The sequence below is a fragment of the Coregonus clupeaformis genome, unplaced genomic scaffold (genome assembly GCF_020615455.1).
Source record: "Coregonus clupeaformis isolate EN_2021a unplaced genomic scaffold, ASM2061545v1 scaf2307, whole genome shotgun sequence".
Lineage (NCBI taxonomy): Eukaryota > Metazoa > Chordata > Actinopteri > Salmoniformes > Salmonidae > Coregonus > Coregonus clupeaformis.
The window spans coordinates 20,908-82,477 of NW_025535761.1; the positions used below are offsets into that span (position 1 = coordinate 20,908).

Below are 61,570 nucleotides of genomic sequence, written 5' to 3' on the forward strand. Positions count from 1 at the left end.
TATTTTTGTTGCATAAAGTCTGCTCTTGGGGTCTCTGGGCGCTCTTTTAAAACCTTTGCTTTATATTTGTTCCTCCCTGCTTCACTGGCAATACCTTCTGCATATTGGATTGCAAGGTTGCTGAGCTTGGGGCTTGTAAATGTGTCCACCTTAGCTGATTACAGCTGGATACAGTAGATGTTACAGCTGGTTTGCGCTTGGCTAGTTGTAGCTAGGCGTTTTTTAATGTAAACAAAGCCTACCTTTCTCGTTTTCTGTCTAAATTGTTTCCTCTTGCGTGTGTAAGTTTACGTACTAGTTTTCCTGTCCTTTGTCCTTTTTGATTGTCCTTTTTGTTATTTGTTAGCTACGTTTTTTAGCTAACAGCAGGTAGCCAGTAGCTACAAACTCTTAGCAACTCCCTAGCAACGTGTAAACAATTGTTAGTTTGTTAGCTTGTTAGCTATCAGGATAAAAGTTGTCTTCTGATGTATTCTCATCTTCTGATGTTATATTCTTAGTCCTTCTTGCTTTATCTTTCACTCACTTGTTTTTCTCAAATGTACTCTTCCTCTAAATCATTTGAAATATGATATATAATATTATTAGATATTAGGAGCTCATCATTTTACCAGCTGCTCTAGGAACTATGAACAAGTAGCAGTTCAAGCAGAGGATGAGAGAGACAGTATGTGAACAGTCCACATTACCCATCATCTCGTTACCCAGCATCACATTACCCAGCATCACATTACCCATCATCACATTACCCATCATCACATTACCCATCATCACATTACCCATCATCACATTACCCATCATCACATTACCCAGCATCACATTACCCAGCATCACATTACCCATCATCACATTACCCAGCATCACATTACCCATCATCATATAACCCAGCATCACATTACCCAGCATCACATTACCCATCATCACATTACCCAGCATCACATTACCCATCATCTACTCCCTATGTCCCTCTCTCCTCTACTCCTCTACTCCCTCTCTCCTCTACTCCCTCTCTCCTCTACTCCCTCTGTCCCTCTCTCCTCTACTCCCTCTGTCCCTCTCTCCTCTACTCCCTCTATCCCTCTCTCCTCTACTCCCTCTGTCCCTCTCTCCTCCACTCCCTCTGTCCCTCTCTCCTCTACTCCCTCTGTCCCTCTCTCCTCTACTCCCTCTCTCCTCTACTCCCTCTGTCCCTCTCTCCTCAACTCCCTCTCTCCTCTCTCCTCTACTCCCTCTGTCCTTATCTCCTCTACTCCCTCTGTCCCTCTCTCCTCTACTCCCTATGTCCCTCTCTCATCTACTCCCTATGTCCCTCTCTCCTCTACTCCCTCTGTCCCTCTCTCCTCTACTCCCTCTCTCCCTCTCTCCTCTACTCCCTCTCTCCTCTACTCCCTCTGTCCCTCTCTCCTCTACTCCCTCTGTCCCTCTCTCCTCTACTCCCTCTCTCCTCTACTCCCTCTCTCCCTCTCTCCTCTACTCCCTCTGTCCCTCTCTCCTCTACTCCCTCTGTCCCTCTCTCCTCTACTCCCTCTGTCCCTCTCTCCTCTACTCCCTCTCTCCCTCTCTCCTCTACTCCCTCTCTCCCTCTCTCCTCTACTCCCTCTGTCCCTCTCTCCTCTACTCCCTCTCTCCCTCTCTCCTCTAATCCCTCTGTCCCTCTCTCCTCTACTCCCTCTCTCCCTCTCTCCTCTACTCCCTCTCTCCCTCTCTCCTCTACTCCCTCTGTCCCTCTACTCCTCCACTCCCTCTCTCCTCTACTCCCTCTGTCCCTCTCTCCTCTACTCCCTCTCTCCCTCTCTCCTCTACTCCCTCTGTCCCTCTCTCCTCTACTCCCTCTGTCCCTCTCTCCTCTACTCCCTCTCTCCTTCTCTCCTCTACTCCGTCTGTCCCTCTCTCCTCTACTCCCTCTGTCCTTCTCTCCTCTACTCCCTCTCTCCCTCTCTCCTCTACTCCCTCTCTCCCTCTCTCCTCTACTCCCTCTGTCCCTCTACTCCTCTACTCCCTCTCTCCTCTACTCCCTCTGTCCCTCTCTCCTCTACTCCCTCTCTCCCTCTCTCCTCTACTCCCTCTGTCCCTCTCTCCTCTACTCCCTCTGTCCCTCTCTCCTCTACTCCCTCTCTCCTTCTCTCCTCTACTCCCTCTCTCCCTCTCTCCTCTACTCCCTCTGTCCCTCTCTCCTCTACTCCCTCTGTCCCTCTCTCCTCTACTCCCTCTCTCCCTCTCTCCTCTACTCCCTCTGTCCCTCTCTCCTCTACTCCCTCTGTCCCTCTCTCCTCTACCCCCTCTCTCCTCTACTCCCTCTGTCCCTCTCTCCTCTACTCCCTCTGTCCCTCTCTCCTCAACTCCCTCTGTCCCTCTCTCCTCTACTCCCTCTGTCCTCTACTCCCTCTCTCCCTCTCTCCTCTACTCCCTCTCTCCCTCTCTCCTCTACTCCCTCTCTCCTCTACTCCCTCTGTCCCTCTCTCCTCTACTCCCTCTGTTCCTCTCTCCTCTACTCCCTCTCTCACTCTCTCCCTCTCTCCCTCTCTCCTCTACTCCCTCTGTCCCTCTCTCCTCTTCTCCCTCTGTCCCTCTCTCCTCTACTCCCTCTCTCCCTCTCTCCTCTACTCCCTCTGTCCCTCTCTCCTCTACTCCCTCTCTCCCTCTCTCCTCAACTCCCTCTGTCCCTCTCTCCTCTTCTCCCTCTGTCCCTCTCTCCTCTACTCCCTCTCTCCTTCTCTCCCTCTCTCCCTCTCTCCTCTACTCCCTCTGTCCCTCTCTCCTCTTCTCCCTCTGTCCCTCGCTCCTCTACTCCCTCTCTCCCTCTCTCCTCTTCTACCTCTGTCCCTCGCTCCTCTACTCCCTCTCTCCCTCTCTCCTCTACTCCCTCTGTGCCTCTCTCCTCTACTCCCTCTGTCCCTCTCTCCTCTACTCCCTCTGTCCCTCTCTCCTCTACTCCCTCTGTCCCTCTCTCCTCTACTCCCTCTCTCCCTCTCTCCTCTACTCCCTCTGTCCCTCTCTCCTCTACTCCCTCTGTCCCTCTCTCCTCTACTCCCTCTGTCCCTCTCTCCTCTACTCCCTCTGTCCCTCTCTCCTCTACTCCCTCTCTCCTTCTCTCCTCTACTCCGTCTGTCCCTCTCTCCTCTACTCCCTCTGTCCCTCTCTCCTCTACTCCCTCTCTCCCTCTCTCCTCTACTCCCTCTCTCCCTCTCTCCTCTACTCCCTTTGTCCCTCTACTGCTCTACTCCCTCTCTCCTCTACTCCCTCTGTCCCTCTCTCCTCTACTCCCTCTCTCCCTCTCTCCTCTACTCCCTCTGTCCCTCTCTCCTCTACTCCCTCTGTCCCTCTCTCCTCTACTCCCTCTCTCCTTCTCTCCTCTACTCCCTCTGTCCCTCTCTCCTCTACTCCCTCTGTCCCTCTCTCCTCTACTCCCTCTGTCCCTCTCTCCTCTACTCCCTCTCTCCCTCTCTCCTCTACTCCCTCTGTCCCTCTCTCCTCTACTCCCTCTGTCCCTCTCTCCTCTACTCCCTCTCTCCCTCTCTCCTCTACTCCTCTGTCCCTCTCTCCTCTACTCCCTCTGTCCCTCTCTCCTCTACTCCCTCTCTCCTCTACTCCCTCTGTCCCTCTCTCCTCTACTCCCTCTGTCCCTCTCTCCTCAACTCCCTCTGTCCCTCTCTCCTCTACTCCCTCTCTCCTCTACTCCCTCTCTCCCTCTCTCCTCTACTCCCTCTCTCCCACTCTCCTCTACTCCCTCTCTCCTCTACTCCCTCTGTCCCTCTCTCCTCTACTCCCTCTGTTCCTCTCTCCTCTACTCCCTCTCTCACTCTCTCCCTCTCTCCCTCTCTCCTGTACTCCCTCTGTCCCTCTCTCCTCTTCTCCCTCTGTCCCTCTCTCCTCTACTCCCTCTCTCCCTCTCTCCTCTACTCCCTCTGTCCCTCTCTCCTCTACTCCCTCTCTCCCTCTCTCCTCAACTCCCTCTGTCCCTCTCTCCTCTTCTCCCTCTGTCCCTCTCTCCTCTACTCCCTCTCTCCTTCTCTCCCTCTCTCCCTCTCTCCTCTACTCCCTCTGTCCCTCTCTCCTCTTCTCCCTCTGTCCCTCGCTCCTCTACTCCCTCTCTCCCTCTCTCCTCTTCTCCCTCTGTCCCTCGCTCCTCTACTCCCTCTCTCCCTCTCTCCTCTACTCCCTCTGTCCCGCTCTCCTCTACTCCCTCTGTCCCTCTCTCCTCTACTCCCTCTGTCCCTCTCTCCTCTACTCCCTCTGTCCCTCTCTCCTCTACTCCCTCTCTCCCTCTCTCCTCAACTCCCTCTGTCCCTCTCTCCTCAACTCCCTCTGTTCCTCTCTCCTCTACTCCCTCTCTCCCTCTCTCCTCAACTCCCTCTGTCCCTCTCTCCTCTACTCCCTCTCTCCCTCTCTCCTCTACTCCCTCTGTCCCTCTCTCCTCTACTCCCTCTCTCCCTCTCTCCTCTACTCCCTCTGTCCCTCTCTCCTCTACTCCCTCTGTCCCTCTCTCCTCTACTCCCTCTCTCCCTCTCTCCTCTACTCCCTCTCTCCCTCTCTCCTCTACTCCCTCTGTCCCTCTGTCCTCTACTCCCTCTCTCCTCTACTCCCTCTGTCCCTCTCTCCTCTTCTCCCTCTGTCCCTCTCTCCTCTACTCCCTCTGTCCCTCTCTCCTCTACTCCCTCTCTCCCTCTCTCCTCAACTCCCTCTGTCCCTCTCTCCTCTACTCCTTCTCTCCTTCTCTCCTCTACTCCCTCTGTCCCTCTCTCCTCTACTCCCTCTCTCCCTCTCTCCTCTACTCCCTCTGTCCCTCTCTCCTCTACTCCCTCTGTCCCTCTCTCCTCTACTCCCTCTCTCCCTCTCTCCTCTACTCCCTCTCTCCCTCTCTCCTCTACTCCCTCTGTCCCTCTCTCCTCTACTCCCTCTCTCCTCTACTCCCTCTGTCCCTCTCTCCTCTTCTCCCTCTGTCCCTCTCTCCTCTACTCCCTCTGTCCCTCTCTCCTATACTCCCTCTCTCCCTCTCTCCTCTACTCCCTCTCTCCTCTACTCCCTCTGTCCCTCTCTCCTCTACTCCCTCTGTCCCTCTCTCCTCTACTCCCTCTGTCCCTCTCTCCTCTACTCCCTCTCTCCCTCTCTCCTCTACTCCCTCTGTCCCTCTCTCCTCTACTCCCTCTGTCCCTCTCTCCTCTACTCCCTCTCTCCTCTACTCCCTCTGTCCCTCTCTCCTCTACTCCCTCTGTCCCTCTCTCCTCAACTCCCTCTGTCCCTCTCTCCTCTACTCCCTCTCTCCTCTACTCCCTCTCTCCCTCTCTCCTCTACTCCCTCTCTCCTCTACTCCCTCTCTCCTCTACTCCCTCTGTCCCTCTCTCCTCTACTCCCTCTGTTCCTCTCTCCTCTACTCCCTCTCTCACTCTCTCCCTCTCTCCCTCTCTCCTCTACTCCCTCTGTCCCTCTCTCCTCTTCTCCCTCTGTCCCTCTCTCCTCTACTCCCTCTCTCCCTCTCTCCTCTACTCCCTCTGTCCCTCTCTCCTCTACTCCCTCTCTCCCTCTCTCCTCAACTCCCTCTGTCCCTCTCTCCTCTTCTCCCTCTGTCCCTCTCTCCTCTACTCCCTCTCTCCTTCTCTCCCTCTCTCCCTCTCTCCTCTACTCCCTCTGTCCCTCTCTCCTCTTCTCCCTCTGTCCCTCGCTCCTCTACTCCCTCTCTCCCTCTCTCCTCTTCTCCCTCTGTCCCTCGCTCCTCTACTCCCTCTCTCCCTCTCTCCTCTACTCCCTCTGTCCCGCTCTCCTCTACTCCCTCTGTCCCTCTCTCCTCTACTCCCTCTGTCCCTCTCTCCTCTACTCCCTCTGTCCCTCTCTCCTCTACTCCCTCTCTCCCTCTCTCCTCAACTCCCTCTGTCCCTCTCTCCTCAACTCTCTCTGTCCCTCTCTCCTCTACTCCCTCTCTCCCTCTCTCCTCAACTCCCTCTGTCCCTCTCTCCTCTACTCCCTCTCTCCCTCTCTCCTCTACTCCCTCTGTCCCTCTCTCCTCTACTCCCTCTCTCCCTCTCTCCTCTACTCCCTCTGTCCCTCTCTCCTCTACTCCCTCTGTCCCTCTCTCCTCTACCCCCTCTCTCCCTCTCTCCTCTACTCCCTCTCTCCCTCTCTCCTCTACTCCCTCTGTCCCTCTCTCCTCTACTCCCTCTCTCCTCTACTCCCTCTGTCCCTCTCTCCTCTTCTCCCTCTGTCCCTCTCTCCTCTACTCCCTCTGTCCCTCTCTCCTCTACTCCCTCTCTCCCTCTCTCCTCTACTCCCTCTCTCCTCTACTCCCTCTGTCCCTCTCTCCTCTACTCCCTCTCTCCCTCTCTCCTCTACTCCCTCTGTCCCTCTCTCCTCTACTCCCTCTCTCCCTCTCTCCTCTACTCCCTCTCTCCCTCTCTCCTCTACTCCCTCTGTCCCTCTACTCCCTCTGTCCCTCTCTCCTCTACTCCCTCTGTCCCTCTCTCCTCCCTCTCTCCCTCTCTCCTCAACTCCCTCTGTCCCTCTCTCCTCTACTCCCTCTGTCCCTCTCTCCTCTACTCCCTCTGTCCCTCTCTCCTCTACTCCCTCTGTCCCTCTCTCCTCTACTCCCTCTCTCCCTCTCTCCTCTACTCCCTCTCTCCTCTACTCCCTCTTTCCCTCTCTCCTCTACTCCCTCTCTCCCTCTCTCCTGTACTCCCTCTGTCCCTCTCTCCTCTACTCCCTCTCTCCCTCTCTCCTCTACTCCCCTCCCTCTCTCCTCTACTCCCTCTCTCCCTCTCTCCTCTACTCCCTCTGTCCCTCTCTCCTCTACTCCCTCTCTCCTCTACTCCCTCTGTCCCTCTCTCCTCTACTTCCTCTGTCCCTCTCTCCTCTACTCCCTCTCTCCCTCTCTCCTCTACTCCCTCTCTCCTCTACTCCTCAGTCCCTCTCTCATCTACTCCCTCTCTCCCTCTCTCCTCTACTCCCTCTTTCCCTCTCTCCTCAACTCCCTCTGTCCCTCTCTCCTCTACTCCCTGTCTCCCTCTCTCCTCTACTCCCTCTCTCCCTCTCTCCTCTACTCCCTCTCTCCTCTACTCCCTCTCTCCCTCTCTCCTCTACTCCCTCTGTCCTCTACTCCTCTCTCCCTCTCTCCCTCTACTCCCTCTGTCTCCCTCTCTCCTCTACTCCCTCTGTCCCTCTCTCCTCTACTCCCTCTCTCCCTCTCTCCTCTACTCCCTCTCTCCCTCTCTCCTCTACTCCCTCTGTCCCTCTACTCCTCTACTCCCTCTCTCCTCTACTCCCTCTGTCCCTCTCTCCTCTACTTCCTCTGTCCCTCTCTCCTCTACTCCCTCTCTCCCTCTCTCCTCTACTCCCTCTCTCCTCTACTCCCTCTGTCCCTCTCTCATCTACTCCCTCTCTCCCTCTCTCCTCTACTCCCTCTTTCCCTCTCTCCTCAACTCCCTCTGTCCCTCTCTCCTCTACTCCCTGTCTCCCTCTCTCCTCTACTCCCTCTCTCCCTCTCTCCTCTACTCCCTCTCTCCTCTACTCCCTCTGTCCCTCTCTCCTCTACTCCCTCTGTTCCTCTCTCCTCTACTCCCTCTCTCCCTCTCTCCCTCCCTCCCTCTCTCCTCTACTCCCTCTGTCCCTCTCTCCTCTTCTCCCTCTGTCCCTCTCTCCTCTATTCCGTCTCTCCCTCTCTCCTCTACTACCTCTGTCCCTCTCTCCTCTACTCCCTCTCTCCCTCTCTCCTCAACTCCCTCTGTCCCTCTCTCCTCTTCTCCCTCTGTCCCTCTCTCCTCTACTCCCTCTCTCCCTCTCTCCCTCTCTCCCTCTCTCCTCTACTCCCTCTGTCCCTCTCTCCTCTACTCCCTCTGTCCCTCGCTCCTCTACTCCCTCTCTCCCTCTCTCCTCTTCTCCCTCTGTCCCTCGCTCCTCTACTCCCTCTCTCCCTCTCTCCTCAACTCCCTCTGTCCCTCTCTCCTCTACTCCCTCTCTCCCTCTCTCCTCTACTCCCTCTCTCCCTCTCTCCTCTACTCCCTCTCTCCCTCTCTCCTCTACTCCCTCTCTCCCTCTCTCCTCTACTCCCTCTCTCCCTCTCTCCTCTACTCCCTCTCTCCCTCTCTCCTCTACTCCCTCTCTCCTCTACTCCCTCTGTCCCTCTCTCCTCTACTCCCTCTCTCCCTCTCTCCTCTACTCCCTCTCTCCCTCTCTCCTCTATTCCCTCTGTCTCTCTCTCCTCTACTCCCTGTGTCCCTATCTCCTCTACTCCCTCCCTCAGACCTCTCTCTCTCACTTTCTCTCCCTCTCTCTGTCCTCTCTCCATCTCTCCTCTACTCCCTCTGTCTCTCTCTGTCCCTCTCACTCCCTCAGTCCTCTCCCTCTCTCTCTGTTTCTCCCTCCCTCAGTCCTCTGTCTCACTGTCTCTCCCTCCCTCAGTCCTCTCTCTCTCTCTGTCTCACCCTCCCTCAGTCCTCTCTCTCTCATTGTCTCTCCCTCCCTCAGTCCTCTCTCCCTCTCTCCTCCACTCCCTCCGTCTCTCTCTGTCCCTCTCCCTCCCTCAGTCCTCTCTCTCTCTCTCTGTCTCTCCCTCCCTCATTCCTCTCTCTCTCACTGTCTCTCCCTCCCTCAGTCCTCTCTCCCTCTCTCCTCTACTCCCTCCGTCTCTCTCTGTCCCTCTCCCTCCCTCAGTCCTCTCTCTCTCTCTCGGTCTCTCCCTCCCTCAGTCCTCTCTCTCTCACTGTCTCTCCCTCCCTCAGTGCTCTCTCCCTCTCTCCTCTACTCCCTCTGTCTCTCTCTGTCCCTCTCCCTCCCTCAGTCCTCTCTCTCTCTCTGTCTCTCCCTCCCTCAGTCCTCTCTCTCTCTCACTGTCTCTCCCTCCTTCAGTGCTCTCTCCCTCTCTCCTCTACTCCCTCTCTCTCTCTGTCCCTCTCCCTCCCTCAGTCCTCTCTCTCTCTCTCTCTCTCTCTCTCTGTCTGTCTCTACCTCAGTCCTCTCTCTCTCTCACTGTCTCTCCCTCCTTCAGTCCACTCTCCCTCTCTCCTCTACTCCCTCTGTCTCTCTCTGTCCCTCTCCCTCCCTCAGTCCTCTCTCTCTCTCTGTCTCTCCCTCAGTCCTCTCTCTCTCTCACTGTCTCTCCCTCCTTCAGTCCACTCTCCCTCTCTCCTCTACTCCCTCTGTCTCTCTCTGTCCCTCTCCCTCCCTCAGTCCTCTCTCTCTCTGTGTCTCTCCCTCAGTCCTCTCTCTCTCTCACTGTCTCTCCCTCCTTCAGTCCACTCTCCCTCTCTCCTCTACTCCCTCTTTCTCTCTCTGTCCCTCTCCCTCCCTCAGTCCTCTCTCTCTCTGTCTCTCCCTCAGTCCTCTCTCTCTCAATGTCTCTCCCTCCTTCAGTCCACTCTCCCTCTCTCCTCTACTCCCTCCGTCTTTCTCTGTCCCTCCCTCTCCCTCCCTCAGTCCCCTCTCTCTCTCTCTCTCTCTCTCTGTCTCTCCCTCAGTCCTCTCTCTCTCTCAATGTCTCTCCCTCCTTCAGTCCACTCTCCCTCTCTCCTCTACTCCCTCCCTCTCTCTGTCCCTCCTCTCTCTGTCTCTCTCCTCCCCTCCTTCCCACTCACCATCTCTCCTTCACTCTTTTTCTCTTTCTTGATTCCACTCTCTCTTTTTCCCTTTCTCAGAGTGATAAACCATATAATTTCATTCCCTGTTCAGCTGAAAACAAATGAGTCTCTGTTCACACCCTGCCACAGAGATAAGAGGTGGGCAGAGAGTTGGCATTGTGTGTGTGTGTGTGTGTGTGTGTGGTAATGATGATGGTATCTGAGTGTATGTGTCTCTCGTCTTGCTCGTCTACAGTGTGAGAATGAATAGGAAACACACAAACACACAAACATGCACGCACATCAGTTATAACATTGAATAGAATGTAACAGGGCTCAGACGTGTATAGATGGATGTGTGTGTGTGTGAGTGTGTGTGTTCACTCTGCCGCTCCGTCTCGTAGTTGAAGCGTTAGTGTGTTAAACCAATACCGAGGTGTTGTTTACCAGTGGGAAATTCCACGGTAACGGAATGACGCTGAGACTCAGATTCTTCACTCTAAAATGTATGCCAAACAAAAAGCATTGATTTCAAAGTTTAACAAACTATACAACTCTATGCACAAGCACTACTTTCAACAATTTACAAAGAAAATTTAACAAAAACACATTTACTGGAAGAACTGCGCAGATGCAAAGTTTGGTCATAGAATTACGGTAAAAATCTCTGTTTTTTTTAATGCGACCACGTTTTCCAAACACTCAGTCAAATATCTGCTCCGAATTAAGATTCAAAGATGTCTGCAGAAAGAATGGACATCACACCTTGAGTTTGAAAAAATCTATTTTGATTATTGAACTACAGTAAGTGAAGTGGATTTCCACCCGGTAACTGAATTACGGTAGCCGAATTACATCATGGGTCCCTGATCTGTACTACACAGAATAGTTTAGTACAGTACAGTAGAGTACAGTACATTATACTGTTATGTACTCTAGTGTGCTCTATTGAACTCTACTCTATTGTACTGTACATGTGTTTACTGCACTGTGCTGTCCAAACTTGTGAAACAAAAACCTCTATGTTTGGGCCAAATCAAGGCTGGTCCGGACCGGACCAAAAATCAACGTCTGTTGACGTTGAAATCAAGGCCAGGGTGGACTGACCAAATCTCAACTACTTTTGGACATCCGGTGTTTGGTCGGTGCTCAGTGGGTGCGGATGTTGGTTACAATAAATGGAAAGAGAGGGGGCTCATGGGTAGGTGTCAGTAAGGGCCGGGAGAGGTAAAATGAACTGAGAGAGAAGAAGAGAGAGAGGGGGGGGCGTTAACCACCAGATGACAGAAAGAGAAAGAAAACAGTTATGAGCTGAACATAACAGAATGTCCGTGGAAGGGAGGACAGTAGCAGGTGACCCGGATTTGGTAACAGAATTACGAGTTTAATCACTTAATAATTCTTTTTTAAAAAAAAATTTATATCAGTATAAACACTAACTAATTGGTAGGTCTACCTTTAGTTGTTACGTCTGTGAACTTTCATTATCCTCCCTCCTCATTAGGGAGAGAAATTAGAAAATGTCTTAAAGATATGTGGGTTTTTGGGAACGGAATTTCAAGAAACAAGGCAATGTTTTTAAAGGTACAGAAGGCAAATCATTTCTCTAAAACTAAATAAACTCAGCAAAAAAAGAAACATCCTCTCACTGTCAACTGCGTTTATTTTCAGCAAACTTAACATGTGTAATTATTTGTATGAACATAACAAGATTCAACAACTGAGACATAAACTGAATAAGTTCCACAGACATGTGACTAACAGAAATTGAATAATGTGTCCCTGAACAAAGGGGGGGGGGGTCAAAATCAAAAGTAACAGTCAGTATCTGGTGTGGCCATCAGCTGCATTAAGTACTGTAGTGCATTTCCTCCTCATGGACTGCACCAGATTTGCCAGTTCTTGCTGTGAGATGTTACCCCACTCTTCCACCAAGGCACCTGCAAGTTCCCGGACATTTCAGGGGGGAATTGCCCTAGCCCTCACCCTCCATTCCAACAGGTCCCAGACGTGCTCAATGGGATTGAGAGCCGGGCTCTTCGCTGGCCATGGCAGAACACTGACATTCCTGTCTTGCAGGAAATCACGCACAGAACGAGCAGTATGGCTGGTGGCATTGTCATGCTGGAGGGTCAATTCAGGATGAGCCTGCAGGAAGGGTACCACATGAGGGAGGAGGATGTCTTCCCTGTAACACACAGCGTTGAGATTGCCTGCAATGACGACAAGCTCAGTCCGATGATGCTGTGACACACCGCCCCAGACCATGACGGACCCTCCACCTCCAAATCGATCCCGCTCCAGAGTACAGGCCTCGGTGTAACGCTCATTCCTTCGACGATAAACGCGAATCCGACCATCACCCCTGCTGAGACAAAACCGCGACTCATCAGTGAAGAGCACTTTTTGCCAGTCCTGTCTGGTCCAGCGACTGTGGGTTTGTGCCCATAGGCGACGTTGTTGCCGGTGATGTCTGGTGAGGACCTGCCTTACAATAGGCCTACAAGCCCTCAGTCCAGCCTCTCTCAGCCTATTGCGGACAGTCTGAGCACTGATGGAGGGATTGTGCGTTCCTGGTGTAACTCGGGCAGTTGTTGTTGCCATTCTGTACCTGTCCCGCAGGTGTGATGTTCGGATGTACCGATCCTGTGCAGGTGTTGTTACACGTGGTCTGCCACTGCGAGGATGATCAGCTGTCCGTCCTGTCTCCCTGTAGCGCTGTCTTAGGCGTCTCACAATACGGACATTGCAATTTATTGCCCTGGCCACATCTGCAGTCCTCATGCCTCCTTGCAGCATGCCTAAGGCACGTTCACGCAGATGAGCAGGGACCCTGGGCATCTTTCTTTTGGTGTTTTTCAGAGTCAGTAGAAAGGGCTCTTTAGTGTCCTAAGTTTTCATAACTGTGACCTTAATTGCCTACCATCTGTAAGCTGTTAGTGTCTTAAACGACCGTTCCACAGGTGCATGTTCATTAATTGTTTATGGTTCATTGAACAAGCATGGGAAACAGTGTTTAAACCCTTTACAATGAAGATCTGTGGAGTTATTTGGATTTTTACTAATTATCTTTGAAAGACAGGGTCCTGAAAAAGGGACGTTTCTTTTTGTGCTGAGTTTATAAGTGTTGATATTAGTTGGGAGTGTATTGGTATTTTGGTATTTTATTAGGATCCCCATTAGCTGTTGCGAAAGCCACAGCTACTCTTCCTGGGGTCCAAACAGAACATGAAACATGACATAATAAAGAACATTAATAGACAAGAACAGCTCAAGGACAGAACTACATACATAGATTTTTTACTTCAACATTATTGTGTTTTGATGTATTTCTGATACCTTTTCGAAGGCCCCTTCTCCATCTGTTTGACCAGAAATCAAAGTCATTACTCATGCCAATAATTTTTTTTATTGAAAATGGTTGAAAGCGGCAAACACACACGTGTTTAAACATCTAATCTCACGCATGATTAGACCAGTCATAACACATCTGTCTGAACAGGTTAGGGTGAGACAGTGGTATATGGTAACTGTTGCATTGCAGTGACTCTCTCTACTCTCTCCCATTCTCTCCAAACACTATGTAACTATGTATAGGTGATCCCTGCAGGAATTGAACCCACAACCTTTGCGTTACTTTGCACCACATTCTTACATACTGAGCCACACAGGACCACTGAGAGGAACAATGAAGCACTCTCTGTCTCATTCTCTTCTTCCCTCCATATCTCCCTCATCCCTCCCCCATCTCTCCCTCCATATCTCCCTCATCCCTCCCTCCATCTCTCCCTCCATATCTCCCTCCATCCCTCCCTCAACCCCCCCATCTCTCCCTCCATATCTCCCTCCATCCCTCCCTCGATACCCCATATCTCTCTCCATCCCCCATATCTCCCTCCATCCCTCCCTCCATCCGCCCATATCTCCCTCCATCCCTTCCTCCATCTCTCCCTCCATCCCCTTTCCATCCCCCATATCTCCCTCCATCCCCCATCCCTCCCTCCCTCCATCCCCCCATATCTCCCTCCATCCCTCTCTCCATCCCCCCATATCTCCCCCATCCCTCCCCCATATCTCCCTCCATCCCTCCCTCATCCCCCCATATCTCCCTCCATCCCTCCATCCATCCCCCATATCTCCCTCCATCCCTCCCTCCATCCCTCCCTCTCTACCCCATATCTCCCCCATCCCTCCCTCCATCCCCACATCCCTCCCTCCATATCTCCCTCCCTCCATCCCCCCATATCTCCCTCCATCCCTCCCTCTCTACCCCATATCTCCCCCATCCCCCCCTCCATCCCCACATCCCTCCCTCCATATCTCCCTCCCTCCATCCCCCCATATCTCCCTCCATCCCTCCCTCCATCCCCCCATATCTCCCTCCATCCCTCCATCCATTCCCCCATATCTCCCTCCATCCCTCCCTCCATCCCCCATATCTCCCTCCATCCCCCCATATCTCCCTCCATCCCCACATCCATCCCCCATATCTCCCTCCATCCCCCATCCCTCCCTCCATCCCCACATCCCTCCCCCCATATCTCCCTCCCTCCATCCCCCATATCTCCCTCCATCCCTCCCTCTCTACCCCATATCTCCCTCCATCCCCCATATCTCCCTCCATCCCCCATATCTCCCTCCATCCCTCCCTCCATACCCCCCATATCTCCCTCCATCCCCAATCCCTCCCTCCATCCCTCCCTCTCTACCCCATATCTCCCTCCATCCCTCCCTCCATCCCCCAATCCCTCCCTCCATCCCTCCCTCTCTACCCCATATCTCCCTCCATCCCTCCCTCCATCCCCCATCCTTCCCTCCATCCCCACATCCCTCCCCCCATATCTCCCTCCCTCCATCCCCCCATATCTCCCTCCATCCCTCCCTCTCTACCCCATATCTCCCTCCATCCCTCCCTCCATCCCCCCATATCTCCCTCCATCCCTCCCTCTCTACCCCATATCTCCCTCCATCCCTCCCTCCATCCCCCCATATCTCCCTCCATCCCTCCATCCATCCCCCCATATCTCCCTCCATCCCTCCCTCCATCCCCCCATATCTCCCTCCATCCCTCCCTCTCTACCCCATATCTCCCTCCATCCCTCCCTCCATCCCCCCATATCTCCCTCCATCCCTCCCTCCATCCCCCCATATCTCCCTCCATCCCCCAATCCCTCCCTCCATCCCTCCCTCTCTACCCCATATCTCCCTCCATCTGTCTCTGTCTTTCTGTCTTCAAATCAGCCCTCCTGTTCTGTTGGTAATTGCTGTATTGTGTTGTTGTGGCTGTAGAATGTATCATCTAGAAACAACGGCACCTCCAAGAGAACACACGTACACAAACACACTCTTTCCCATTCTTACAATTATATGATTTCATCCTGTGGATTACGTCGCCATCTTGTGGTAGGTTTTTATTTCTATGCGTGACGTAACAAGGAAGTCTTCACTTGCGCATGAGAATCCAAAATGTAAACGAAAAAACTAGGTCCAGATCTATATGACAGTATTGAGCCTGGTCCAGATCTATATAACAATATTCAGACTGGTCCAGATCTACATGACAGTCTTGAGCCTGGTCCAGATCTACATGACAGTATTGAGCCTGGTCCAGATCTACACAAAAGTATTGAGCCTGGTCCAGATCTATATGAGAATATTGAGACTGGTCCAGATCTACATGACAGTCTTGAGCCTGGTCCAGATCTATATGACAGTATTGAGCCTGGTCCAGATCTAGATGACAGTATTGAGCCTGGTCCAGATCTACATGACAATATTGAGACTGGTCCAGATCTACACAAAAGTATTGAGACTGGTCCAGATCTACATACAGTATTGAGCCTGGTCCAGATGACTGTATTGGTTAGTGACAGAGACGTGGTGGTTGCATTCATCCATTTTTTTGTCCTGTGGCCTTCACCAAGTGAGATCCTATGTGAATATGTTACCATTAAAATATAATTATGTAACACAATACAACAGATAATTCATAAGACCTTATTTTGAGGGCCTAGTTTTACCCTAATACAGTGGCCTAAAACTCATGGTTTACAGGCAAAATCAGGCCTGCAAGTCACATTATGCTGGCTAGCAAAGTGATGTGTAATTCCTATTGGAATCCAGCTAGAGTGGGGATATCCAACATTTGGAATTTTATTCACCCGCAGCCTGCATTCAGAATGACTGCCAGATTGGGAAGACTAAGGTATGAGACTACCTTTAGCATCGAAATTAAACTTGAACATTATTTCAATAACGGGTGCAATAAATCCAAATAACAAATTGGATTAGCTTAGAATAATGTATGTTATTTATATAAGCATAAGATGCATTAATCAATGTACATGCAAAAACATAGATATTTAAACAAACGATTACAAAAATCTAACTGCAATAGAGCATGCTGGGAAATATGATAATGATGGGCGTGGATTTGGTTTAACACTGTTTATTAACACCAACACTGGGGTTCTTTTACACCAATGAGTGTTAATTTAACTCCTGAATAAACACTAGAAAATGTTACACTGAAATGGCCAGTTTAAGGAAAAACCCACCATTATGTTTACACTATCTCAAAGGCTAAAAATCTTCTGTCAATGTTTGATGGTGAGGATGATGAGGGAGAGAGTGAAGAGGAAAGAAAAATGAAGAAGAGGTGAGACTTCATCTACTAACCAATCTGTGTTCCTGCTGATTGGTTCAGCTGCTGTATAAATCAATAAGTTATGCTACGTTCAAGACAACTGGGAACATGGGAAAAAAACGAGCTCGGACTGGCGTTGGATGACAGTGCAGAATGATTTTTCACAGTCGGCACTTGTTTTTTTCTCCAGAGTTCCCGAGTTGAAAGCACCATTAACCTTAGATTACCTTTTGAGGAGGTGTTGGAGAAGGCAGAGGGGCCTGAGGCGGCCACTGAGGAGAGGCACGAACTGAAGGCTGGCCTGCAGGAGATCCAGGAGGCAATGAAGGCTCGGCTGCAGGAGATCCATGAAATGTATGTTAACCGCCACGGAGACGTCAGCAAAGCCAACGATGTCAAAGACTAAATGGAGGTTGAAAGGTATGTATTATTGAGTCTGTATTTCACATTAAAAAGCATGTGTGCCTGTTTGTGATTTGAATGAAGTCATTGTCAGCGAATTCAGTGTTGTGATTCTTTTTTCATGTTTTCCTCCTGCAGCCAGTGAAGGCCCTTGTGACTGCATGATGTCACTTCTTGCTTATGTCATCACATCCTCCTAATGCAGATCAAGGGAATATCTCAATCTCAAAATTCATTGGCGGAGCAGGTCAGAGGGGAGGGACCTCTGTCTTTCTCATCCAATGGGGTTTAAGGAGACGAGGAGAGGACGCGAGCGTGGCGTATGCGTTGAGATTTTCCCCAAGTTGTAAACTTGTGTACCTTTCTGTGCTTGTTTTTCCCTATATCTAATGTTTTGTACCAGATCATTAAAAGTGCACCTAATCGATCAATTCATTATCTTTGTTTGAATTGTAAATGGTAAAGAATTTGAAATGGGAATTGGGTAGGATGTTATCCACCTCTTGAAACAGTTCCTCCTTGCATTGATCAGTGGTGCACTGTAAACACATTGAAACTAAGGCCTGGATTCAAGCCGTACCACTGATGATCCCTGTTATAGTGCTGTTGAAATTCAAAGCTAATTTCCCATTGAGCCGACATATGCAGTGTTTACCGTGAATTACCCTATGGAGTAGACATCCTGGCTCAGTGGCCAGCCCAGCTGAATTCACACTATTATCAGATGACTGTGTTGGTGAGGAACACTGCTGAGAGGGAGCGGAGTCTGATCATGTAGTCACACTGTAGAGTCAGAACCACCATGCTAAACCACCCACTAAGTCACACTATAGAGTCAGAACCACCATGCTAAACCACCCACTAAGTCACACTGTAGAGTCAGAACCACCATGCTAAACCACCCACTAAGTCACACTATAGAGTCAGAACCACCATGCTAAACCACCCACTAAGTCACACTGTAGAGTCAGAACCACCATGCTAAACCACCCACTAAGTCACACTATAGAGTCAGAACCACCATGCTAAACCACCCACTAAGTCACACTGTAGAGTCAGAACCACCATGCTAAACCACCCACTAAGTCACACTGTAGAGTCAGAACCACCATGCTAAACCACCCACTAAGTCACACTGTAGAGTCAGAACCCCCATGCTAAACCACCCACTAAGTCACACTATAGAGTCAGAACCACCATGCTAAACCACCCACTAAGTCACACTGTAGAGTCAGAACCACCATGCTAAACCACCCACTAAGTCACACTGTAGAGTCAGAACCACCATGCTAAACCACCCACTAAGTCACACTATAGAGTCAGAACCACCATGCTAAACCACCCACTAAGTCACACTATAGAGTCAGAACCACCATGCTAAACCACCCACTAAGTCACACTGTAGAGTCAGAACCACCATGCTAAACCACCCACTAAGTCACACTATAGAGTCAGAACCACCATGCTAAACCACCCACTAAGTCACACTATAGAGTCAGAACCACCATGCTAAACCACCCACTAAATCACACGAGTCAGAACCACCATGCTAAACCACCCACTAAGTCACACTATAGAGTCAGAACCACCCACTAAGTCACACTATAGAGTCAGAACCACCATGCTAAACCACCCACTAAGTCACACTATAGAGTCAGAACCATGATGATAAACCACCCACTAAATCACACGAGTCAGAACCATCATGCTAAGCCACCCACTAGAGTCAGAACCATCATACTAAGTCACCCACTAGAGTCAGAACCATCATGCTAAGCCACCCACTAGAGTCAGAACCATCATGCTAAGCCACCCACTAGAGTCAGAACCATCATGCTAAGTCACCCACTAGAGTCAGAACCATCATACTAAGTCACCCACTAGAGTCAGAACCATCATGCTAAGCCACGGTCTAAATCTCTGGCTTAGTGGTAACCAGGGTTGGGGTCAATTCCATTTAAATTCCAGTAAAGTACACTGAAATTACAATTCTCTACCATGCCTTTCAATGAGGGAAATTTGGAATTTGGTTTACTTTCTGAATTGACTGAAATTGGCCCCAACCCTGGTGGTAACAGATTTGTTTTCTTCTTCTAAAGATTTGATTTATTGGACAGAGGAGAGGATCTGGGACAGATTGGAGTCAGAGGTATTGGGTCAGACCCAGAAATAACTGAGGCCAAGCAGTTACAAGTTAGAACTACATGACCATATGGAGCAGACCCAGAAATAACTGAGGCCAAGCAGTTACACAAATCAGTTATTGGCCCTATTCATTCTCATACACACGCACACAGAGAGAGAGAGAGAGATAGAACATGAAATTGACAACTTGTGTCAACTTCTTTCCTAGGACACTTCTAATGATCTGTAGTTGTGATTAACAGGGACATGTGTTTAGTCCTGAGAGAAGGACACTAAATCAGCAAAAAATAGCTTGAATGATGAGTTGATTATTTGAATCAGCTGTGTAGTGCTAGGGCAACAAATATCAACGTGCACACCTTGGGGTCCCGAGGACAGAGCTTGGGAAACCCCGCCCTATGCACTTGTGGCGATATGATTGGTTTAAGCAACATGGTGAAACTTCCACCTGGCCTATCAGAGGGCAATGTGGAGCTATTAGCATATTGATTGCACCTGTCAAATCCTCTTAGATCTCCACAAGTGTGTAGGGGTTGATTTGGGATTGGGCCTTTGAGAGAAGTGAGTGAAAATACTAATATACCAGTAGCTATCCTCCTTGAGGACATGGAGACACTTTATATTGCATCATAGCTAAATATATAACAAAAAACCTTACTCAATACATGAAGCTACAAGAGTTCAGATGAGACCCAAAACTGAGGCTAAACAATTACACAAATCAGATCAAACACATATTTTAATGTCCGGGTTTATACACACAGAGAGAGAACATGAAATGACAACTGTGTCAACAATAAGTGTCAACTTCTTTCCTAGGACACTTCTAATAATATGTAGTTGTGATTAACAGGGACGTGTGTTTAGTCCTGAGAGAAGGATGCTAAATCAGCAAAAATGTCTGTTGTGATATAGCATAAAATAGTACTTTGAATACGTTTCACAGTAGTAGTATATGGTATAAGGACCAACAGCTTAAAACCCCTTAAAAGAATGTAAGAGAAATAAAGCCTATAGAGAATATTCTGACTTCTGGTACAGACACATGACAGACAGTTGTGGTGAAACTACTATGTAGAGTTCTCTGTGCAGCTATTTGTCCTTGGGAGCTTGATCCTTGGTGACCCTCCTGTGGATACGCTGGTGATTTTTAAGGGTTGCTGAGCGAGCAAACCCCTTCCCACAGTCAATGCATTTGAACGGTTTCTCTCCACTGTGGGTTCGCAAGTGTCTTATCAGATTAGATGTACTAGTGAAACTCCTCTCACAGTGAGAACATGTATGAGGCTTCTCACCTGAATGTACCATTAGATGTTCTTTAAGACGTTGTTTAACAGAGAAACGTTTCCCGCACAGAGAGCAAAGGTATGGCTTCGCTCCAGTGTGGGTTCGCAGATGTTTTGTGAGTGTATCCCCATCAGCGAAACTCCTCCCACATTCAGAGCAGTGGTACGGTTTCTCTCCAGTGTGGGTTCGTATGTGTCTTTTCAGGATAGGTGTATTAGCAAAACTCCTTTCACAGTGAGAACATTTATAAGACTTCACACCTGAATGTACCAAGAGGTGTAATTGAAGTTGTTGTTTACCAGAGAAACATTTCCCACACTGGGAGCAAAGGTGTGGCTTCTCTCCAGTGTGTACTCGCAGATGGACTGCTAAATTCCCCTTATCGGCATATCTCTTGTCACACAGGGAGCAGTGGTAAGGCCTTGTATGCTTTCTCTGATGAACCATCAGTGTGTGCTTTGAAACAAAACGTTGTTTGCAAACAAAGCATGGGAATAGCTTCTCTCCATGTGCTTTTTTCTGGTGCCGAGTTAAATGATCAAACATACGGAAGCTCCTTCCACAGTCAGAGCACTGGTGCGGTTTCACTCCAGTGTGAATGGTGGAATGTTTTTTTAAGGAATCAATACGAGCAAAGCCCTTTCCACAGGTAGTGCAAACATGAGGCTTCACCCTATGTGCTGAATGAACCTCTTGGTGTCTTTTCATTGTTTTAATAGCAGCAAACATTTTGCCACAATCGGGGCACTGGTAACGTTTCTCCCCAGTGTGAAGTCTCACATGTTGGTTCAACTTTCCAGAGTAACCAAAGCCTTTCCCACAATTAGGGCAAATGTACGGTTTATTCTCGGTGTGGCCTCTCTGATGTCTCTTTAGGTGATCAGCCCGACGGAATCTCTTTCCACAATCAGAGCACACATGAGGGTTGGAGTGAGTTATCTGGTGTTTTTCCAGAAGTTTTAGTGTAACAAAACTATTTTCACACTGGTCACAGGGGTGAGATCCATCTCTTGAGTGGTTTTTCTCATGACTGGTAAATGTCTTGCCACAAGAGCGACGGAAGGCCTCATCGGATGGCCCCGGTGAAGAGAGGAGGAGGGCCTCATCGGATGGCCCCGGTGAAGAGAGGAGGAGGGCCTCATCGGATGGCCCCGGTGAAGAGAGGAGGAAGGCCTCATCGGATGGCCCCGGTGACGACAGGGGGAGGGCCTCATCGGATGGCCCCGGTGACGACAGGGGGAGGGCTTCATCGGATGGCCCCGGTGACGACAGGGGGAGGGCTTCATCGGATGGCCCCGGTGACGACAGGGGGAGGGCTTCATCGGATGGCCCCGGTGACGACAGGGGGCTCCTGTTTTCGTCGGTGTGACGTGTCAATACAGGAAAGTGGTCCATGGTAGTGTTCATAGTGGTCACCGCAGAGGACCCTAGTCTGGTAGAACACCCTGGATGATCCCCTTGATCATTTGGGATTGGGGCTTCAGAATCAGCACTTCGTTTTGAAGTCTCCTTGGCCAGAGAGAGACGTTCAATGATCCGCTCCTTTGAGGCAGTGAGCTGTTTACACTTATCACAAGTGTATAGGTCACTGTACTCTTCCTCGTTCACTACAATGAACATGTCACATGACTCGCATTTCATGGCTTTACGGTCCATCTCCGGATCCACATCAGAGGAGTCCGACAGGCTCATACTCGGGTTAGGATCAGTGAGATATGCTTTGCCGGTGTCAGCCAGGCAGACTAGCTAGTCGATTGACGTAAAAGCAACAGTCCCTTGAGTCCTTGCAGTCTTTTTTACACATTTGGTGTAAGCATCAAGAAGGGGTCTTGGTTAAAAAAAATGTCTGGTGAGAGGTCCGTTCCTGTGGTGTTCTCTCTCCAGATACTCTGAGATGTCTGGTGAGAGGTCCGTTCCTGTGTGAATGGGAGAATATCGAGTCAGACAAAGAAGACAGGGTTACTGGCTAGCTAGCAAGCTGAAGTCATGTTAGCCTAAAGTTAGCCAACCTAGCTAGGCTACTATCAACATAGCTAGCTAACTACTAGCTAGTTACAAATCATTGGTGAAACCCACACCTTTCTGCCTTATTCATTTACTCACTAGTTTAAGAATTACCCTCCGGCGAAGTAGCTAACTAACTTATAAAACCGTTTGTTGTTGCAAAGCTCTTGTGTGGCCGTTGTGGTTTGTTTTGAGTAAACGTGCAAACTAGTTTCGGTGAAGGAGGGCGCGGTTGCTTTGGATTGGCCCAGCGTGCCAGCGGAACGGATATCTGATTGGTCCCAAGTCGCAAAGCCCGCCCACCGAGTGGCCAAGCGATCGAGTTCGGTTTGACGACACAGGTTTGAGTAGCTAGCAGGTACACTACTGAATACTTCCAAAGGGCCATTTTAAAAACGAGCTGATGAGTAAAAATCAGGGCAGTTGAGAGAGTCTCCAATGCGGAGGCTGTCAAAGGGGTGGAAAGAGTGAGTATATTTGAAGGTCCGGCGGTAGTGAAGAACGGGAATGCTTACATTAGAGCCTACACCACCGCCTGAGAATCAACAGCAGGATCCAGAAATCCTTCATGTAAAGAAAGTGGACTTTGTGTCATTTACAGCAATGGGGATGAACGGAACTGCACAAGTTGAAAGGAAGCCAAGAAAGTTCGCTATCATTGTTTCTGCAGCTGAACTATTTCTGGGATTAAAATATTTTACATCTGAAGAGCTACATGGAGTACTTTTCTAGTGCGATCCCACCCTCTCGGGCCCCAAAGCCTGAGTATGGATTATTTGTTTATTACATTTTGGTTTTTTGTATTTTAGTATTTGTTTTGTCGTAGAAGTTTCTCACTTTTCACCCCACCCAGTAGGTGGCGGCAATACAACCATTTTGGATGTAGTCCGCCAATAAAACCTCGAAGAAGAAGAACTGGTCAGGTATCTGTCCACCAACTGTCATAAAGGGTCGTTCAAACGTTGTAATTAGTGGCTAGGTTTACATAACCGTTAGCTAGGCTTAGGTTAGTTAACGTTAGCTCTGCTCTCAGAGACTAGCTAGCTGCTTTAGCTTGGTAGCTAACTAACGTTAGCACCTTCTAACTAGTAATTTTAAGCTCAGCGTCAATATTAGAATAAAATTACAATGTATTTTTGTCTGGTAGCTACAGGCTGTTCAATCAATGAGATGCTTTAATACACTGTTGTACTTTATGTTCGTGCTATTATCATATTAGCTAGGTTGGATCCTTCAAATTAAAAGACCATCCAAGATGGCGAAGTAGTGCAGTCCTGTTTCTGTCGTGTGTCTGTAAATAGCCTGTAAATACCCTTTTTTTTTTTTTTTTTTCGTACATATTTCCCTATCAGACTTTTCATCCTTCTACAAAATATACTTTCCTGCAACCCGCCTCACTCAATGTGGAACGGATTCTATTATTGACTTACCTTTTATCTAGAATCTAGAATCTCCAGTTGAAACTAGCTAGCCAGCTAACTAGCTACTTGCTATTAGCCACAGCTAGCGGTGTTTCACCCAGATCATTGGATTTTTTCCGCGGGATTAATTTTAATCACTGGACATTGATCACCGGATATTCGGCCAGTCTGCACAGCGCGTTATCGACCCAGAACATATCAGTTTTTCTGCCGGAATCACTGATTCTCTGGACCTTTAACTCCGGATTCATCGCTACCAGCTGGCTACAACAACAACAAAACGGACGCTGTGGTCTGGCTAATCATCCCGAGCTAGGCCCATCTCCCGGCTATCTACCTCTCTATCAACCGGACGGGACCACCTAGTGTTGACACGGAGCCCCGCCGATCCTACACGACTGGTCTGCCGACGAAATCGTCTGATGTGGTTAGGACGTTAACCACGAAGATTCCATCCATCTGCTAGCCCTGGCCCGTTAGCACACGTTATCCGTGGCCTCTTACTCACTAAACTGAACTAGCTACTGAACTAGCTACTTGCTATTAGCCACAGCTAGCGGTGTTGCACCCAGAATATTGGATTTTTTTCCGCTGGATTAATTTTTAATCACTGGACATTGATCACCGGATATTCGGCCAGTCTGCACAGCGCGTTATCGACCCAGAACATATCAGTTTTTCCGCCGGAATCACTGAATTCACTGGACCTTTAACTCCGGATTCATCGCTACCAGCTGGCTACAACAAAACGGACGTAGCACACGCTAGCCGTGGCCTCTTACTCACTAGCGCTTCACCACCGGAAATTATGATAACTCAGCTATACAGCTGATATCTGCTGGACTGTTCCTTTTTACGGTACTACATCCTGTTTATGTTTAGCCTCAGCCCAAACATGGTTAGTTTATTGTTGTTTCGGTTATTTCTAATTGTACTATATCACTGTAGACCCCCCAGCCTAGCTAAACCTGCCTTAGTTAGCTCCTTTGTCCCTCCGCCCATACACTCAGAGACCGACTCAATTGATGCCTCTAGAGATACTATCTCTTTCATTGTTACCCAACGCTTAGGTTTACCTCCACTTTACTCATATCCTTCCATATCCTTGTCTGTACATAATGCCCTGAATCTTTTCTATAACACCCGGAAATCTGCCCCCCTTTATTCTATGTACCCAACGCACTAGAAGACCAGTTCTTAAAGCCTTTAGCCGTATCCTTATTCTAGTCCTCCTCTGTTCCTCTGGTGATGTAGAGGCTAACCCAGGGCCTGTAGCCCCCAGTATCACTCCTACTCCCCAGGAGCTATCATTTGATGACTTCTGTAATCGCAAAAGTCTTGGTTTCTTGCACATAAATATCAGAAGTCTACTTCCTAAGTTTGAGTTATTCACTGCGTTAGCACACTCTGCCAACCCTGATGTTCTAGCAGTGTCTGAATCCTGGCTCAGGAAGGCCACCAAAAATTCTGAAATTTCCATCCCCAACTATAACATTTTCCGTCTAGATAGAACTGCCAAAGGGGGTGGAGTTGCAATCTACTGTAGAGATAGCCTGCAGAGCTCTATCATACTATCCAGGTCTGTGCCCAAACAGTTTGAGCTTCTACTTCTAAAAATCCACCTTTCCAGAAATAAATCTCTCACTGTTGCCGCTTGCTACAGACCCCCCTCAGCCCCCAGCTGTGCCCTGGACACCATATGTGAATTGATTGCCCCCCATTTATCCTCTTGAGTTTGTACTGCTTGGTGACCTAAATTGGGATATGCTTAATACCCCAGCCATCCTACAATCCAAGCTAGATGCCCTCAACCTCACGCAAATTATCAACGAACCTACCAGGTACAACCCTAAATCCTTAAACATGGGTACCCTCATAGATATCATCCTGACTAACATACCCTCTAAATACACCTCAGCTGTCTTCAACCAGGATCTCAGCGATCACTGCCTTATTGCCTGCGTCCGTAACGGGTCTGCGGTCAAACGACCACCCCTCATCACTGTCAAACGCTCCCTAAAACACTTTAGCGAGGAGGCCTTCCTAATTGACCTGGCCCAGGTATCCTGGATGGATATAGATCTCATTCCGTCAGTAGAGGATGCCTGGTTGTTCCTTAAAAGTAATTTCCTCTCAATCTTAAATAAACATGCCCCATTCAAAAAATACAGAACTAAGAACCGATATAGCCCCTGGTTCTCCTCAGACTTGACTGCCCTTGACCAGCACAAAAACATCCTGTGGCGTACAGCATTAGCATCAAATAGCCCCCGCGATATGCAACTTTTCAGGGAAGTTAGGAACCAATATACACAAGCAGTCAGGAAAGCAAAGGCTAACTTTTTCAAACAGAAATTTGCATCCTGTAGCACTAACTCCAAAAAGTTTTGGGACACTGTAAAGTCCATGGAGAATAAGAGCACTTCCTCCCAGCTGCCCACTGCACTGAGGCTAGGAAACACTATCACCACCGATAAATCTACAATAATCGAGAATTTCAACAAGCATTTTGCTACAGCTGGCCATGCTTTCCATCTGGCTACCACTAACCCGGCCACCAACTCTGCACCCTCTGCTGCAACTTGCCCATGCCCCCCCGCTTCTCCTTCACACAAATTCAGACAGCTGATGTTTTGAAAGCGCTGCAAAATCTGGACCCCTACAAATCAGCTGGGCTAGACAATCTGGACCCTTTCTTTCTAAAACTAGCCGCCGAAATTGTCGCAACCCCTATTACTAGTCTGTTCAACCTCTCTTTCATAACGTCTGAGATCCCCAGAGATTGGAAAGCTGCCGCGGTCATCCCCCTCTTCAAAGGGGGTGACACTCTAGATCCAAACTGCTACAGACCTATATCCATCCTGCCCTGCCTTTCGAAAGTATTCGAAAGCCAAGTTAACAAACAGATCACCCGACCATTTCGAATACCACCGTACCTTCTCCGCTATGCAATCCGGTTTCCGAGCTGGTCACGGGTGCACTTCAGCCACGCTCAAGGTCCTAAACGATATTATAACCACGATTGATAATAGACAGTACTGTGCAGCCGTCTTCATCGACCTGGCCAAGGCTTTCGACTCTGTCAACCACCGCATTCTTATTGGCAGACTAAATAGCCTTGGTTTCTCAAATGACTGCCTCGCCTGGTTCACCAACTACTTCTCAGATAGAGTTCAGTGTGTCAAATCGGAGGGCCTGTTGTCTGGACCTATGGCAGTCTCTATGGGGGTGCCACAGGGTTCAATTCTTGGGCCGACACTTTTCTCCGTGTATATCAATGATGTCGCTCTTGCTGCTGGTGACTCTCAGATCCACCTCTACGCAGACGACACCATTTTGTATACATCTGGCCCTTCATTGGACACTGTGTTAACAAACCTCCAAACGAGCTTCAATGCCATACAACAATCCTTCAGTAGCCTTCAACTGCTCTTAAACACTAGTAAAACTAAATGCATGCTTTTCAATCGAACGCTACTAGCACCCGCCCACCCGACTAGAATCACCACTCTCGACGGGTCTGACCTAGAGTATGTGGACAACTACAAATATCTAGGTGTCTGGTTAGACTGTAAACTCAACTTCCAGACTCACATAAAGAATCTCCAATCCAAAGTTAAATCTAGAATCGGCTTCCTATTTCGCAACAAAGCCTCCTTCACTCATGCTGCCAAACATGCCCTCGTAAAACTGACTATCCTACCGATCCTTGACTTCGGCGATGTCATTTACAAAATAGCCTCCAACACTCTACTCAGCAAATTGGATGTAGTCTATCACAGTGCCATCCGTTTTGTCTCCAAAGCCCCATACACTACCCACCACTGTGACCTGTACGCTCTTGTTGGCTGGTCCTCACTACATGTTCGTCGTCAAACCCACTGGCTCCAGGCCATCTATAAATCACTGCTAGGCAAATCCCCGCCTTATCTTAGCTCATTGGTCACCATAGCAGCACCCACCCGTAGTCTGCGCTCCAGCAGGTATATCTCACTGGTCATTCCCAAAGCCAACACCTCCTTTGGCCGCCATTCCTTCCAGTTCTCTGCTGCCAATGACTGGAACGAATTGCAAAAATCTCTGAAGCTGGAGACTCTTATCTCCCTCAATAACTTTAAGCATCAGTTGTCAGAGCACCTTACCGATCACTGCACCTGTACACAGCCCATCTGAAATTAGCCCACCCAACTACCTCATCCCTATATTGTTATTTATTTTGCTCTTTTGCACCCCAGTATCTCTATTTGCACATCATCTCTTGCACATCTAGCATTCCAGTGTTAATACTATTGTAATTATTCTGCACTATAGCCTATTTATTGCCTTACCTCCTGCACACACTGTATATATATTTTCTGTTGTATTTCTGACTTTATGTTTTTTTTTACCCCATATGTAACTCTGTGTTGTTTTTATTGCACTACTTTGCTTTATCTTGGCCAGGTCGCAGTTGTAAATGAGAACCTGTTCTCAACTGGCTTACCTGGTTAAATAAAGGTGAAATAAAAAATAAAAATAAAATAATGGGAACCTTGAAACGTCATTGTAACTTTGAAAACACAGAACTAGAATGAGATTCTATTTCTATTTTTTTTTAAATGAGGTTTTGTAATTTTCACTGAGTAAGTAAAAATAATAGTTAAATAAAGAAAATGTCAACCTTGACAGACTTAGAATGTAAAAGATGTACACTACCAGTCAAACGTTTGGACACACCTACTCATTCAAGGGTTTTTACATTGTAGAATAATAGTGAAGACATCAAAACAATGAAATAACACATACGGAATCACGTAGTAACCAAAAAAGTGTTGATGACAGCTTTGCACACGCTTGGCATTCTCTCAACCAGCTTCATGAGGTAGTCACCTGGAATGCATTTCAATTAACAGGTGTGCCTTCTTAAAAGTTAATTTGTGGAATTTCTTTCCTTCTTAATGCGTTTGAGCCAATCAGTTGTGTTGTGACAAGGTAGAAGATACAGAAGATAGCCCTATTTGGTAAAAGACCAAGTCCATATTATGGCAAGAACAGCTCAAATAAGCAAAGAGAAACGACAGTCCATCATTACTTTAAGACATGAAGGTCAGTCAATATGGAACATTTCAAGAACTTTGTAAGTTTCTTCAAGTGTAATGGCAAAAACCATCCAGCGCTATGATGAAACTGGCTCTCATGAGGACCACCACAGGAATGGAAGACCCAGAGTTACCTCTGCTGCAGAGGATAAGTTCATTAGAGTTACCAGCCTCAGAAATTGCAGCCCAAATAAATGCTTCACAGAGTTCAAATCACAGACACATCTCATCATCAACTGTTCAGCGGGGACTGTGTGAATCAGGCTTTCATGGTCGAATTGCTGAAAAGAAACCACTACTAAAGGACACCAATAAGAAGAAGAAACCTGCTTGGGCCAAGAAACACGAGCAATGGACATTAGACCGGTGAATTTTTTGTTGTTGAGATTTTTGGTTCCAACCGCCATGTCTTTGTGAGACGCGGTGTGGGTAAACAGATGATCTCCGCATGTGTAGTTCCCACCGTAAAGCATGGAGGAGGAGGTGTTATGGTGTGGGGGTGCTTTTGTAACAGGTCAAAGAATTACAGATTTTTGCAACCGTTCATTTTCTATTTTTTATTTTATTTTGTGAGTTGATTTCACCAAAATATTGTATTGTTCAGCATTTCGTGTAGTCTACAGATATTGGGAGAGTTAGTTGTGTAAGTGCGCCCTCTAGAGTGTTGGTTTGGTTATATGCGGAGGGGTGTCATGCTTTTCACAGTCTGCATTGTACTCGACTGAGAGAGGTATGTGTTCACTTCGGCGTGATATAAACTTGATATACCTGTTAAAACTAAAACGTTTCAGTGCACATAGTAACTTGTATGTATATTATATGATGAGTGTACGTACATTTAATCAAGCTGTGTCGTGAATTTAGCTATTTTTGAGAGTTTGAGAAATTGCTAACTTAGCTAACCTCGTGTTTTGTTTAGCTGTAAGTTAGCGATCGTCATTCTATCCTCTTGTGTTGAAGCCCACGTTGTTCTTTTTATGTTAGGCGGATTCTGGTCGAGGGTAGAGTTTTGAACATTTTCTCTCCTTGATGTTGAACAGGTATGTATTCCCTATATCAGGTTAAAAATATGTGTTCATTTAAAATGTTTTCATGTATTGATTAGTGTTTAATGGCACTGAAAAGCTCAAATGTGAAGGATTACATGTTGCTTCGTGCATATTACTGTATGTATTACCTATTTGAAAGATGGTTTATGTCATGTTGCACAGTATTAATGTAAAGGCTAAAAGCTCCGTTTTTGGCAGAGATAACATGCAATATGACACATACATAAGATATACACCAGATGCGATGTTTATTTTCCAATTATGTTGTATTTTATTCCTTGTATTTTTGAATGTGATTATACTGAGTCTGCATTGTACTCGACTGAGAGAGGCGGATTCTGGTCGAGGGTAGAGTTTTGAACATTTTCTCTCCTTGATGTTGAACAGATTGAGAGAGTTGTACACAATAAAGTGCCTTCAAGTACGCCAGTGTCTTGTCTTCAGTGCACCGGAACACAACGCAGTAGTCGGCAACGAGCAGACCGCGCCGGCTACATTGGTGCCGTGACCCGGATATCTTCGCTTCAGATCATCGCCAGGGTGATCGCCGGTGGTTGCTGTGACGAGTAGGAACCTCTTCGGAACGTTGACAAGTATAAGGGCAAACATTAATGTGTAAATTGTAGCTCTTAATTGCTTACCTCAGCTACTTCTATCATTTTACAATTTTTTTTTCATATTCACATGTTCTGGTGATTCACATATCATTACCATAGTCTATTACAACTTTCTATTTTTTTTTAAAAATGACTGATGGTAAGGATGCGCAGACACCATTTAGTGTTGGAGATGCTGCAGGGGTAAGCCTTTGGAGGGGCAGGTTTATGAGTAGGGTGGAGAGCACGCCGGTTAGGGGTGCTGGTATACTAGGCAGACCTGTACTCTCGTCCACACGCTTACGCACTGATGAATATTCCCCCGCACCACACATGCGTAGCTTAAGAGATACTCCAGACATTGCAAGCAGCGTTAGTTCAGTGGGCCGTCCTGCATTTTCATACACTCACACCCAAACAGATGAACATTCTCCACGTCAGCCAGTGTCTAGTTCACATATGAGTTCTGCAGACCTAGGGAGTCTCATCACACAGTTAGCTCATGAAATAGGAGAGAACATTGCTAGCCAATTACAGAGATCTGTTGGTAGTGCAGATAACCAAACCACTCCTACGCCTAGCCTGAACTTAGGATATGGACAGTCTGATTTGAACATGACAGGAGTAAAGTTAGTCATGAAGACAGATGTCAAAGAGCCGCCGTACTTCAGGGGTGACGGAACAGACAAACACACAGTGCATGAGTGGGAAGAGATTATGAGCGTTTACCTGAATAAGAGGGGTGTACACCCGCAAGAGCACTCCCAGGAGATAATGTCAAGACTAATGGGAAAGGCTAGAGACATTGTTAAAGTTACCCTGCGCAGTATGCCATCGCTGCAGCCAGCTGAGAACTCCAAGCTCGTCTTTGATATTCTGAAACAACATTTCAGTGAGTTAACCTACTCCTCTATGCCTTTAGCAGATTTCTATAACACACTTCCTCTGGCCGGAGAAAGTCCCATGGACTATTGGATACGCTTGAACAAGGCTGTGGATGTCGCAGATGAGTGTCTGAGAAGGCAGGGGCGAAACATTGAGGACCCCTCTCACGAAGTCACAATGATGCTGGTGAAACACTGTCCTGACCCCGCTCTTGCAAGTGTCCTAAAGTGCAAAACAGCTGAAAAGTGGACAGCAAATGAGATTCAGGAACACCTCGTTGAACATCAGAGAGAGGCTAGAACAATGTGTCAAGCCAAATCTTATCGGCCAAAGAACATTGGTGCACATGCTCAGGCATTAACCACAGAGACAGTCGCTGCTGAAAACCCAACAGACCTTACTGGTTACCCAAAGGCAATGGGGCTTCCATCCTCTCCTCAGACAGAGAGCATCTGCATGCAGTCTCTCATTGGCTTGCTGAACCGTGTGCTAGAGCAGACGGCACACACAACAGCAGTCGTGCCACCAAGCAGGGGACCAGCAGCCATTGTTCAGAGTAGATGTAAAGTCTGTCAGTCTGCCGAACATTCAACTACTGCACACTGTAGACAGGCGAACCTCTGTATGGGCTGTTACAAGCCCGGCCACTGGAAGAGAGAATGCCAACAGCGCCGGCCAAGAATTAACGCTCAGCCACAGTTAGCGCACACACCACCTAACTCTGAGCAAGGTGGAACCAGTTTAAACTAGATAGCTCACATACGGAAAGGGGATGTGTGAGCGTTGAAGATTCAACCCTTGAAGAAAGTGAAGAATTGAAGGAGATGTATGTCAATGTCTGTAAAGAAATGTCTGATAATTGCACGGTAATTGTTCAGAATATTCACAGAGTTGAGACGTTCAGTGAGCTATTTCACGCACCGGTGACAGTTAATGGCTGTGCTCAGTTGCAAGGGCTCCTCGATACAGGCTCAATGGCCTGCACGATAAGTGAAGAGGCAGAGCAGAGACTACTATCGGATAGCGTCTTGACCCCACATCAAGAACTCTCACAGCATATCATCCTTGTTGGCTGTGGAGGAGTACAAGTGCGCCCCAAGTGCATGTATGACATGGAACTAAGTCTGTATGGGGTAAAGTGCATGGTCCCAGTTCTGGTGATCACTGGTCAGAAAGACGACATAATAGTAGGCACCAACATGTTGAAACGTGTACTGCATCAGCTGAAAAACGAGAACAGTTATTGGACACTTATCTCGAGCAACACAAAAGGGTCTCCAGATGGCGAACAGTTTCTAGAAATGATGACCAGTCTCACAAGATGGAGGGGTGAAGATGTCCCAGGAAAAGTAGGGACCGTGAAACTAACTCAGGCGGTGACTCTCCTTCCCAAACAAGAGTACCTGCTGTGGGGAAGACTGCCAAGTAATATACCCAAGTCACCTGGGAGTACAGTTATGGTGGAGCCTACAACCTCCAGGTGTGTGCCTCGGGGCATTATGGTGGGGCGAGTGGTAACACCGCTATGGGGAGATGGCTGGACTCCCATGAAAATCACTAATATCTCAGACAAACCACTCACACTGAAAAGGAACAGCAAGCTTGCGGACGTCTCTACTTGTGTTGCAGCTGAAGATCTCACACTGTTCCAGGGTTCCTGTCAGAGTGATGCTGGCTCTGTTAGAGTGACTCATGTGAAACAGGACGACAACGGTGACCTGAAAGACAGACTGCAGAAGTCTGGTCTAGGAAATGTCGACATTGATCATTGTGAAGTGAGCCCCTCCACCAAGCTCCAACTTGTGACATTGCTGGAGAAATATCAGGATATATTTTCAAAGCATCATCTTGACTGTGGAGAAGCCAAGGGCTTTGCCCATAGGATCCGCCTCACTGACGACCGCCCCTTCCGTCTTCCATATCGCAGAGTGCCGCCAGCCCACTATCAAAAGCTGCGCCAAGTTCTCACCGAGATGGAGGAACAGGAAATCATACGGAAATCAATGAGTGAATATGCTTCTCCACTCGTGATGGTTTGGAAGAAAAATGGCGACCTCCGGATATGCACAGACTTTCGATGGCTGAATGCAAGAACTATCAAGGATGCTCATCCTTTGCCCCATCAATCGGACTGCTTGGCTGCCCTTGGCGGTAATGCTGTCTTCAGCACCATGGACCTCACGTCGGGATTTTATAACTTGCCCATGCATGAGGAGGACAAAAAGTATACCGCCTTCACAACACCATTAGGCCTGCACGAGTATAACAGAATGCCACAGGGGCTTTGCAACAGTCCAGCGTCCTTCATGAGGATGATGCTGAGTATCTTTGGCGATCTTAACTTCAGCAGTCTCTTGTGCTACCTAGATGATCTCTTGATATTTGCCCCCAATGAACAGCAGGCCCTCAGCAGATTAGAGGTTGTTTTCCAGAGGCTACGGGAGCACAATCTAAAGTTGAGTCCAAAAAAATGCCATCTGTTGCGGAGATCTGTGAAGTTTCTCGGACACATCGTTGACAGTGACGGTGTTGCTGTTGACCCAGAGAAGGTCGAGGTCATCACCAAAATGTCAAAGAGGGACTTGATGGAAGATGATGGCTGCACTCCTTCAGTTCGCAGAGTGAAGTCGTTCCTGGGGATGGTATTTTATTACCAACACTACATACCAAATTGCTCCTCCATCGCAAAACCCCTGTTTGCTCTCACAGCTGGCCAGAAACGGAGAGGAAAGGCCGGGAAGTACAGTCAGAATGCGGGAGTTTACAGAAAGCTCAAACCTGCGGATTGGACCCTTGACTGCGATTCCGCTTTCGCCGGCCTTAAGGGGAAGCTCCTGAATTGTGTGGTCCTTAGCCATCCAGACTTTTCTAAGCCCTTGGTTCTGTCCATTGATGCGTCTCTTGATGGCCTTGGGGCAGTTCTGTCCCAGATACCAGAAGGAGAAACGAAGGCACGCCCGATCGCCTTTGCCAGCAAGACCCTCACTGGCTCACAAAAGAGGTATCCTGCTCACCGCCTGGAGTTCTTGGCGCTCAAATGGAGTGTTTGTGAAAAATTCAGCCACTGGTTGAAAGGCCACACTTTTACAGTATGGACCGACAATAATCCTTTGACCTATATAATGACCAAACCAAAACTTGACGCTTGCGAACAGAGGTGGGTGGCAAAGCTTTCCCTCTACACCTTCAGTATCAAACACATTCCTGGGGTAAAGAACATTGTGGCAGATGCCCTGAGTAGAGATCCGTTTGCTAAATCAGTGAGCCAAAGGTTGATCAGTGAGCCCTATGGAAGTCTTTTGGCCGAGGCGGAGGGAACCAAAGAGGAGAAAGTCCAAGATCTCTTCCGGAGTAAGACCCAGTGTCTCCAGGCACATGATGCAGGGTGCTATGTAACTATGGACCCCACTCAAGACAGGCTGGCCGGCAGTCAAGAACCCTCTCATGTGAAATCTGCTTGTGAAGCTCATGTAGAGTGGGAAAGGGGAGCAGAGATAAGAGCAACACAGTTTCTCAATGCTCTTCCCCAGGCGGTGCCCTCAGAACAAGACACACTTCCAGCCTTCTCCATCGGCGAGCTGAGGCACAGCCAGGAAATAGATCCAGTTATCAGGGAAGTCCTGCCACTCATTCAGAGGGGTGAGCCACCACCTAGGCGAGGGAGGAGGAGGTTAGCTCTTACGACCCAGACACTGTGCAAGCAGTGGCATCATCTAAAAGTCCAGGACGGAGTCCTATATAGGGTAACCAAAGACCCATTAAGCAGAGAGAAGAGGTATCAGTTTGTGCTGCCTGCTAGCTTGAAGGCCAAAGCTCTCGCTGGTGTGCATGATTTCGCTGGGCATCAAGGGCAGGCTAGAACAGCACACCTCGCCCGACAGCGTTTCTTCTGGCCGCAAATGGGAAGAGACATCAAGGAATATGTGAAATGCTGCCAACGCTGTACCCTTGCAAAGACCCCTGAACCAGCTGCCCGAGCTCCCTTGGAGAGCATTCGCACTTCGGCACCCATGGAGCTGGTGTGCATTGATTTTTGGAGTGCTGAGGACTGTAAGCAAAGATCTGTCGATGTGTTAGTCATAACAGACCACTTTACAAAATTGACTCATGCCTTTCCCTGCATAAACCAAACTGCAAAGCAAATAGCAAAGAAGTTATGGGATAACGTATTCTGCATCTACGGTTTCCCAGAGCGAATACATTCTGATCAAGGGGCCAATTTTGAAAGCAAACTCATAGCTGAACTCCTCAGCCTCACAGGGACTATGAAAACACACACAACAGCATACCATCCCATGGGAAATGGGCAAACCGAAAGGTTCAATAGGACACTTGGCAGTATGTTGCGTGCCCTACCCCTGACAGCTAAGCAACACTGGGCCCAACAGATACAGACTTTGACTTTTGCGTATAATGCCACCACTCATGAAACAACTGGATATCCTCCATTCTATTTGATGTATGGTCGAGTCCCCCAGACTCCCAGTAGACATGGTCTTCAAACAAGTCTTGAGGGATCCAGTCGTGGTGAATTATAAGACCTATGCAGAGAAACTGATGGCGAACCTCCATGTGGCTGCCGACATAGCTCAGCAGCATGCGAGGAAAGGACAGCAACATCAAGCTGATGGCTACAACAAGAGAGTTCGTGGAACCCACTTGAACGTTGGCGACCGAGTTTTGTTAGCTAATAAAGCAGAGAGAGGGAAGAGGAAGTTAGCGGATAAGTGGGAAGCCACTATGTATACCATCATAGACCGGAACCCTCAGACTCACGTTTACAAAGTCAGAGACGAAAGTGGGAAAACAAAAGTTGTTCATCGGAATTTGATGTTGGACGTGAGCTTCTTGCCCATGCCAGAACTAAGCGATGAAGAGATGAATGGAGCTGCCTCGGATGTGGCCAGTGAGTTTCAGCCTCCTTCTGTTGATGCTTTCAGTGGCCTAGCAGTAGACGCTTCTGAGGACCGTACATGTTCGTGGTTAAACGCATCCTCTGACTCTGAGTCTATTGGAGAAGCTGATGAGTCTGAGATGGAGAATGAGATGCCCCACTCTCTGTCCAGGAAGTCTGTTCAACTGACACCCACGAGAGCCCAGTCTAAAGAGGTCAGAGGCCAAGGGGAAAATGAACACTCACCTGTGAGAGACTTGTCGGATTCCAGTGACCCCCCTGATTTGCACATGACTGACACTGACTCTGTTGCCCCAATTGATGTTCCTGACTTAGATGAGACAGGGTCTTCGGACGTCAATTCACCTGTTACACTGATTGATAGTCAGATACCCTCCCAAGTACAAGGGTTTGAAAGTCAGGTTGTCAGAACACGTACTGGCAGGGTTGTTAAGGCAGTCGATCGCTTGATAGAGAACATGGTGCAAAAACCACTCACCAAGGGTTTTGTTACAGGAGTCAGAAGGTCACTGTCTTTCCGTTCTTTATTTTAGATACATTTTTGAGATTAAGATATTTTTCTTTATTACCAGTAGTATGACCTGAGTCATGAGATGTTCATATTGGAGGGAAAGTGTTCCAAGATTTCATATGATGTATAAGGCATCATATTCACTAGAAGGGGCAGTAGCCTGATCAACTGCTGTTTTCTTTTAACTTACTTTGTAAGTAGCTTTATACGCTGTATATGGGAAATGGAGTCCCAGGGCTATCTTGGACCAAGTGGACAAGAGTTTTATTCTATATGTTTTTGGTTATTTTCCACCCTCGAAGTGTGAAGGATTTTGGCGAAATTAAAGAGGGGTGAATGTAACAGGTCAAAGAATTACAGATTTTTGCAACCGTTCATTTTCTATTTTTATTTTATTTTGTGAGTTGATTTCACCAAAATATTGTATTGTTCAGCATTTCGTGTAGTCTACAGATATTGGGAGAGTTAGTTGTGTAAGTGCGCCCTCTAGAGTGTTGGTTTGGTTATATGCGGAGGGGTGTCATGCTTTTCTCAGTCTGCATTGTACTCGACTGAGAGAGGTATGTGTTCACTTCGGCGTGATATAAACTTGATATACCTGTTAAAACTAAAACGTTTCAGTGCACATAGTAACTTGTATGTATGTATATTATATGATGAGTGTACGTACATTTAATCAAGCTGTGTCGTGAATTTAGCTATTTTTGAGAGTTTGAGAAATTGCTAACTTAGCTAACCTCGTGTTTTCCTTGTATTTTTGAATGTGATTATACTGAGTCTGCATTGTACTCGACTGAGAGAGGCGGATTCTGGTCGAGGGTAGAGTTTTGAACATTTTCTCTCCTTGATGTTGAACAGATTGAGAGAGTTGTACACAATAAAGTGCCTTCAAGTACGCCAGTGTCTTGTCTTCAGTGCACCGGAACACAACGCAGTAGTCGGCAACGAGCAGACCGCGCCGGCTACACTTTGCTGGTGACACTGTCTGTGATTTATTTAGAATTCAAAGCACACTTAACCAGCATGACTACCACAGCATTCTGCAGCGATACGCCATCCCATCTGATTTGGGCTTAGTGGGACTATCATTTGTTTTTCAACAGGACAATGACCCAACACACCTCCAGGCTGTGTAAGGGCTATTTGACCAAGAAGGAGAGTGATGGAGTGCTGGAAGAAGATTCTGGTGTTCTGAGAACTCAGACTCTGGAATACCTAATTTGCTGTCCTGAGACTCACAAAGCACTTCCTACAGCTCCCAGTGTGGAGGGAGATATTGAAGACCTGTGGATACAAAGAGGAGAGAGACCCCTCATACAGTTCAGTGTGAGTTTCATGCAAACTAACTCATCAGAGAAAAGGATCAATAAGGACCTGTTGTTGATTTGAATGAGAAACATTCCACCACTAGAACCCTCAAATTCAAATCTGGACCACGAAGCCAGTTCCACTGCTTAATTTTTTTAAATTCTTCCCCTCTAATCAGGGACTGATTTAGACCTGGGACACCACGTGGGTGCAATTCATTATCAGGTAGAACAGAAAGCCAGAACATAACCTCATACCTACTGTAAAATATGGAGGTGGATCTTTGATGTTATGGGGCTGTTTTGCTTCAACTGTTCCTGGGGCCATGGTTAAGGTCAATGGCATCATGAACTTTATCCAGTACCAGGACATTTTAGTCTAAAACCTTGGCTGCAAGTAACCCCAACAACAAAATCCACAGAAATTGTTAATTGGCCACTAAATCAACATTTTGCAAAGGCCACCTCAGTCTCCGGAATGAAACCCATTGAAAACCTGTGATTTGAATTGAAGAGGGCAGTTTATATGTGCAGACAAATAATATCAAGAATCTGGAAGGATTCTGTATGGAGGAATGGTCTAAGATTCCTCCCAATGTGTTCTCCAACATTTTAGAAAAAGGCTCAGTGCTGTTATCCTCGCAAGGCGGGGTATTGAAAACAGAGGTGTCAATCATTTTGACCCCTACCTTTTTGAGGAAAAACTATTCTTGCTTGTTAAACAAAATCTATTTCTCTGAGCAATTGTATTAGTATAAAATAATCATTTACCCATTATTTTGAGTATATAATATAGCTCAGTATTTGTAGTCATTTTTGCTGATCTTTATCTAGGGTGTCAATAATTTCGGACCAATAAATTGACAATACACCAAAATGACAAAGTGAAAACATGTTTTTAGAATCTTTTGCAAATGTATTGAAATTTATATACAGAAATATCACATTTAAATACTGTAAGTATTCACACCCCTGAGTCAATACATGTTAGAATCACCTTTGGCAGTGATTACAGCTGTGAGTCTTTCTGGGTAAGTCACTACACGCTTTACACACCTGGACTTTACAATATTTGCACACTCTTTTTAAAATTCTTCAAGCTCTGTCAAGTTGGTTGTTGATCATTGCTAGACAGTCATTTTCAAGTCTTGCCATAAAATGTCAAGCTGATTTAAGTCCAAACTGTAACTAGGCCACTCAGGAACATTCAATGTCGTCCTGGTAAACAACTCCAGTGTATATTTGGCCTTGTGTTTTAGGTTATTGTCCTGCTGAAAGGTGAATTTGTCTACCAGTGTCTGTTGGAAAGCAGACTGAACCAGGTTTTCCTATAGGATTTTGCCTGTGCTTAGCTCTATTCTGTTTCTTTTTATCCTCCCCCCAAAAAACTCCCTAGTCCTTGCCGATGACAAGCATACCCATAACATGATGCAGCCACCACCATGTTTGAAAATATGACGAGTGGTACTCTGTGATGTGTTGGATTTGCCCTAAACATAACACTTTGTATTTAGGACATAAAGTTAACTTGGTTGAATCTGTGCTTTAAATTCACTGCTCGACTGAGGGACCTTACAGATCATTGTATGTGTGGGATATAGAGATGAGGTAGTCATTCAAAAATCATGTTAAACACTATTATTGCACAGAGTGAGTCCATGCAACTAATTATGTGACTTGTTAAGGAATTGTTTTCTCCTGAACTTATTTAGGCTTGCCAAAACAAAAGGGTTGAATATTTATTGATTCAAGACATTTCCGCTAGCCAGCAGCATACCACCCTGCATCCCACTGCTGGCTTGCCTTTGAAGCTAAGCAGGGTTGGTCTTGTTTGGTCCCTGGATGGGAGATCAGATGCTGCTGGAAGTGGTGTTGGAGGGCCAGTAGGAAGAAAACATATTTTAAAAATATATCCCAATGCCCCAGGGCAGTGATTGGGGACATTGCCCTGTGTAGGGTGGGCACTAAAGATCCCAAGGCACATATTGTTAGAGAAGGGGTGTTACAAAATCTCAGTTTTGATCCATTTTAAATTCTGACTGTAACGCAACAAAATTGGGAAAAAGTAAATGGATGTGAATACCTTCTGAAGGCAATAGGGAATAGTGTCATTTCAGACAAAGACACTCATTTATAGATCTTTCAATAAGACCACTTTAAAGTTTGCATTCATCTGCAGGTTTGGTAGATTGCTGAATGATAAAACATTCTAAACAAACTGGTGAATATCATCAGTAAAAAAAGACCCTGAAAGAGAGGAGGTTGTTGTGGTCTTCTTCCCACGCCATCCACCAACAAGGAGACAGAACATCATTCATTCAGCTACAGTAAAAGCAGTCATTCAGCTACAGTAAAAGCAGTCATTCAGCTACAGTAAGAGAAGTCATTCCGCTAAGATCAGTCATTCAGCTACAGTAAAAGCAGTCATTCAGCTACAGTAAAAGCGGTCATTCAGCTACAGTAAAAGCAGTCATTCAGCTACAGTAAAAGCAGTCATTCAGCTACAGTAAAAGCGGTCATTCAGCTACAGTAAAAGCAGTCATTCAGCTACAGTAAAAGCGGTCATTCAGCTACAGTAAAAGCAGTCATTCAGCTACAGTAAAAGCAGTCATTCAGCTACAGTACAGTAGCTACCAAAGTTGAGCTAACTGTGGTTAAACTACTGAAGAGGCTTGTCAACTGAATGGACAAAACACAACAATATTATTGATACGCTTTATTACATTATACTTTTGATATAAAACAAATCCCATGTCTATCTATGATCAGAGTGAATCAGAAAAACAGATATCTGAAGCCAACTAGACAAGCAACAACAAACATCAGTTCAGAAACATCTCTATTTTCTCTCTCTCTCTCACACATTTACATTTACATTTACATTTACATCATTTAGCAGACGCTCTTATCCAGAGCGACTTACAAATTGGTGCATTCAATTTATGATAGCCTGTGGGACAACCACTTTTTATTTTTTATTTTAAGGGGGGTAGAATGATAACTTTATGCTATTCCAGGTGGGGGAGCTTGTTCCACCATTGGGGTGCCAGAGCAGCAAATAGCTTTGACTGGGCTGAGCGGGAACTGTGCTTCCGTAGAGGTAGGGGAGCTAGCAGGCCAGAGGTGGATGAACGCAGTGCCCTCATTTGGGTGTAGGGTCTGATCAGAGCCTGAAGGTAAGGAGGTGCCGTTCCCCTCACAGCTCCGTAGGCAAGCACCATGGTCTTGTAGTAGATGCGAGCCTCAACTGGAAGCCAGTGGAGTGTGCAGAGGAGCGGGGTGACATGAGAGAACTTGGGAAGGTCGAACACCAGACGGGCTGCAGCGTTCTGGATAAATTGTAGGGGTTTAATGGCACAGGCAGGGAGCCCAGCCAACAGCGAGTTGCAGTAATCCAGACGGGAGATGACAAGTGCCTGGATTAGGACCTGTGCCGCTTCCTGTGTAAGGTAGGGTCGTACTCTGCGAATGTTGTAGAGCATGAACCTGCAGGATTGGGTCACAGCTTTGATGTTAGCGGAGAACGACAGGGTGTTGTCCAGGGTCACGCCAAGGTTCTTTGCACTCTGGGAGGAGGACACAATGGAGTTGTCAACCGTGATGGCGAGATCATGGAGCGGGCAGTCCTTTCCCGGGAGGAAGTGCAGCTCCGTCTTGCCGAGATTCAGCTTGAGGTGGTGATCCGAGATCCACAATGATATGTCTGCCAGACATGCAGAGATGCGATTCGCCACCTGGTTATCAGAAGGGGGAAAGGAGAAAATGAATTGTGTGTCGTCTGCGTAGCAATGATAGGAGAGACCATGTGAGGATATGACAGAGCCAAGTGACTTTGTGTATAGAGAGAATAGGAGAGGGCCTAGAACTGAGCCCTGGGGGACACCAGTGGTGAGAGCACGTGGTGCGGAGACAGATTCTCGCCACGCCACCTGGTAGGAGCGACCTGTCAGGTAGGACGCAATCCAAGAGTGAGCAGCGCCGGAGATGCCCAACTCGGAGAGGGTGGAGAGGAGGATCTGATGGTTCACAGTATCAAAGGCAGCGGATAGGTCTAGAACGATAAGAGCAGAGGAGAGAGAGTTAGCTTTAGCAGTGCGGAGAGCCTCCGTGACACAGAGAAGAGCAGTCTTAGTTGAATGACCAGTCTTGAAACCTGACTGGTTTGGAACACGAAGGTCATTCTGAGAGAGATAGCAGGAGAGTTGGCTAGAGACGGCACGCTCAAGAGTTTTGGAGAGAAAAGAAAGAAGGGATACTGGTCTGTAGTTGTTGACATCGGAGGGATCGAGTGTAGGTTTTTTGAGGAGGGTTGCATCTCTCGCTCTCTTGAAGACGGAAGGGACATGGCCAGCGGTCAAGGATGAGTTGATGAGCAAGGTGAGGTAAGGGAGAAGGTCTCCGGAAATGCCTGGAGAAGAGAGGAAGGGATAGGGTCAAGCGGGCAGGTTGTTGGGCGGCCGGCCGTCACAAGTCGCAAGATTTCATCTGGAGAGAGACTGAGAAAGAAGTCAAAGCATAGGGTAGGGCAGTGTGAGCAGGACCAGCGGTGTCATTTGACTTAATAAATGAGGATCGGATGTCGTCAACCTTCTTTTCAAAATGGTTGACGAAGTCATCCACAGAGAGGGAGGAGGGAGGGGAAGGAGGAGGAGGATTCAGCAGAGAGGAGAAGGTGGCAAAGAGCTTCCTAGGGTTAGAGGCAGAGGCTTGAAATTTAGAGTGGTAGAAAGTGGCTTTAGCAGTGGAAACAGAGGAAGAGAATGTAGAGAGGAGGGAGTGAAAAGATGACAGGTCCGCAGGGAGTCTAGTTTTCCTCCATTTCCGCTCGGCTGCCCGGAGCCCTCTTCTGTGAGCTCGCAATGAGTCGTCAAGCCACGGAGCAGGAGGGGAGGACCGAGCTGGCCGGGAGGATAGGGGACATTGAGAGTCAAAAGATGCAGAAAGGGAGGAGAGGAGGATTGAGGAGGCAGAATCAGGAGATCGGAGGGAGAAGGATTTAGCAGAGGGAAGAGATGATAGGATGGAAGAGGAGAGAGTTGCAGGAGAGAGAGAGCGAAGGTTGCGACGGCACATTACCATCTGAGTAGGGGTAGAGTGAGTAGTGTTGGAGGACAGCGAGAGAGAAAAGGATACACAGTAGTGGTCGGAGACTTGGAGGGGAGTTGCAGTGAGATTAGTAGAAGAACAGCATCTAGTAAAGATGAGGTCAAGCGTATTGCCTGCCTTGTGAGTAGGGGGAGACGGTGAGAGGGTGAGGTCAAAAGAGGAAAGGAGTAGAAAGAAGGAGGCAGAGAGAAATGAGTCAAAGGCAGACGTAGGGAGGTTAAAGTCACCCAGAACTGTGAGGGGTGAGCCATCCTCAGGAAAGGAACTTATCAAGGCGTCAAGCTCATTGATGAACTCTCCAAGGGTACCTGGAGGGCGATAAATGACAAGGATGTTAAGCTTGAATGGGCTAGTGACTGTGACAGCATGGAATTCAGACAGATGGGTCAGGGGAAAAAGAGAGAATGTCCACTTGGGAGAGATGAGGATTCCTGTGCCACCGCCACGCTAACAGATGCTCTCGGGGTATGCGAGAACACATGGTCAGACGAGGAAAGAGCAGTAGGAGTAGTAGTGTTTTCTGTGGTAATCCATGTTTCCGTCAGCGCCAAGAAGTCGAGGGACTGGAGGGTAGCATAGGCTGAGATGAACTCTGCCTTGTTGGCCGCAGAACGGCAGTTCCAGAGGCTGCCAGAGACCTGGAACTCCATGTGGGTCGTGCGCGCAGGGACCACCAGATTAGAGTGGCAACAGCCACGTGGTGTGAAGCGTTTGTATGGCCTGTGCAGAGAGGAGAGAACAGGGATAGACAGACACATAGTTGACAGGCTACAGAGAAAGGCTACAATAATGCAAAGGAGATCGGAATGAAATGAACTAAACATCTGGGAAAGCGAGAGATGGGGGCCTCCCTCACTTACGTTTCACTGAAACACTCCACGTGTATGGCGTTGTGTGGGCAAGCAGTTTGCTGATGTCAGCGTTGTGAACAGAGTGCCCCATGGTGGCGGTGGGGCTATTGTATGGGCAGGCATAAGCTACGGACAACGAACACAATTGCATTTTATCGATGGCAATGTCAATGCACAGAGATACCGTGATCCTTTGGCCCATTGTGAGGCCCATTTGTTTAAGGTGTCTGTGACCAACAGATGCATATCTGTATTCCCAGTCATGTGAAATCCATAGATTAGGGACTAATTAATTCATTTCAATTGACTGATTTCCTCATATGAACTGTAACTCAGTAAAATCTTTGAAATTGTTGTGTTTATATTTTGCCGTATTCAATTATTTTACATTGCTCTAATTTCCCTAATGTGGACAGTTGGTGTTACATTACACAAGCTTGCATTTTCACCACATAAAATGGAGTGGAATTACACCCTTTTATATTTTTTGAAAGACTGCTAAATTCGGTGTACATTTATATCCCTGGCCATTTTTATCCCTGGATTGAGGTATGTTTTCGGAGCCATATCCCGGCTCCGCAGTGTCTAAATCCTGGCTACAGGGCGTTCTGACTGGAAGAGAAAATCTGTATGTAGAGTCGGATCTGTTGCTACTACAGGTTGTCAGCTGTCGACAGGTATTTCGTTTACCCAAATTCGTTGTGGTTTGTCTTTTAGAAGAGGCCAAACGGTACATGCAGGCGCTGTTATTGTCCCCGTTTCATTGATTTAAATATTGATGTGAGTGACTCATTTGTGCGAGCTATTGTTTATAGTAGAACAGGTTAATCAATTCGAGGACGCTTGACAAATGTTTGTATTTGTATTTATTATGGATCCCCATTAGTTCCTGCCAAGGCAGCAGCTACTCTTCCTGGGGTTTATTATGGATCCCCATTAGTTCCTGCCAAGGCAGCAGCTCCTCTTCCTGGGGTTTATTATGGATCCCCATTAGTTCCTGCCAAGGCAGCAGCTACTCTTCCTGGGGTTTACTATGGATCCCCATTAGTTCCTGCCAAGGCAGCAGCTACTCTTTCTGGGGTTTATTATGGATCCCCATTAGTTCCTGCCAAGGCAGCAGCTCCTCTTCCTGGGGTTTATTATGGATCCCCATTAGTTCCTGCCAAGGCAGCAGCTACTCTTCCTGGGGTACAGCAAAATTAAGGCAGTTATACAATTTTAAAAGCATTACATTCCCAACAGAATGTGTGCCCAGTGGGGTTGTCTTAACATGTATACTTAGAACCTCCTAATAATATAACAGAACTCCCTCGCTAAAGCTAGCAAGCTTTCCTCAATTACCTCGTTAGACTCGGTACTGGTACCTCTTGAGCCCTTGATCATGACTCTCAGTTCCATTACATTACACATAATAGTCATTGGATGAAGGCCTCTTCTGTATGGGGGAGTTTTGTTAAGAGCCACAATGCTCGGTCTGAACATTAACAAGCATCGCTTGCGGTTAGGTTTTGGAAGCAGGAGGACCTTATCTTTCATATCTGCAAGAATATATATCTTCTTATTTTTTAAACGAAAGGTTAAATTGATACACGCCATTACATTTTGTTGTTGCAAAGATATTTTCAGATTTTGGTTGTGGTTTGCCCAAATGTGTAAATTATAACCCTTTCCCTCTAACCTCTCACCCTTTCGCGACTGCTCTCCTCTCAGGTCCTTTCTCAGCCTCCGTATTTTCTGCTGGCCCCGCCCCTTTGTTGCTTCTTCTCGAAAGCGAACAGGCCGCTCTTTGAAAAGCTAAATAGGTAGCTAGCTAGAAGACTACTGAATACTTCGAAAGGGAAATATAAAACTTGAGCTGGTGAGTAAAGCATTAGATATCTACCAATGGTCATAAAGGGTCGTCCAAACGCCGTTATTAGTAGTTCGGTTTGCATAACGACTAGCTAGCTACCTGCTCTTCAGACCAGCTGCTGTTTAGCTTGGTAGCTAGCTAATAGCTCCTTCTAACTCATTTGAAGCTGTGCTCAAACTCAGTCGATATACGAATACAAAGATTGTTTTCTGACTGGTAAAAACATGCAGATTGATTTGAGCTGTATAGAATCAACGAGTTACTGTTGTACTTTCTGTTTGTGTTAGCTATGTTAGTTCGCTTGTTAGCTAGCGGAATTATGCTTCCAGGTTGGATCCTTCAAAATAAAAGCCCTCATAGGAATATTGAAATTAATGTATTAATGGTCACTGATATTGTTATATTTAGTAAAAAATAAAATATTGAAATAATAGAAAATTTAAATCTGACTATACATGTACATCTTGGATGGTACAAACTGTTTTTGTGTTACACCAAGTCCTCCTATCTACACAGGTGACCTCACAAGGATTTCCCCTGCTCTGGTGGGAGGAACAAGATCCAGTGTTATGAGAACTCAGACCCTGGAATAATTTGTCTTGGCCGGAGACTGACAAAGCAGCACATCCTAAAGCTCCCAGTGTGAAGGGAGATCTAGGAGTCCTTTGAATCCATATGAAAGGAAAGACACCTCGCCCTGTTTTTGACCAAGACACATTCTAACTCATCAGAATCTTTAAGAATCTGCTGGGACAAAATGGATCGAGAGAAGGGAAAGTTGATGGATGAAATCGAAAAGGGTTTATGGAATTTAACCGAGAACAATTTACGTTACCTGTGTGAACGTCATGGACAAGATGGCAAAGATGCATCCGAAGTTAAAGGAATGGATCACCGCTCATTGCGGCGTAAAATCCTGGAGCAAATGTGGGACAATACGGATTCAATGAAATCGGAGGAGCAGGGAATATCTTGGTTAGTTCAACTAAAAGAGGACATCAAAAGGATACAGGAGGATGCTAGCAGTGCTGATGATGATGCCGGAGACTGTGATGAAGAATGGAACGGAGAGGGAGAGGTTCAGTTACCTAGCAACGGTTTGGAGGTGGAGCCCATGAGTTCCAGCCAATCTGATGATGATGACGCTGTAGACTGTGATGAAGAACGGGACGAGGAGGTCAGGGATTGGATGGCTAGCGATGGGCTGGAGGTGGAGTTATCTCCAGAGAGGCACATACCAGAGCAGAGAGGGGTGAGTATTTGATTTCCCAGTCTTACATTTTGTTTCTCAAGTCTTTCCTTGATTCCTTGACCTCCTTTTATAAAAGGATCTGATGTTCCTCCTCTTGGCCTTTCTCCTTCAATGGTTTTTGAGAAATAGTTTGAGTAATCGAGGATGAGAGGAATTGAGGAAAGACTTGAGATTTAAATTCCTTGAAAGGCAGGAGATGGTTTCCCACCCTGTTTCATTCGGTCACTATTTTGACCATTTCCAGGACAAGCCTCCCCGGCCCACCTCCAACCTCTCGATGTCCCCGGGTCGTGCCTCCCGCGGTAGCGCCCTACTGCGCTGTCTGAAGAAGAGAGTGTCTGTGCAGCTGGACGACAGCAAGACAACTCGCACAGGAGAGAAATCTCACAGCCCGTCTAAAGCTAAACGATGCAAGAAAACTCTCCCAGGAGACAGGCCTAGCTCCCATATCTGTGATCACTGTGGGAAGAATTTAGGAAGTCAAAAAAGCCTGAAAAGTCACATGCGCATTCATACCGAAGAGAAACCTCACGAGTGCTCTGAGTGTGGGGAGACGTTCCGTCTGTTAAGAAGCCTAAAAAAACATCAGAAACTTCACACTGGTGAGGTTAGAGTGACGAAGAAAGTCAAAGTCCCGCATCCGTGTCCTCACTGCGGGACGATGCTAGCTTCAAAGAAAGAATTAAAGGATCATCTGCGAATCCGCCACACTGAAAAAACTCAGCTCTGCTCTGAATGTGGCAAGAGATTCTCTAGCACCTATGCCTTGAGGAAACACCAGAGACTACACACTGGGGAACAGCTCCACCTCTGCCCTGACTGTGGGAAGACCTTCTATACTCAGGCACACCTGATATCTCACCAGAGGGTCCATGCTGAACACAGGGATAGGCCGCATGTGTGCCCCGTCTGTGGGAGGGGCTTTACAGCAGCTTCATCCTTGAAGTCACATCAGAGTATTCACACCGGAGAGAAACCTTACCTCTGCTCTGAATGCGGGAAGAGTTTCAGAACATTAGGACACTTCACGACACACCAGAAACAGCATGTAGAAGCAAAGCCATCTTTCCCTTGCCCTGTTTGCAAGCAGTGCCTCTCAACAAAGCGCAACCTGATATTTCACCAGAGAATGCACACTGGAGAGAAGCCTTACCACTGCTCTCAGTGTGACCGGCGCTTTGTTAATGAGCAGAAATTGAAAAGTCATCAGCGAGTACACACTGGAGAGAAGCCCTACCTTTGCTCCCAGTGTGGGAAAAGTTTTGCTCTTTCACAAAATCTTAAAAAGCATCTTAGGGTGCATTCAGGTGAGAGGCGTTACAGATGTACCTATTGTGTAAAAAGTTTCATTTCTTCATCTGGTCTGAAATCACACCTGCAAACCCACACTGGAGTGAAACCCTGCCACTGCCCTGAATGTGGGAAAGGTTTCTCAGAGAAGAGAGCTCTAAAGAATCACATGCTCACACACAGGAGAGAAACCGCTCCAACGTTCCAATGTCTGTGAGAATGTATTCTTAGGTAACTCAGCACTCTGAAGAAACACCAGGAGATACACATTGGGTTGAAGAGGATAAATAGCTGTCATTTGACTGACTAAGTCGCTCTGGATAAGAGTGTCTGCTAAATTACTAAAACATTTAAAAATTAAAAATATATATTCTACACCGCTGCCTTCCCGAATACCATGTGATAGTTCATTTCTGTCTTATTTTCTCTGAAATGTTTTTGTAAGGCTAACTAAGAAACTACCGTAACTAGTTATTTTGTCTCTGGGTGTTAGAACTCATTGTATACATTTGGTTCTGTTTATAAATTGTCTGCTTGCTTTGGACTGTTCTATCTAGCCTGAATCCAGAACCTTTTTTGTGCTAAATATATATATATATATATATATACAGTGGGGGAAAAAAGTATTTAGTCAGCCACCAATTGTGCAAGTTCTCCCACTTAAAAAGATGAGAGGCCTGTAATTTTCATCATAGGTACACGTCAACTATGACAGACAAAATGAGGAAAAAAAATCCAGAAAATCACATTGTAGGATTTTTAATGAATTTATTTGCAAATTATGGTGGAAATAAGTATTTGGTCAATAACAAAAGTTTCTCAATACTTTGTTATATACCCTTTGTTGGCAATGACACAGGTCAAACGTTTTCTGTAAGTCTTCACAAGGTTTTCACACACTGTTGCTGGTATTTTGGCCCATTCCTCCATGCAGATCTCCTCTAGAGCAGTGATGTTTTGGGGCTGTCGCTGGGCAACACGGACTTTCAACTCCCTCCAAAGATTTTCTATGGGGTTGAGATCTGGAGACTGGCTAGGCCACTCCAGGACCTTGAAATGCTTCTTACGAAGCCACTCCTTCGTTGCCTGGGCGGTGTGTTTGGGATCATTGTCATGCTGAAAGACCCAGCCACGTTTCATCTTCAATGCCCTTGCTGATGGAAGGAGGTTTTCACTCAAAATCTCACGATACATGGCTCCATTCATTCTTTCCTTTACACGGATCAGTCGTCCTGGTCCCTTTGCAGAAAAACAGCCCCAAAGCATGATGTTTCTACCCCCATGCTTCACAGGAGGTATGGTGTTCTTAGGATGCAACTCAGCATTCTTTGTCCTCTAAACACGACAAGTTCTATTTTGGTTTCATCTGACCATATGACATTCTCCCAATCCTCTTCTGGATCATCCAAATGCACTCTAGCAAACTTCAGACGGGCCTGGACATGTACTGGCTTAAGCAGGGGGACACGTCTGGCACTGCAGGATTTGAGTCCCTGGCGGCGTAGTGTGTTACTGATGGTAGGCTTTGTTACTTTGGTCCCAGCTCTCTGCAGGTCATTCACTAGGTCCCCCCGAGTGGTTCTGTGATCATTTTGACCCCACGGGGTGAGATCTTGCGTGGAGCCCCAGATCGAGGGAGATTATCAGTGGTCTTGTATGTCTTCCATTTCCTAATAATTGCTCCCACAGTTGATTTCTTCAAACCAAGCTGCTTACCTATTGCAGATTCAGTCTTCCCTGCCTGGTGCAGGTCTACAATTTTGTTTCTGGTGTCATTTGACAGCTCTTTGGTCTTGGCCATAGTGGAGTTTGGAGTGTGACTGTTTGAGGTTGTGGACAGGTGTCTTTTATACTGATAACAAGTTCAAACAGGTGCCATTAATACAGGTAACGAGTGGAGGACAGAGGAGCCTCTTAAAGAAGAAGTTACAGGTCTGTGAGAGCCAGAAATCTTGCTTGTTTGTAGGTGACCAAATACTTATTTTCCACCATAATTTGCAAATAAATTCATTAAAAATCCTACAATGTGATTTTCTGGATATTTTTTTCTCAATTTGTCTGTCATAGTTGACGTGTACCTATGATGAAAATTACAGGCCTCTCTCATCTTTTTAAGTGGGAGAACTTGCACAATTGGTGGCTGACTAAATACTTTTTTTCCCCACTGTATATATATATACACGTACAGTGAGGGAAAAAAGTATTTAATCCCCTGCTGATTTTGTACGTTTGCCCACTGACAAAGACATGATCAGTCTATAATTTTAATGGTAGGTTTATTTGAACAGTGAGAGACAGAATAACAACAAAAAAATCCAGAAAAACGCATGTCAAAAATGTTGACGGTATATGTATATGTATATGTGTATGTGTGTATGTGTATATATATATATATATATATATATATATATATATATATATATATATATATATATAAAAACTCAGCAAAAAAGAAACGTCCTCTCAATGTCAACTGCGTTTATTTTCAGCAAACTTAACATGTGTCAATATTTGTATGAACATAACAAGATTCAACAACTGAGACATAAACTGAACAAGTTCCACAGACCCCATATGACTAACAGAAATTGAATAATGTGTCCCTGAACAAAGGGGGGGGTCAAAATCAAAATTAACAGTCAGTATCTGGTGTGGCCACCAGCTGCATTAAGTACTGCAGTGCATCTCCTCCTCATGGACTGCACCAGATTTTCCAGTTCTTTCTGTGAGATGTTACCCCACTGGCCATGGCAGAACAGTGACATTCCTGTCTTGCAGGAAATCACGCACAGAACGAGCAGTATGGCTGGTGGCATTGTCATGCTGGAGGGTCATGTCAGGATGAGCCTGCAGGAAGGGTAACGCACAGCGTTGAGATTGCCTGCAATGACAACAAGCTCAGTCCGATGATGCTGTGACACACCGCTCCAGACCATGACGGACCCTCCACCTCCAAATCGATCCCGCTCCAGAGTACAGGCCTCGGTGTAATGGTCATTCCTTCGATGATGAACGCGAAACCGACCATCACCCCTGGTGAGACAAAACCGCGACACGTCAGTGAAGAGCACTTTTTGCCAGTCCTGTCTGGTCCAGCGACGGTGGGTTTGTGCCCATAGGCGACGTTGTTGCCAGTGATGTTTGCCTTACAACAGGCCTACAAGCCCTCAGTCCAGCCTCTTTCAGCATATTGCAGACAGTCTGAGCACTGATGGAGGGATTGTGCGTTCCTGGTGTAACTCTGGCAGTTGTTGTTGCCATCCTGTACCTGTCCCGCAGGTGTGATGTTCGGATGTACCGATCCTGTGCAGGTGTTGTTACACGTGGTCTGCCACTGCGAGGACGATCAGCTGTCAGTCCTGTCTCCCTGTAGCTTAGGCGTCTCACAGTACGGACATTGCAATTTATTGCCCTGGCCACATCTGCAGTCCTCATGCTTCCTTGCAGCATGCCTAAGGCACGTTCACGCAGATGAGCAGGGACCCTGTGCATCTTTCTTTTGGTGTTTTTCAGAGTCAGTATAAAGGCCTCTTTAGTGTCCTAAGTTTTCATAACTGTGACCTTAATTGCCTACCGTCTGTAAGCTGTCAGTGTCTTAACGACTGTTCCACAGGTGCATGGTCATTAATTGTTTATGGTTCATTGAACAAACATGGGAAACAGTGTTTAACCCCTTTAAAATGAAGATCTGTGAAGTGATTTGGATTTTTACAAATTCTTTAAAAGACAGGGTCCTGAAAAAGGGATGTTTCTTTTTTTGCTGAGTTTATATGACTCCCGTAAGAAACTACCGTAACTAGTTGTTTTGTCTCTGGGTGTTAGAACTCATTGTATAAATTGGGTTCTGTTTATGAATTGTCTGCTTGCTTTGGACTGTTTTATCTAGCCTGAATCCAGAACCTTTTTTGTGCTAATGTGTGTGTGTGTGATATATATATATATATATATATATATATATATATATATATATATATATATATATATATATATACACAAAAAAAAGTGCTATATATATAGATGACTCCCGTTTTGGCATGTATTTATTGTATGGTGCAGTACCAGTATGGCCACTAGAGGACACCACTTGCCTGTTTTAATGTTGTGACGTTGCTTCACTTGTCTTCTACTATGGTGGCCTCGCGCTATGGCAGTTTAGAAGAAGTCTGCCAAGACAACTGTACAAGGCTGAACAAAGCAACTAGATAAATACCTTATTCCCAAGGTAACGATTCCGCCTGCACTGATCTGTCTCGTATCTCGCAAAGAGTAATGGGATAGATCAAAAGGCTGTTATAACGTTCTAAAATAATACTTAAGTGAAGTACATTTCTTCGTCAAAACAGGCTGGATGAATTTAAGCTAAATCAATAAATCCATTATTGATTTAGACGTTTTTTTTTTGCAGAGGATATCTTAGTTGCTTACTTTAACATCTAGCTAAGGTGTTTTGTGTTTGTACAAGTAGTATTTCTAACTTACATTTGTAATTAGTTTTGTAGCTCTAAAAGTCACTTTGTGCACGGCACAGACGAACGAAGGGGTCAGGGTTCAGGTCTGGAAGCTTTCCACTTTACCCAGAGGGCAGTTTCAGTACTGCAGTTTAACTGACATCTGGCCCACAAAGACAATTCCTGTAGATGGTCCCATAGAGAAATCAGATTTAAAATTCCTAATAAGATACTTTAGCCATCACCTTTGTGCACAAAATATCAATTGAGGCCATTTTTTGTTTCTCCATCACTCACAGCCGAAGACATTAACATTTTATATTCAAGGTGTCTGCCATGTTTTTTGATGACGTGATGACGTCATCACTGCTCACGGTGCTCCCTGTGCGCATTGAGTGCTAGTGTGCATGTGATTTGGGCCCAGTAAAAAGGATGCAACCCGGAGATATATAGGGCGGCAGGTAGCCTAGCGGTTAAGAGCATTGGGCCATTAACTGAAAGGTCGCTGGTTCAAATCCCTGCGCCAACTATGTGAAGAATCTGCCCTTGAGCGAGGCACTTAACCCTAATTGCTCCTGTAAGTCGTTTTGGATAAGAGCGTCTGCTAAATTTGTAATGTATTTTTTTATATAGACCGTCCACGAATTGGCGTTTGCTAACGTGAGTAGGTTATGTTGAAAACAACAGTCTTCCATCTTGGACGCTGTCTCCAGTTAATTTATAGGCCGAGGCTACGAATACAGAGTTTTCACCCCCGCCTCTTTGGAAACATCTTTCTCAAAACTAAGGATCCAAATCATGTTTTGCTCATGTGTTATTTTACACAAACATTCAAGTTTCTCTTTAATCTTTGCTTTTACTCCCCTTCTTCTGAACCCTCAACCAATTTAATGGACATGATGATGTAGCCTATGTCTCTGCCTCATATTTCTGAACAGCTGAAATATAAACTTGGTGGTGCGATTTGAAAGAATATTCCCAAAATATATGTGTGAAGGCTATCTGTCTGCTGTTAGCGTTTTGTGTGATGATGTCATCTTTATAGTTATGCTGCCATATAGCCAGAGTTGCTGAACACTAAATGCTTCCTCCATAAGCTAGCTAGCAACATTATGTTATCGCAATTAATGTGTTTATTATTATTAGTATTATTATCTATGAATGAAATGGCAGTTTTTAGAAGAAGTCTGCCAAGAAACTGTACAAGTCTGAAGAAGCAACTACCTACATAAATGTTTTTAATGTCTTTATTTGAAGGTCTTGGCTCCATTTCTTCTGAATAAGTGTAACACTATCTGCTTCTTGTAATGTGACAAACATTGTTTAATAACTCATTAATGAAATCTGAACAGACCCATGTTATGTTTTATTTACTCTTGTAGTTTACGTTGTTTTAGCAGATGCTCGTATCCACAGAAACATACAGTAGTAGTAGTAGTAGTGAGTGTATACATTTTCATACTGGTTCCTTTTGGGAATCGAAACCCACAACCCCTGGCGTCGCAAGCGCCGTGCTCTACCAACTGAGCTACACGGGACTACCGGGAGTCGGCTTTTATTTCTACATGCACAATTCATAATGTAGATTTATAGTGTAGCCTGTAGTTTTTATCTTACACTGTTCATAGTGTACATACTGTATGAGGATTGTGCACATTCTGCATGTATATATCTTGTCCATTTATTCTGTTTGTTGTCTATTTTTAGCCTGTATTCTGTTTGTGTCAACACCATTTCACAGAGTCAAATTCCTGTACATGCACATGTGTTTGACGAATAAAGGTGATTCTCTGTTCCATCTGTTGATTGGAGGGGGAAGTTATAGATGTTGACATGATGTCTCATACAGTCGTGAATCTAAAGTTTCATTTTGATATGTTTTTTTTTTTTCATGTTTAAAAATAAACATGTGTTTTTCAAATAATAAGTAATGTTTGTACCTGCTTGGCCCCAGTGGTGAGACTGGTTTGGATACAGAAATAGTTGAGCTCAGAATTTTTTTTGGTCTTGTATCTTTCTTTATCCAGGTTTTCCCAAGCAAACTCAGTCCTCGGGACCCCATGGGGTGCCACGTTTTGTTTTATGCTCTAGCACTACACAGCTGATTCAAATAATCAACTAATTGTCAAGCTTTGACTATTTGAATCAGCTGTGTAGTGTTAGGGCAAAAACCAAAACGTGCACCCCTTGGGGTCCTGAGGACCGAGTTTGGAAACGCTGGCTTAATCCCGTGGAAGCTAAAGCGGTTTGAAGTGGATAGAAAATGGGGTGTATTCATTAGTTGCACACCATAGCAAACAGTTTTGCAACAGAAAATGTTATGCAATGAAAATGAGTTTCTATTGGACAAATTCCTATTGAATAAACCCATGGACTCATTTATAGATATTTTCATAAGACTACTTTGAAGTTTGCATTCACCACCCCATTTGGTAAATTGTTCATAAACATAAAACTAGTGAAAATCACCAGTAAACTCACTGAACACTCCTCTTTCGCTCTATGCTGTGTCATTACATAGGCAAGTGGGTAATACATATACATGTATTCATTTGTACTGAGTAATTGTTGTTATTATTTACCTATGATGTAATATAATGTATCTATGTCCTCAATGAGGATAGTTGTATTACCGTTCTCGTCTCTCTCTCTCTGACCTCACCCTACTGCTCTCCTCTCGTGTCCTTTCTGCGAACCCCGCCCCTTTGTTTCTTCTCGCCTGGAACGTGAACAGGCCGCTTGCGTTTGAAAAGGTAGCTAGAAGACTACTGAATACTTCGGAAGGATTGTGTTACAATCGAGCCGGTGAGTAAAGCATTAGGTTTCTACTGACGGTCAGAAGGGGTCGTCCAAAAGATGCAATTAGTTAGTAGTTAGGTTCGCATAACCGCTAACTTAGCTGGCTAGCTGCTCTCCAGACTAGCTGCGTTTTAGCTTGGTAGCTAGCTAACTAATTGCTCCTGTAAACTATTTTTAAGCTGTAGACAAACTGAGTCGATATTCGAATAAAATGATTGTTTTCTGACTGGTAGCTACAGGGAGCTCGATTGTAGCTATATGAAATCAACGAGTGACTGTTGTATATTCTGTCTGTGTTAGCTAACGTTAGCTTGTTAGCTTCTTCTTCTTAAGGATTTGGTTGGCGGATCGCATCCAACTTTTAGGTACTGTGTGTGAGGCCATTCACGGCCTACCTACATTAAGTTCTTGATACGGTAATACAAAATTAGGGAAAAGGAAAATTGCCCTGCCAACTATTAGCCCTCTATAAAAAATAAAAACACCCCATTCCACTATTCTACTCCAGAACACTACAACTCAACACCCCCCTGCAACTGTTTTGCAGTAAATCCTCGCAATCCCAAGTACTTCTCAGCAACTGTCACCACAACCTCTTTTTTCTGTGACTTCTGATCCATTTCTGTAGTACAATTGACAACCATGACTATGAATGCTAAACAGCCCACCTTACTGAAGCACATTCTTTCCATCACTCTGTCTTGGTCTCTGCCTACTCACAGGAATCCTCTCAGTATCCCTCAGCCTGTAACCATCTTCCTCCACCACTCTCTTTACTGCCTCAGCATACGACACCTTCCGTACTTCACCTTCCGTACTTCATGATACTGTATGTACCCATTGATTCTTGAAGTATATAACTTATAAATGCCTCATGAGCTTAGTTCAACTAGGGCCCTGTGTTTTGGTTAATCATGTCACATGACCTGGACTTTTAACCTTCAATTAAAGGTTTTTCTATCAAACTGGCCCCTTAAATGTCAGATGGCCCAGCACCATACTGAGACAGCTGCTTTCATTTTTGGTGTAGTTCTCATGTCTGGAAAAGGCTTAAAATAAAGGTTCAAGTCCAGGTCATGTGACATGATCAACCAAAACACAGGGCCCTATGCGGAATATAAGCTTGTTTCACTCCAATGTTTGTAAAGTAAATGTAAACAAACACTATATAGCCTCAAAACGTAGTTAAAACTATTAATTTAGATTTCATGGATGGTCAGTCCTAGCTCTGTCTATAAATATGAGTGGTTAGATTTCTCCTGCCCCATCCCCTCCGCTTTTTTACCGAAACAGGGTCGGGGATAACGCTTTGTTATTGTTTTAACTGCTGATTGGTGTTTTTAAGTATAAAAATAAAAGATTGACAATCAAATCTAGAAAATGCTTTGATTTGACAGACTCTGCAAAATAGAATGACACTATATACATGTAGATATAAGATGGTAAAAACAGTTTTTTGTTTCTATTACACCACGTCCTCCTACTTCCACAGGTGACCTCACAAGGAGTTCCACTGCTCTGGTGACAGGTGACCTCACAAGGAGTTCCACTGCTCTGGTGACAGGTGACCTCACAAGGAGTTCCACTGCTCTGGTGACAGGTGACCTCACAAGGAGTTCCACTGCTCTGGTGACAGGTGACCTCACAAGGAGTTCCACTGCTCTGGTGACAGGTGACCTCACAAGGAGTTCCACTGCTCTGGTAACAGGTGACCTCACAAGGAGTTCCACTGCTCTGGTGACAGGTGACCTCACAAGGAGTTCCACTGCTCTGGTGACAGGAGGAAGATCTGGTGTTATGAGAACTCCAGATAGGAAAGAAACAGGACACATGAGAAAGACACCTCACTCTTTGTGACAGCTCCATTCAATAACCAGTTGTTATTGCCATTTTTACCAAGAAACATTCAGACTCTGCTGGGACAAAATGAATCGAGAGAAGGGAGTGTTGATGGATGAAATTGAGAAGAGTTTATGGAATTTAACTGAGGACAATTTATGTTACCTATGTGAACATCGTGGACATGATGCATCCGAAGTTAAAGGAATGGATCACCGCTCATTGCGGCGTAAAATCATGGAAGAAATGTGGGACAATACGGATTCAATGAAATGGGAGGAGCAGGGAATGTCTTGGTTACTCCAACTGAAAGAGGACATCAGGAGGATACAGGAGGATGCTAGGGCAGCATCCTGGAGTCACCGCCAGGCTGATCATGCTGTGGACTGTGATGAAGGAGGGAGCAGAGAGGGAGGGGCTGGGTTATCTAGCAACGGGTTGGAGGCGGAGTCCACGAGTCCCAGACAATCCAACTACGATGACGCTGCAGACTGCGACGTGGAGGACACGGATTGGTTGCCTAGCAACAGACTGGAGACGGAGTTATCTCCAGAAAAGCACACACCAGAGCAGAGAGTGAGAGGCGTGAGTATTTATTTTCCGTGTCAGAAAGTGAATATTTTTTCCCAGTCTTAAAGTGTGTTTCTCAACAGTCTTTCTTTGATTCCTCAACTTCCTTCTATAGAAGGCATTGGAGGATAATATTTTACATTTTAGTCATTTAGCAGACGCTCTTATCCAGAGCGACTTACAGTTAGTGAGTGCATACATTTTCATACTGGCCCCCCGTGGGAATATCTGATGTTCCTCCTCATTGGAGGATAATATCTGATGTTCCTCCTCATTGGAGGATAATATCTGATGTTCCTCCTCATTGGAGGATAATATCTGATGTTCCTCCTCATTGGAGGATAATATTTGATGTTCCTCCTCATTGGAGGATAATATCTGATGTTCCTCCTCATTGGAGGATAATATCTGATGTTCCTCCTCATTGGAGGATAATATCTGATGTTCCTCCTCATTGGAGGATAATATTTGATGTTCCTCCTCATTGGAGGATAATATCTGATGTTCCTCCTCATTGGAGGATAATATCTGATGTTCCTCCTCATTGGAGGATAATATCTGATGTTCCTCCTCATTGGAGGATAATATCTGATGTTCCTCCTCATTGGAGGATAATATCTGATGTTCCTCCTCATTGGAGGATAATATCTGATGTTCCTCCTCTTGACCTTTCTCCATTTTGAGAAGGAGGTTAAGTCATTGTGGATGAGAGGAATTTAAATACTTCAAAGTTCATTGACAGGTAGAAGAGCATGTCCCACCCTGATTCATTCCGTCTCTATTTCTGTGATTTACAGGACACGTCTCTCCCGAAGACCCCATGTCGTGCCTCTCCTGGTAGCACCTTACTGCGAGGTCTGAAGAGGGTGTCTGTGCAGCTGATGGACTGCAGGAAAACACCAGGGCAGAAAACCTGCAAGAAAACCCACTCCTGTGCTCAGTGTGGGAAGAGTTTTGCCACAAAAGACATTCTGGAGCGACATCTGCTAACTCACACTGGAGAGAAACCGTACATTTGCCCTCGTTGTGGGAAGAGTTTCAATGATCCAGGAAACTTAAAGAAACACATCTTTAGAACTCACTCAGGAGAACATTCTGAAGAGGAACCTTCTGAGAACAATGTTGGTTCCTCAGAACATGATGGGACCGTGAAGAAACCAGTCCTTAATCCATGTTCTCACTGTGGGAAGAAGTTGTCAACCAAAATAAGACTAAAGATTCACCTGAAGACCCACACTGTAGAGAAACCTCACGTCTGCCCCGACTGCGGGAAGAGCTTCGCTTTCCGTCCCTCCTTGACCAAACATAAACATTTTAGTCATTCAGAGCACGGAGTGAAACGTCATGAATGTGCATTCTGTGGGAAAGTTTTTAATCAACCAGGAGCCTTGAGGTCCCATCAAAGAACCCACACTGGAGAGAAACCCCACCTCTGCTCCGACTGTGGGAAGAGTTACTGTTTTCATTCGTCTCTGAGAAGACATCAGGTACTCCACGCAGGAGGCAGTGCGAAGCCCCATGTGTGCTCTGTCTGTGGGAAAGGCTTCAGAGATTCTGGATACTTAAAAAAACACCAATCTGTCCATTCGAGAGAGAAACCTCACCTCTGCTCCAACTGCGGAAAGACTTTCACGTCCTTACTTACCTTAACAAATCATTCCAAATCACATCGTCTAGATGGAGACCAATTCCAATGCCCTGAATGTAAGCGCCATTTCCTAACCAAGGAAAGGCTGACCAGCCACCAGAGAACGCATACTGGTGAAAAACCTTTCTGCTGCTCCCAATGCCACAAACGCTTCTCTCATTCAAATAGTTATCAAAGGCACCTTCGTATGCACTCCGGTGAGAAACCCTTTGTGTGTCCTCTCTGCGAGAAGCGATTTAACGACTCTTCGAACCTTAGAACACATGTTAGAAGACATAAAGGAGAGAAGATAGGCAAGACACAGGTCTCTGAGCCATGCCCTCACTGTGGGAAGAGGCTGGCTTCTAAGGCAGGGTTAGAGACTCACCTGCGGACCCACACTGGAGAGAAACCTCACCTCTGCGCCAACTGCGGCAAGAGCTTCGGCTTCCACTCAGCTTTGAGAAGACATCAGAAAACGCAGCACGGAGAGCAAGTAGAGAAGCCGCATGTCTGTTCTGTCTGTGGGAAAGGCTTCATGGAGTCTGGAGCGCTGAAGAAACATGTGGTGACCCACGAGGAGAAACAGCACCTTTGCTCCGATTGCGGGAAGAGTTTCAGATTGCTTCAGGCCTTGTTGAATCATCAGAAAACCAAGCATCAGAAAATAAGCGAGCAAGTAAGAGAGAATAATCAGTACCTCTGCCTTACTTGCGGCCAGGAATTCAGTTCAAATCATAGATTGGTAATCCACGAGAGAAAGCACACAGGAGAGAAACCTTACCAATGCGCCCAGTGCAGCAGGTGCTTCGCTGATAAGACTAACATGAGGCGTCACCAGACGGTGCACACAGGAGAGAAACCTTTCCAATGCGCCGTCTGCGACATGAAGTTCTCTCAAGTCGCCTCTTTAATACGGCACCACTTAATACACTCGGGTCAGAAACCGCACCACTGCACTTACTGCGACAAGAGTTTCTCTCAGTCGAACACGCTGAAAACACACATACTAACCCACACTGGAGAGAAACCGTACCAGTGCCCCGACTGCGGGAAGCGTTTCACCGAAAAGAAAGCCATAAAGAAACACCAGCGCGACACACATGGGTCAGGGGAACACAGCGCACACCGCTTTCTCATTGAGACTGAGTCAAGACCAGAGCCCTCAAGCAAAGCCGTAGCAATGCCCTGACTGTAGAAAATGTTTCTCAGAGAAAAGAGCTCTTGTGGAACACCAGAAGACACACCGGAGAGACGGCGCCCCTATTGTTTCATTTTGATCTGAAGGTTTGTAAATGTTTCAAAATAAACATGTGCTTTTTTTAAATCGTGTTCTTTCTCCGCTTGGCCCCAGTGGTGAGACTGGTTTGGATACAGAGTCATGAATTTGAACTCAGAACATTTTCTGGTTTTGAATGTGATGTTTATTTTTGTATATTTAGCGGTATGGATTGATCTTCCGGAAGCTAAAGTGGTTTCAAGTGGATAGAAACATGGATTTATTTATAGATATTTCCATAAGACCATTGCATTCATCTGCCGGTTTTGGTAAATTGCGCAATCATAAACATAAACAAACGAGTGAAATCACCAGCAAACTCACTGACCACACCTCTTTCTCTCTGAGCTGTATCGTCATTACATGGGCAATTACCCAAAGTGGGCAATGCAGATAATTTCATTCATTTGTACTCAACAATCATCCCATTGAGTAATGTTTATTTTTATTTAGCTATGATGCAATATAGAGTGTATCCATGTCATCAATGAGGATCGTTTTATTAGTGTTCTCATCTCTCTCTAACTGACCTCTTTTTAAATGTGATAGGAAAGCATCCAATAGGAAGGTGTGATTACTGCCAGGAAACAGACAGTGGAGCATGTACTGATGCAGCGTGGTCAGTATGAGAAGGAAGGAGAGAGACCGATACAGTACTGAGTAGAACATCATTAGATACAGTCTCCAATCTTTTGATATAAATATTTTGTACTTTCAAAGATGGTGGATAAATAAGATAGTTTATTCAGGCCGTTTACCGTTAAAAAAAGAATACTCAAGGTTCCTGTCAGTGTAAGTGGGCGTTCCCTCTCTCGCGTGAGCATGATTTCCCTGGTGAGCTCATGGCTATTGGCTGGCTCTGGTCTACTTAT

The 61,570-nt window shown here is 46.3% G+C and overlaps 3 protein-coding genes across 3 annotated transcripts; 2 read left to right on the forward strand and 1 right to left on the reverse strand.

Annotated features, from left to right (window-relative positions):
- Window positions 1-19,453: 19,453 nt before the first annotated feature.
- LOC121554038 (gastrula zinc finger protein XlCGF57.1-like) lies at window positions 19,454-22,217 on the reverse strand. Its single transcript, XM_041867479.2, has 2 exons — window positions 22,123-22,217; window positions 19,454-21,935 (listed from the first exon to the last, which is right to left on the reverse strand). The coding sequence occupies exon 2, from the start codon at window positions 21,709-21,711 to the stop codon at window positions 19,825-19,827; it is 1,887 nt and encodes a 628-aa protein (XP_041723413.1). The 5' UTR covers window positions 21,712-21,935; window positions 22,123-22,217; the 3' UTR covers window positions 19,454-19,824.
- Window positions 22,218-45,489: 23,272 nt separating this feature from the next.
- Window positions 45,490-48,738, forward strand: LOC121554039 (gastrula zinc finger protein XlCGF26.1-like). The gene is made up of 3 exons (XM_041867480.2): window positions 45,490-45,600; window positions 46,111-46,846; window positions 47,091-48,738. The coding sequence occupies exons 2-3, from the start codon at window positions 46,352-46,354 to the stop codon at window positions 48,351-48,353; spliced, it is 1,758 nt and encodes a 585-aa protein (XP_041723414.1). The 5' UTR covers window positions 45,490-45,600; window positions 46,111-46,351; the 3' UTR covers window positions 48,354-48,738.
- Window positions 48,739-55,263: 6,525 nt separating this feature from the next.
- Window positions 55,264-60,746, forward strand: LOC121565897 (zinc finger protein 345). The gene is made up of 4 exons (XM_041876244.2): window positions 55,264-55,389; window positions 56,106-56,212; window positions 56,876-57,807; window positions 58,590-60,746. Exons 3-4 carry the CDS (start codon window positions 57,310-57,312, stop codon window positions 60,609-60,611), a joined length of 2,520 nt encoding a protein of 839 aa, XP_041732178.2. The 5' UTR covers window positions 55,264-55,389; window positions 56,106-56,212; window positions 56,876-57,309; the 3' UTR covers window positions 60,612-60,746.
- The last annotated feature ends 824 nt before the right edge of the window (window positions 60,747-61,570 follow it).

Coding starts and splice junctions, on each gene's coding strand:
- LOC121554038 (XM_041867479.2), bottom strand. CDS start 21,711: ATGAGCCTGTCGGACTCCTCTGATGTGGATCCGGAGATGGACCGTAAA.
- LOC121565897 (XM_041876244.2), top strand. CDS start 57,310: ATGAATCGAGAGAAGGGAGTGTTGATGGATGAAATTGAGAAGAGTTTA. Junction 57,808..58,589: donor CAGAGCAGAGAGTGAGAGGC/GTGAGTATTTAT, acceptor TGTGATTTACAG/GACACGTCTCTCCCGAAGAC.
- LOC121554039 (XM_041867480.2), top strand. CDS start 46,352: ATGGATCGAGAGAAGGGAAAGTTGATGGATGAAATCGAAAAGGGTTTA. Junction 46,847..47,090: donor ACATACCAGAGCAGAGAGGG/GTGAGTATTTGA, acceptor GACCATTTCCAG/GACAAGCCTCCCCGGCCCAC.